The 71,778-nt window shown below is 42.7% G+C and overlaps 4 protein-coding genes across 4 annotated transcripts; 1 reads left to right on the plus strand and 3 right to left on the minus strand.

Annotated features, from left to right (window-relative positions):
- The first annotated feature begins 6,307 nt into the window (after positions 1–6,307).
- LOC149273413 (protein kinase C and casein kinase substrate in neurons protein 2-like) lies at positions 6,308–9,910 on the plus strand. Its single transcript, XM_089506343.1, has 9 exons — positions 6,308–6,376; positions 6,756–6,912; positions 7,260–7,495; positions 7,607–7,762; positions 7,883–8,058; positions 8,334–8,454; positions 8,788–8,885; positions 9,390–9,484; positions 9,795–9,910. Exons 1-9 carry the CDS (start codon positions 6,317–6,319, stop codon positions 9,908–9,910), a joined length of 1,215 nt encoding a protein of 404 aa, XP_089362469.1. The 5' UTR covers positions 6,308–6,316.
- A 1,610-nt stretch (positions 9,911–11,520) lies between these two features.
- Positions 11,521–20,208, minus strand: LOC149273414 (mediator of RNA polymerase II transcription subunit 25-like). Its single transcript, XM_089506349.1, has 19 exons — positions 20,084–20,208; positions 19,268–19,313; positions 19,051–19,175; positions 18,214–18,312; positions 17,629–17,749; positions 17,260–17,416; positions 16,972–17,108; positions 16,601–16,685; positions 16,167–16,399; positions 15,528–15,665; positions 15,320–15,405; positions 14,813–14,870; positions 14,609–14,716; positions 14,169–14,357; positions 13,488–13,595; positions 13,292–13,375; positions 12,582–12,767; positions 12,217–12,424; positions 11,521–11,630 (listed from the first exon to the last, which is right to left on the minus strand). The coding sequence occupies exons 1-19, from the start codon at positions 20,206–20,208 to the stop codon at positions 11,521–11,523; spliced, it is 2,403 nt and encodes an 800-aa protein (XP_089362475.1).
- A 4,286-nt stretch (positions 20,209–24,494) lies between these two features.
- LOC149273415 (MOB kinase activator 2-like) lies at positions 24,495–35,209 on the minus strand. The gene is made up of 6 exons (XM_089506335.1): positions 35,141–35,209; positions 34,724–34,806; positions 33,047–33,198; positions 28,417–28,510; positions 24,893–25,017; positions 24,495–24,772 (listed from the first exon to the last, which is right to left on the minus strand). Exons 1-6 carry the CDS (start codon positions 35,207–35,209, stop codon positions 24,495–24,497), a joined length of 801 nt encoding a protein of 266 aa, XP_089362461.1.
- Positions 35,210–59,640: 24,431 nt separating this feature from the next.
- Positions 59,641–64,502, minus strand: LOC149273416 (dual specificity protein phosphatase 8-like). Its single transcript, XM_089506336.1, has 6 exons — positions 64,290–64,502; positions 63,077–63,206; positions 61,641–61,810; positions 60,760–60,919; positions 60,531–60,654; positions 59,641–60,421 (listed from the first exon to the last, which is right to left on the minus strand). Exons 1-6 carry the CDS (start codon positions 64,500–64,502, stop codon positions 59,641–59,643), a joined length of 1,578 nt encoding a protein of 525 aa, XP_089362462.1.
- Between the last annotated feature and the right edge of the window lie 7,276 nt (positions 64,503–71,778).

The raw sequence follows: 71,778 nt of genomic DNA on the forward strand, positions 1-71,778 counted from the left end.
AATAAAAGCCGGTCCAATCTGAATTTTTTTTTACGTAACCCTTTTTTGAAAATTTTCCTTTTTTTGTGGATAATTCACTTAAACGTCTAAAATAGACGTCTTTATAAATGAGGTGTAGATTAAAAAAAAAAAAAAAGATATCTACTGCGTTTAAAATGTATTATTAAGCCCACATCGCTCTGGGTTTGCCGATATATTCCGGTCTGATAATAGAAAAGGACGTTTTGAGGCCGTCTCTTTGAAATCGGAATAGAAATACATCTGGTCTTCAAAGCCGCCCGGAAATGATAAATATTAATGCCTGCGGAAGGGACACGGTGGGCGAAACAAAGTCATTAGGTCTGATACGAGGTTCTAATTATTAACGTGGTTAAGTTGACATGGATCAGAGAGCTGGGAAATAATTCCATACAATGACAGACTTACGACAGAGGCGTGGTGGACTCTGGTCCTAAGAGCTGACCATCACATCTGCATAACTTAATGAGCATCGCGTTCAATCACGGAAAAAGGCTTTGATGCCAAAGCCAATCGGTTTCCGTTAATTATTGGGGCAATGAACAGATTGGAAGAGTTGCGTCATCTGATTTTTATTGTGTTTTTTTTTTGTTTTTTTGGGGGGTAAACTCAACTTTTTGTAAACTACTAGATGTATGGTATACATACTGGATTCAGACATCATCATCATCCATTCTATTATTTTGGTGAATTTAGACATTTTCTCCAACAAAAGACACTTTCAGCTGGTCCAAGGTTGGCTAAGAAAGACCATCGATGGACCTGGAGACCTCTAATGGTCCATGGACTGCAGCCTGAGAGATGATGAGTCTAACAAACCAGCTAACGAGTCAGAGATACAGTAATATGGCCTTTCTCTACTAGTTTTTAGTTCAGGTTGACCCTGCTGAAGCCTACAAAGCACCCCTGGGTACAATGGATAGACTCTGTTCTTTAGATGAGCAACCATCCTCTCAAAGAAAAAGGTGGCCACAGATGTGACTACGGTTTGACCACTTGCATATTTTAGTAGCCTTGGTATGCTCAAACGCCAACCCAACTCACGGCTTAATTTGTCCTCGTCCTATTAGATTTGAGACATAGGGGTCTTGTTTTATTAGGCTAATAAGAAGATACTTGGGGAAAGTCTTCTGGTGGCAGTCTGTTGGGTAACTGCAGGTCTAGAGATCTGGATCCCCTCATCTTTTATGGATTGTGATTTCCACCCCTTGATCGATTTCCAGCTGTGATGGACTATAACTCACATAATGCTCAAGCTGGCGAGATGGAGTCTTAGTCCGCCCCAGCTGCCTTGCCCCTGCTGACAGGTAGCATTGAAAATTGTAGGCCAACAAAAACACGAAGCATGGAGAGCTCCCAAACCCAAGCTTCATCTCAAGTCGCCGTATTCCAGCTAAAAGCTATAAAGCAACTTGAGCCGGTGATCCCCGCTGCTCGTAAAAAGTGAGATATTGGAACACAGCTGCGAGTTTTGGGCAGAGGAGCCGCTCCTGATGATGGAAGTTGGGGAGATAGATGGAAAATTTGACTTGGAAAAAAAAAGGGAAGGAGAACAAAAACGAGGAGAGGCTTTTAATAATATAATTTCAGGAGAAAGCTCATAATAAAAAAATATTCTTAGAAACGGGGCAATAATGCAGGACAATAGGAAAGAGAACGAGTTCTCAGCCATGTGTCCTCCCTCCGAGGGTCACATCACCCTGATAAGTATATATATGTATATATATATAGGGTATATATAGGGTATATGTTCTTCCGGGATATTCCCTGCTCGTCTGGTCCATAATGTTTTTCTGTTTTTTCTCCATTATAATCCAGATGACCTCATTTCCTCAAATGCATTCAATGTATCTGCTTTTAATTACTCTGATTAGCTTGATATCTTTATGCGTTTCTGTTTTCTTGCTCAGTATTTGCTTCGTTAGTAGAGAACCCGTACTTATTACATCATATATGAACATCATATATACACATGGCTCCCTGTTCCTGCTTTGTGGTCCATTTTGCATTGATTTATTTTGTGGAATTATTATTTTATTATTATTATTATGTTGTTATCATTATTTTTATTATTATTGTCTTTTATTTATATGGCGCCAACAATTTCCGCAGCGCTTCTTATAATCCATAAATTCAAAGGGTCTGACAGAACTAGAACCAACAGACTAAGATACATTAGGGAAAGAGGGCCCGGCTCGCAAGAGCTTACAATCTAGAGGAAGCAATTTTATAACTGGTGCGGGAATCAGAATTAGAAAGGTAGGACGCACAAACACTCACAAGTAGGATGGCCAAATCTCCATGTTTTTAAGGGACAGTCACCGGACCGCGGCGCCCGTCCTCCTTGAGATATTACATGTAATAATATTATATATTATTTCTATAACCATACCGGATATTCCGATAGGGCTGCGTACCGATACTGTTCCAGGGGCAGATGGGGTTCTGCAGCATGTGGCCACCGGCTGCGCCCGCTAGAGTATATAACCAAGCGTATCCAGCTGGCGGCTGCCCATTCATCGTTTGGGGCCGCCGGCCTTAAAGTGCCGGTGCCGCTTAGTGATCCCTGTCCGATTCTGCTCTAAATACACCTAGAAGAATAATCACAATGGTGGGTAGAAAAAAGTTATAACATTCCTGTAAAATCTCAAGTTTGTTGGCAGATCGGCCCCATCCGGCCCCCGTCTACTCCCCATTTTCTCCTGCTGTAAAGATTCAGACCTTAATCAGTCGTTGGTCTCGTCTTAGATTCAGGAGCCGTATGTCTATCCCATGCATGTTTAAATCCTCTCACTGTATTACCCTCTACCACGTCTGCTGGGAGGCTGTTCCACTTATCCACCACCCTCTCAGTAAAGTAAATAAGTTCAGCAGTAGGTATGCTCTAGAATTCAGACTTTGCAGACAAGCAGATGTTCCTCTGTGTAATGCTGGGTACTTACATGTTACATGCCAGGGTGGGTGTCCGTTTACATGAACATAACTCAATCCAAGTGCTAAATATACCAGCGGGTGTCAGTGCCGGGCTCCAGCGCCGTATATCCACATATATAAACATAGTCGGTCTAATACAATGGACAGATATGTATACAGAGTCCAAAATATCACGCCAGACGCGGCAGGGGCAGTGGTTTTTGTCGATGTTTTGTGGGGTCTTTGGATGTCTCTGAAGTTCAATCAGAAGTCCGTAGTCCCTGTCAGTGTTTTGTGGTCAGAAGAAGCCGGCCATGTTTATCAAGGCGATTCTACATCACTATATTAGGAGCAGTTGCCATAGAAACCTCAAAATGGTGCAAAATTCTAATGTCCAAACTAACTTACTTCCCAGGGGTTCTCCTTGGTTCCCCATTTGGAGCCTGTTTGTTACCGCTTTTTCCTCCCCTGATGCTTTGGAAACTTCTTTTGTTACCTAAAATGATGGCGGCCGCGGTAATGCCTCATCGAGGAAGATGAGTTATATTCTTAGTGTGAAGATCCTTCTTTGGTCATTTTAAATGATGGAGGCCATGATAATGCCCCACTATGGAAAGTAAACTATGTGCCAGGAGACTTCTTTGGTTACTTAAATGATGAAGAAGGCTCTTCTTTGGTCACTTACAGTGATGGGGACCTTGGTATTGCCCCATTGTGGTAGGCAATCTATCTTCCTAGTGTGAGGTACCCCTCATCGCTGTGCTATTGAAGTGACTGACGCATTCCACTAATTCGTTAACTCTCTGCCACCGGCAGCTACCAGGACTACTACTCCTTCTACTCTATCAGCAGAGACGCTGCCGAGAGTCAGATTCCTAAATATCTGCGTTATGATCACTCTGTGGCTATTATATAATTCATTTATAATCTATATATATGATAGATCCGGATTATTTTTCGGGATAGCAGAAAGCATAGTATCCTGCCCCGTGCGCCTGTGTAACCGGGGTGATAAATATTTACCTAGGTATTCACATGGGGTGCGTGAGTCCTCGGGCAGACTCTGTTCCTCTTTAAACACTTTGCTGCCTTTATTATTGAGGCTCCCATAGATGAGGACAGAGCTCTCCAGAACTTAAAAGAACTCAACAAACGCGAAATACACGCCACATACCGGCCAGATGTACCTGATTGGTTAAGCCAGTCCCTTTTTGGGACCAAAAAATATCTCTGTCCCTCTTTCCTCTGTTGATGTCCCTCTTTCCTCCTCTAAAGCCCCTCTTTCCTCCCTTGATGCCCCTCATTTCTAGGAGCTCAGAGTTTCTCAAAGGGTTCTGCAGCCCTCTAGAAACCGGTCACAAAGTCACCAAAATATCTCCGTAAAGCCCGATCCCTACGAGGTACGTCGTCAGCTCGTTCCACTTGAGCATACCTGAGGCTTCATGAACCGACCCTCCAGCTGGCTTCTGACCTGGTATGATTTGACACATATTTTGGAGGTATTCTGGGGTAAAAAAAAGATAGATTTGGATCAAAAGAACCAATGGAATGTTTCTGCTGAGTGTTCCAAAGACAGCATTTAGACGTAAGAAGGACGGCCGAAGATTCTTCAGGTTCTAGAATTTTGCTTTTACTTAATAATCCTTCCGTTAGAATAAAAAAAACAAAACTAAAAAGGTCAACCTGTTGTGGAGTTGCTTTTGGGGCTGATTAATGGCAGTTTTATGCAGTACTTAGTGGTGAGCGACCCTGCCAGATCCTCAACGAATAAATCAGAGCGGGCGGTAGGACGCGAAACATCTGCCGAGGCGATCTGCAGCAAAGTAGGATGGAGTTCCCGTATTTCACGGATATTTCTCGCACATGGAAAATGAGCGGCGGCCAAGTCCTACCTGCCAAGTTTTAGCACAGAAAAAAAAAAGGAGAGAAATCTGTAGATGGGACGCGGGGGGACGCGGTGCGCGGGGAGGCACGGAGAGCCTGGATGTCCAAGTGTAGACTCAGGAAAGTAAGAAGTGTCTATGATGAGTATGGGGGGAGATTGGTCGCAAAATCACAACTTTTCGGTGACTGTTTCGGTTGAGGTTTAAGAATTATTTTATGATATAGTCATTTTAAACGGGGACATGTTTTGACGCCGCGAATAGAGCACAGGAAGTAGGTTGCAACTTCCTGTTTGGGACGAAAGTTGGATTGCAAATGCACATACCTGGGAACTTTTGGGCTCCGGCTACCCTTGCGAGACCCAGCCTGGTCTACTCGCTGAGGGCAGTGGGTGCTCCTGCTGATGTCATGGGCAGTCCCGCTGACCTCACAGGACACTCCCCCATTTAAGGGGGAAATGGGCGGAGAGTGGGGCGTGTCAGAACCCCTCTACCGCGACCCAGAGGATTGTGGCGTTTCTCCCGGAATCCCAGGGGGGCAACCCGGAGAGTTCCCAGGTATGCAAATGCATCATGGGAAGTAAGAGACAATTTGCATGAAATACCCCGGCTATGCCCTTGTTAGAAGATGCGATGCTGTAAAACAAACATGAATAACATGAATGAAACATTTGATTAAAATGATAATAATAACATCGATGATAGGAGGATTGATCTAAGACACCACAGCTCTCTGTGAATTAATTTCCAGATAATGAGAACGTTCCGTGCTTTAAGTTGGTTGTACGGCGAAAGATTATCATGCCGTAAACAGATACATGTATGTAACCCCCAATTATCGATTGTTTATTCATGGCGAATTTCCCAGAACCCCCCTGCTACGTCAGACAATGAATGGAATGCCGTTCGATGGCGAGGTCATGAACTTGGCTTACGAAGCCGCTTAAAATAACCATCCTTCGAATGGCTTCTTGTTTTTCTCGATAGTATTCCCTGGTCGAAGCGTCCGGTGCGTGTCGTATTGTACGATCTCGGCCGAGTCCAACGTAAAAACTCTAGAATCAGAACGTCACGGAATGTGGGAAAAAATCTGACTTCGCTCTGAAAACATTGGGGTTAATAAGCCCTGATTTTATTAGATCAGCAACTCCCTTCAGGGGGGAAAAATTTTTTAACTGGGATGATCCTGTGTATACCCAACTGGGAACAAAGAGGGGTGTTATAACAAATCTAACGGGTAAACAAAGTGGGGATTGTGCTTGCGCGACAGTGTGAGTTCCCACAAAGGAAAATGCTTGGGCTGTCGGCGGCCGACATACAGTCTGATTACTGTGTGCTCTCTGAAATAAGACTTATTCCATCACTCGTGACTCCTATAGTATAAAAATGTGTTCATGCAGAACCAAAGAGGCCGTCTTGCCTAATATACTTTTAAAATTTAAACTAACTTGGGGTTTCCTTCTTGTTACAGTAGTCTATGAGGACAAGGTGAAGGTCCAGCCATGTCGGTGATATACAGTGAAGTTACGGTTGAGGATGTCCCTAATGACAGCTTTTGGATGGTAAGATTATATTATTGTTGGTTCACCAAATACTAAACATAAAGGCCCCATTAAATGGCCCACGACATGCCTTCCAACACTGAAAATAGCAGAAAAGGGACACTTTTGTGTGGATGGAGTTATCACGAAGGGTCGGGCATTACAGAGACTTTCTACAGAGAGCTACTAATGTAAAATACGATGAATTCATTACATGCACGTGGTTTCTATCTATACACATTATCTGGGTTTTCAGGGCTGTAGAACCCTGCGATCCCCTCATACCCAGCAAACATTCTGACCTCCTAGAAAAGAGGGGAGAAGAAAGAGGAGCTTCTTGTGGGTCAAACGAGCAAGCTTCAAACCCAAAACTCAATGTCTTGCCTGTGTTGTTCCCCAGCCCAACAACTATAGCACCACCGTGAAGCGGGTGGACGACGGCTACCGGCTCTGCGATGAAATTGTCGCCTGTTTCCAAGACAGAGCAAAGATTGAGAAGCAGTACGCAGTGCAGATGGAAGAATGGACCCGCAAGTGGAAACCTCTGGTAAACAGCAGTGAGTACACACAATTCCTGTAGGCGTTCTTCAATTTCATTGACGTTTTCTTTTTGTGACAAGTAGTGTTTGGATAAAACAAGCAGTTGGAAAATGAGTTCAACATAAATAAATGTAAGATTGTGCATTTGGACAAGTTTATGTGCACAGCACAGAGAATGCTTTGAAGGATTTGGAAACACATTCTGTTGACCGATGGCTCAGTGTCAGGCGGCAGCTGGAAAGGCTTATCATAGATCGATTTTTAAGCATTGTATTTAGTATGGATTCAATTTTTTTATGAGAATGTTCCTGAGCTCAACTCATTTCTAAACGTATAAGGTACGTTGTATGTTCCTTTCTTCCAGGTCCAATGTATGGATCCCTCCTGCATGCTTGGCAGGCATTTATGAGCGCCACAGAACGTCTCAGCGAGTTGCACACAGAGATCCAGAAGTCGTTGTTAACCGACGACTCTGAAAAAATCCGGAAGTGGCAGAGGGAGACGTATCACCGCAAGCTGTTCGGGGGATTTAAGGAATCGAGCGAGATAGAGAATGGGTTCTGCAAGGCGCAAAAACCATGGGCTAAGAAGTTAAAAAAGGTAAAGCTCCAAATGTGGTTGGGGGGGGAGAAAAGGTGGAACGCGAGAAAATGTATAGCAAGGTTCCAGAATGCACGTACCCGATTAAATAAGAAGTTATATCTTCCACAGGTGGAGAAGACAAAGGCGGCCTACCACAAAGCCTGTAGGAAGGAGCACCTGGCCACCATTCGAGAAAATAATGGCAAGATAAACCCGGAACTTTCCCAGGAGAAACAGAAGAAGCTCACGGAAGACCACGAGAAATATAAACAAGATAAAGAAAAGGTATTGCTGAATTCTAGACATCATGCCGATTCCTTACTGTTTTATTGGCTGTGTAAAATCAGGGCGGTTTGGGAAAAAAATGATTGTTAAATGGATTTTTTTTATATAAAACTAACGCAGGTGAAACAGAGGTATGAGAAGTCCCTTCATGAACTGAATAAGTATAATCCCAAATACATGGAAGACATGGAATGCGTTTTTGACCAAAGCCAACAAATGGAGCAGAAGAAGATTCTCTTCCTAAAACAGGCCCTGCTATCTGTGCATAAACATCTAGATATCACCAGAAACGAAGGGTAAGTAATAAATTCCAAAAAAAAAGGGGCAGTTTTTCGGGCAGGGGGCAAATGTGAATGGAGACACAGCCCAGATGGGGTCACTTTACCGAGCAAGGCTTTTGGTCACCCCAGCCTTGTTGAACCCAAGCCAAACTAATAAATACATTTTTTTGGTTTAAATCATCAAAACTCAGCACAGGATTGAACTAGCCGTTACTTACGGTGATATATCTCAGGGTATTGGTCCAATTTGGCTTTTATTAAAATGACTTCTCGTCGCATTTTACGCGCAGCGTGCAAATAGTGTATAACGACCTGAGTCAGGCGATAACGGCCGTCAACGACCAGGACGACTTGAAGTGGTGGAGAAACAAGCGTGGACCTGGAATGTTGATGAATTGGCCGCAGCTGGAGGTGAGATGTTTGTAGAACGTATAAAGGGGGCAGTTATTGTTCCATATGGCCCCATCAACTATGGACCATAATGTGCATGGGGCAAGAGGGGCAAATGGGATTCCTCCCGTTGTCTCACTTTGTCATTCGGGTGGAAAGTTAGACTTGTCCCCCGCTTAGCTCTATAACAAAGAACTATAATCCAGCTCTCCTGTCCTTGGACGTTCACAGTCCCGGTGACTTTATCTATGGAAACCCGCACTCATTGTTTAAATCGCAAGGTCTAATCCTAAAAAACGCGGATATCGGATGAAATCTATTCCTGCATACTTCACGTATTTCTGTCTATGCCAGGAGTGGAGTCCAGACATCGAGACACGGATCGTGAAAAAGAAGAAAGTGAAGGAAACGGAAAAAGTTACGTTGTACAGCGTCACACCCACAGAAAGCAGGTTAGCGCCAACCACGTTCATGTTTTGTCTCTGTGCGTTCGCAGCTTTATATGTTATCTATGTCACTACGTTTAGGACTCATTGTCACAAAGTCATCAAAGCCAAGACCCTTCAGGTTCACATGTTTTGGAATTCAAGTCACAACCGATTAAGTATTTTCGGAAGCGCTGCCATGAGCAACCATGACCATGAATGGATTTGGTCAATGGTCATTTTGTTAACTTAATCACTAGTTGGGTTTGTGGCAACACCTATCTGTGGTTTATGAACTGAAGACCATGGCTTCTATATGGCCGTCAAGGACAAGAGTCGAGGCGTCCAACAACCCACTGAAGGACCGAACATACATTAGATTTTGTAGAGGACGAAGACAAGTTTGTAGGCCTCCAGGACAGGGCTGGGCATGGTTGGTCAAAGACACAGAGTGGCTGGAATTTGCATATCTACCTGACCTATTTCTTACCTTTCGAGTGGGATTGTCCTCCAACTTTGCTTCTCTTCCAGCTTAAGCAAGCCACCAGTGAACGTGCCAGGAGTACGGGTACGAGCTGTATATGACTACGCGGGTCAGGAAGCAGATGAACTGAGCTTTAAAGCAGGTAAATATATCCCCATTTACAAACTCAGAACCCCACATTATTATAACATGGTGATTTATCCTTCAGGTTCCACATTGGAACGAGGTCTGCTACGTAGTCACGTCATCAACAATAACGGTGGGGACCGTATTTCCCATTAAAACCTAATTTACACCAGAAAAACTCCGGAAAAGGGGTCCGGTTTTACCTGCAACCTTACATCAGCATCTCTAACGCCCTTTTGTGGTGACTTGTTTGTGTCTTGACGGTATAAAATACGCAGCTTTGCCGGTTATTTTATTAACGACTACATTTCTTACACCCTGATCAGGTGATGAACTCACAAAGATCGAAGACGAAGACGATCAAGGCTGGTGTAAAGGGGTGACCGATCGTGGACACGTAGGACTGTACCCGGCCAACTACGTCGAAGTGATTTCTGGATAAAACGTGGCTGCTGCGACCACGGCCGGCAGATAACGAGACCCATCGCGTTCCGGTATAAACACACAATGGAATACGTCGCCCTCTTCACCGTGTGAAACTCACGGTCACTGCTAGAAGACACGACCCGCAGGAGACGCCACTAGCACGGACAATCGTTTTTACGTTTACAGGATTCCATCATTCTATACATTTTAACGCACGGATATCTCAGGCGATGACCCAGGACCTGGACAATGAAAACATTAGTAATTGTACGTTTGTTCTTTGGTGGGTCCTAGAGCAGTATATACATCCATAATACCCGATTTACGTGTGCCTTATCAGTTTTAAGCCCTTTGTTATAACTTTAATGCTTTTCTTAAAACCAAGTATTGCCAGCCATCACAAAAACATTTTTTTTTTACATTTTTTTGTTATTGCTGATGGAATAAAATCCTTATTTTCAGTCTGTTTTACCCACATTACTGCTTCCTGTGTCGTTTGTCACTTGAATCGCCCTCGGGCGTCGGTACAGAAAGGATTTACCCCGTTTGATTGTCAACCACATGAATATCATTCATACGGGAATCTCGTTAATGGTAATTTATTCTGGCAGTCCCTTTAAATCCTCTCCAAGACTTTGTATTTTCAGTACGTTTACCTCTGCTTCACAAGGCCAGGCAAAATATATTGCTGGGTCTACATTTTAAACCATGAGACTTTATCACTTTCAAAAACTAAAACAAGAGGAAGAATATAGAACTTTGATTATATACCAGTATGACATCAACAAAGTTCTAGATTCCAATGACAAATTATTAAGCGGAATACCATTCCATAGTGACATCATAAACCAGACCTTTTTCCCCAACTTGCCCCGTATTGGCTTCCAGTTCTCCAGGAAGATTTTAGATTTTGAATCTTTACATTCATGCTGTAAATATTTTTTTCGGGAACCCTTTAAAAAAAAAAAATATATATATATCTGTTTCCACTAAATAATTCATCGTGTAGATAACTTTTTTTGTTTGTTTTAATTCCATGTCGTAAAAAAAAAACACAACAAATTAGCCAAAGGGGTTTTTTTTCTCCAGAAAAGAAACCGCAAGCCCTGAAAGAGCGCCGTCATTTAATTGGTTCGTGATCCTGACGTACGGCGGCGATTGCAGGGCTCCAGCCGACGGGTGGTGAGTGAGGAGCGTGGTGGGCGAGAGCTCCGGATTTTCAGTTCTATCACACACCCTGACAGAAAGCAGACGAAGTCGCTTGTACAACATGGTCCAAAGGTTCTTTACTAAACCAAGCCTTCTTAGAAAGCAGTTTAACCAAAATCTAACATTATCGCAAGGCCTCTGGGAATCTGCTATCAAAAACGACCCTGCGGCCGACCGTTGGGTGAAGAAGCGGGTTGAGGAACTAGATTGAGGTTAGTGATGCGTCACTCCCGGTGGCCCTTGACGTGTTTGTTGGATTAAAACCCCTACAACAGCGTGAGATGACGTCCAAAAGTAGCTAAAAGGCCACTATATCTCATGGTACTATATACAGTCTTCAGATAAGGTCTATTAGGTTTGCTGGAGCATTGTGTTCCGACTTGTAGTTTTGCAACCCAGCTCAACTACGTATAAAGTTCAAATGAGATCCCGCAAGATGTCTTCTTCCATGACGCTTTGTGACTGCACTTGCTGTAGTCCAGGCTGTGGGACGGGTCCTCGGGGGCCGGCGTTCATCATCATTCCTCCTCCTGGAAACGCAATGGAAGATAAAGATTATCTGGAGTTCTCCTGCGCTTCTAATAGAAGGAAACGTAATGAACTCGCCGAGTTTTAGGTGGCCAGAAACAAATAGACTTCTTGTCATACGTGAACGTGACAGAAATAGCTTTAGAAGAGGGTGTAGATCCTTAAACCGCTGGAAAAATCCTCATTAAAAACCCAATAACCGGCAAGAGTACGGAAAACACATGCGACGAGAAACCAGTACTTTATTGTATAAATTGTGTAATTTAATGGCTGATTCATGCTGAATCCTGGTTTGGAGGGATGAGCAGCTGGTTTTCTTCTTGTGGGTCATAACCTTTTTGAACTTTAATAATCCATTGGATTTCAGGACGTAGAACTTATGTTAAATTTGCAATTTTTTCCATCAACGGTTGACAAACTTCCAATCAAACTTCCGATCACATCGTCCCATGCAGCTCAGGTTAACGGTGGCAGAAAAACCCATTCATTAACCTTACATTCTCTTCACCAACGCCAACTATCTTTAGCAATGGTTCTTGGGCACTTTAATCTTGTTACATTTAAGTCCCCAACGCTCTGACTTACCTGGCATAGGCGCCCTCTGGGTCATCTGATTGCCCCACTGCTGCCCAGGGGCCTGATGCATGAGGGACTGTCCGGGCATCTGGAGCTGCGGCTGGCCCGGGGCCTGGTGCTGCATCTGCTGTCCCATTGCCTGGAGGGGAAGCATGCCTTGCGTGGCCTGCTGCAGGTGGTGCAGAGGCTGCTGGGTCTGGGGCACATTGGCCTGCGGCTGTGATCAAACGGACAAAAATATTACGGGTAAAAAAAAATAGATAACTGGGTATTTTTAAATAATAAAAGGGTGTTATGGTATAGATAAGTCTACGTTTTGGCCATAAAACCCGCAGAGTGGGGGAAATGTAATGATTATGTATGCCGGTACTTACCGGCTGCTGGCTGAGGAGCAGATTGCGTAGCTGGGGATTAGCGCCGGGGTTCTGCGGCCTTAGCATTGGTCCTTGCTGTGAATTCTGTGGCTGACCCGGTGCCTGCACCGTACCCTGCGCGACCTGCGGCGGAGGCTGAGCGGCCGCTTGTTGGGGTTGTTGCTGTTGCTGCACTCGGACGTGGAGCTAGAAGAGGAGACACGACCAGAAAGGTCAGTGAAGGCGGCCTACAGTAAGCCATCATCATCATCACCACCACCCCGTGATACAGTTGGAAACGCCAAGGGGAACACCGGCGCTAATATTTGGCTTTAACGATGTATTCCAGGCAAGTCACGCACACGGGCGAGAAACTTGCTCCAAGTGAATTTCCCGAGATCAAAAAGTTACTTCATACAAAAGGAACTTCATAATGTTTGGAGTTTTAGTACATAAAACCCCTGCCCTCTGCTGGAAGCAATGCCTCGTCGTAGCGCTATACAGAGTTTCAAACACTAACCAGACCAGGATATACAAGACCTCAAAACATGAATATATATTTACCTGTCCAGAACGTATCATAGTCAGCATTTTGACTGATTCACTACATATTTTTAAATGCACTAGAGGGACATGATTACCACTGCATACATGTTCTATACTATATAATAAAGATACACAATTGTTTCAGGCGGTATACAAATATGTTAAAGCATTGGTTAGAAATGTACCAGATTCTGTGATCTCTGCTGCTCGTCCATCATGGTGACCGGGTTCACGGACTGCATGCCGGCCGCTAGCTGCTGACCTGCCATCTACCGGAAGAGAAGGTTGGTTAGCAGAAGCCTCGCTGAACACGTTGCCGTTACGCGGCACCCGCCTTCCAGCCGGATCGCGGACCAGCACTCTGCACAAGACCGGGTTTACCTGTTGCGGTACCGCCTGTGCCACTGGAAGTGAAGCAGGCTGTTTGGGTAGAAAAGCTTGAGGGTTGGATGGTACAGACCCAGTAGCCATAGACTGAGCTGCTCCCATCTATAAGCACAAAAGAAGCAACAGTGATGTGGCTGATATAGAAGAAAGCCACCTCCACACACAGACGGCCCAACCACCTAGATGCACTTAGTCTCATAGACCTAGCGCAGATGGACCCCCAAGCCAATACTATAAAATAAAAAATAAAAAGGCATTTATCACCACAATTTATGGAAAGACCAAGCTAGCCACCATCATACAAAGACACGCCAGCACTCACATGGCGGCGCCACCACGCAGAGGCATGAAAACAATGATACATGTGCAGGGTGATCACACCAAACATGCATGTGCAGGGCCACAGTAGATAGAATGACAAATGCAGATTCCACCGGAAAAACACTACATATATGGAAAAGAGATGAGCAAAATCTCCCTTCTTCTGTCCCTTTAAATCTGGTATCTTTTCTGAATACGGTGGATTTGTTCGCTGCACGTCATGTCGACGTGAAACCTTTTGTCATCTATGATTTATACTGCTGGACGTTCTGACTGCATTCCACGTTAACTTGGAAATATATCCAAAACTATACAGAATCGTTCGTCCAAACAACAATAAAAATGTGTCCTCACGTTTCGATGCTGGTCGATCTTCTGCATCTGCACTTGCTTGTGGTTTGTGATCACCTGCCGAATGCCGTTGACAAATCCGCTCTGATCGTAGGGGATCAGACCCATGAAGATCTTCTTTTTGGAGGAGTAAAGAAGCATGAGAACACGGACCTCACACGGGGTGGTGTGAGGAAAGTGTACACACCCTGCCTATGGGACAAAAAGTGGAGAAAAAATTATAAATAAATGACTCTTTCGAAGGGCACTGTGAGCAGAAGAGGTTTGCGGCTTAACCATAGCCCTTTCCCATATTTACAGATGCTCTTCCTAGCCGCTCCCTGCCTTTTACGATGACAGACTCCTTAGACCATAGGGGCACCAGTAAATCCGGCCCATGACACGTCGCAAGCTGTTTGGGACGCACTGGCTGCCGTTTCAACAAGAGCAAGAAGGATACTTACAAATCCATTGCCCATGATACGGTACAGACCCTTCAAAGACTCCAGGTCCTTGTTGGTGAAGTGGAACTGCACCATTCGAGAGTTCCTGAACAGGGGACCCAATGTAGTCTGAATGAAAAGGTAAAACGATTAAAATAAGATTCAAAGAAAAAAAAAAAAGACTCAATACCATCCCGAAGAAAACGCGTCCAAACACAATCTTACCAGCAGCTGCTGTGGGATGAGCTGCATGATCAGCTTCTGAGGCCACTGATCTGTTTTCCTGTAATGATAGTAAATAAGAGAATAAAACCCCTATTCAGAACCCTTCTGCCCAAAACACAGAAAGGCTGTCAACCGGTCAACACTGCCGGTTGACATCTACTTGTTCCAAAAGGCTGGGTACAAAAGTACCAATACAGCAAATTTTATTAAGTTAATTTTTTTCTGAGCTGGGTCTGGGCATCTAAGTGCTGTGCTGTATTACAACATATAAAAATATGGCACTTAACAAATCACTTTAATATTTTCAAAAAGCTACAAGGACTATAATATATATATATATATATATATATATATATATATATCTATATCTGAGAACTGGAGCTTTGATAGGACTTGTTATGACGTAGCTGGGTGGCCTCTCGTGGCCGTATGCAATCAGAGGACAGCATTGACCATGTGCTTGCTAAAAATATATATTCAACTTATTTTTTGGATACAGATACTTACAGATTTTCACCAGGGTTGACATAAACTTGACAGGGGAGAGACCGGGTAAGCTTGGCGTTTGTATCGACAGAAGCTAGTCTTGGTTTCTGGGGATACCAAACAATGCTTGTGTTAGAACATCAGAAAAGAAAAATCTTTTAGCGTATAAACGCATAATCATTTATTGTATGTAGGAAAAAGTCTTTATTTCTTCTAAGATCAAACTTACCTCCTGCCACTCCAGTACTCCGCTCCAAGCCAACATCTTGTTGGTGACCGACTGCTGCGTAGCGGGTAACTGGGGGGCTCCGATTTGAGATGTTGTAGGTTGTGGGGCCGCGCCACCCCCTGGTGCTCCGGGGCCCGGCTGCTGCAACAAAAGAGCTTTTTAACATCTTATAAATTCTACCAATTATCATGCAACAGCGATGCCCCTATTTCCTAAAAAATAAATTATATTTCTTATTAAAAAAAAAGAGTATTTTCCAAGGCTATACCTGTTTTCTTTTTACAAAGAGCCATAACTTATAGGGATAATAAAGCACTTTCTAGCTATTGGCAAATCCTTGAGCCCCCAAACCACCAGCCAAATTGCATTTGACTTATTATAGCAGGAGATAGGCTTTCAAAAATTCTGCAGTTGAAACAAATGATTCTTATTAGCCAAGGGCCACGCTTCTATGTTCTATGTAGGAACCTTTGTATCTTAAAGCCGCAAGCGTGTCCTTGCATATCCACAAAGCGTTAAAAATTGCACTCAACAATAGATCAGAGTTAGCCAACAGAACCGAGTAGCTGGCTGGCTATAGACCCATCACTACGATTAACCCCAGATCGGGACGGCCGCTATCTGGAATATTTTCAGTACCATGGGCTGTGGGACAGGCTGCTGTTGGGCCGGCTGCTGAGCTAGTAGCCCCGTGGCAGGTCCAGGTCCTGTGGTAACAGTGGAGACCAAACTGGGCTGGGAAGATGGAGTGATCAAGGAAGCAGTGGAAGGAGCCATCTTTGCCGGCTGCTCTTGAGGCAATGTGGGAGCCGGGGGCTGGCTGAACGGAGGACCCACAGCTGGAGCCGGCGGGATTGGGTTAAGCCCTGGAACTAAAAAACAAAAAAAAGAAGAGAAAAGCATGAAAACATAAAAATAATACGATGAGAAAAGCTTGATTTAGTCCACATTTGTAACTGGTGAATGAGGCAGGTTCTCTACAATAGGGTCTGCCCCATGAGCTATACCTCTGAATGGACATCTTCCCATTAGTACAGTTCAGACAGTTTAATAGGAGGTATTGCGATACTCACAACGGTTTTGGATGCCATTCTTCTGGATCTTTGCTGCTTCAACTGCATTCTGTGCAGCGGCATGGGCCGGCGTCATCGTGTTGGGCTAAAACGATATGCAGGAGCTGATCATTTCCGCCAATCATAAAAAAATATTGAACTTAGATTAACGTGAAAGAAATATATATCACTCCTTGATATCCGAATGACAAATGGCTGCCTTGCGTATTATACCGGGAGAAAAAAAAAAAAGTAAGCTTCAACTATGAGCTCCAACCGTGAGGACACCAAACGTCGTCATTATTATTATGCGAAAGCATAAAAAGGAGATATTCCTAAATTACATCAGGCAAAAAAAATACAGCATCGTAGACTCTCTTTCATGCGCAAACGCTTACCATGTATGGAGGCTGGACGGGAGGCAGCTGATGCGAGGAGGCAGCAAGGAGCGGAGGCTGTACAACTGGGATCTGTGGCTGTGGAATGGCTTGTTTGGGTGGAGGGACGCCTGGGGCGGTTGTAACTCCAACTGTAGAAAAACAGGCAAAAGGTCATTTTGCGAACAAAAATGGAACGTGATGAAGATATTTATGCAATACTGACGCTTCTATAACCATATAAACGGAAGTTATGTCGCCTAAATACCAAAGTGGTACCTGTAGCCAAATGAAAGCACTAACCGGGAAGAACCATGCCTCGGATAAGTATCATGTGTCGAGGGTCCTGGCTGTAGTCCTTTGGCTGTGGTTCGATCATACCCACCGGCGTGGCTTTCTCAAACAGCGTCCGCAAAGCAGGCAGCTTGCGGGGAGAAATGACAGAGAAGTGGATACCCCTCTGATAAAGAAGAAAGAGACAAGAAAGTTAGTATTTACATCAAACTGCTAGACACCTAAAAACATATTAAACTTATGACAGCATGTAGAAATAACACAGCGAGGGTATTAAACACGCATGGGATAGACATACGGCTCCTGAATCTAAGACGAGACCAACGACTGATTAAGGTTTGAGTCGTTACAGCAGGGAAGCATATAACAAACGCTCACCTCTCCGATCTTCTGAACCAGGTTCTCTGTTGTGTACCCGGAATAGGTTGTGCTTTCTACAGCCGGCAGAAGATACGGAGGCGAGTTGCAGATCAAGATGCACACCTTGTGCGTTTGACCTCTGAAAACCACAGACAAGATACAATTACGTTACGTGTTAAACAAATCACTAAACATCCTTTTATTGCAGTATTATGATTAACACGCCATTCGACCTGCACTGCTGTAAAGGCGGAAAAAAATATATCATTAATACGGTAAAACCTTTTTTTGGAGCAGTATATCAGTATTGCTGCTACACTGACAACTGAATAAGTTGCAACCTCACAAGCATTCTGAAATAAGAGACTAGATTTTTTTCATCTACAGGTTAGAAATTCGATAATATTCAAGAAATTCGAGCTAATATTTTGCACATAGTATGATCGATAAAAAAACTGGCAATATAATATATACTAAATATGTTAGAACAAATATATACACCTAGAATAGGAATGTCAACACGAGGTTCACGGCAAGAACATGATGCAATGGATTCTAGACTGCCAGGCAAGTTAGAAAATGTTTTAGGGCCAGGAAACTCACATCTGTTCCCTCATTTTTTTGAAGTCATCAAATAGCTGTAGGGCTGTGCTTAGTCCTTCTGCGATGAGACTGCAGCTTTCGCCTCCTCCACCCATAAACCTGCAAAACAAATAACACTCGGTGTGAAGGCAATGGGAATCTCCGTCCAAAGGACGAGCCCTTGTCTTTAAACCTCATGGAAAGGAAATTCACAGCTTTATTCTCTACAGGGAATTCAGTAAACGATGTTGGTTTATTAGCGTTCGTATTTGTTTCGTATGACATCGCCCTCGATAATCAACATTATAAAGATTCCACTCCCGGAACCTGCTTTGTAATAGGACTATGAAGGACTTTGTTTACCTAAGGAGTGGCTCTGCTTTTGGTTTTCTGTAAATATCAATTTTATTTTTCACGTTTTCAACGTGTAGCAGCTCCAAAAATGTAGCACACGAGACATTTCCCTATATCTACCCCCTTGCATCACGGAGAGCTAGTGGTCTCGAGCTCTGCCCTCGGTGGGCAGGGGTGACAGATAGCAGAGTAGTCATAATGACAACTCCATGACATTTTTTCTGCCTCCACCATGAGACCAGCAAAGTACTCAAGCTCTCCATGTAACTGGAAATAGTAGAGAAGCTACGGCATCAAATCCCTGTTCCAAAGCATCGGAAGCCTTACTGCAACCAGAAATAAATTCTGGCTTTGACAAAAAGGGACTCTGAGATATAAAATACGGAGGCTAATTTAAAATAATAAATAAATAATATTATTCATCTGGGGATCAGATTTCAGTTAAAACCCTGATACGTCTACTCAGGACAATGTTGTCATTGCACGTTGTGAAAAGGTTCTTACACAATGCTGTCCAACCACTGGACGAACTCGTAGGCGCTGCTTGTAGGGGCATGACACTGAACGTAAGACTCCGGAGCGCAGTCCACGGTGTTAAAGACCACGAGACTGTACTGAGTGCCGCCGTACTGCCAAAGAAAAGATTTGGACAACGTTATATCCAGAAACTAGCAAAGGGAATGTGACAGCCGTTAAGTATATGGGGGAGGGGGTCACTCACGTCCCCTCCAAAGTCTGTCTCTGCTGGGGGGCCTCCATTAAAATATCTGCGGAAGACATTAATCAGAGTTAGTACACATAGCAGGGTTCAAAATGAAAAATGTTTATTTTATGTGTATTGAAAATAACAGTTTTTTCGTGGGAATATCAATTAAACAAATTCAGGGGTCCTGCTTCATGGTGCTCAGACCAATATCGTCCATCACATGAAGAACGCCCGTGGGGATCGAATGACCGACATGAATGACAGGAGCCAGGACCGTCTCGCTCTCAGTAACACGTTCAGCATTAATCCTTAATAAGGAAGGTTCTATCTGGTACACACGGGTTTCCGCTGATTTATCACGCTTTAAAGGCTAAAACTACAAGCAATTTAGTGGCCTACAGTCATTAAATGAACTCAAGAAGATCGTTTATTATATCGACTCTCAAAAGCTTTGAACAGAAGACAAAATTGATTCTTTGTAAGCTTCCTCTGCTGCCATGACAACAAATCCACATCAGCAACCTCCATATGTATCACAGGACTATGGGCTAAGATCAAGCATACCCTCTGAGATAAGGGGCAAAAAGGGACGCAAGTAAATTAATATTATTAGCCAGGGCTAAGTCCCTTTTAACAAAAATGTCCCTTAAATCTGCTGCCCTTTTTACTCACCTCCCTGGTTTGGAAAATCTTAAATATTGATTAAAATAATCTGTATAATTGTGGATTTTAAAAACAGACGTTTACGTCCATACTAACGTGTCTCTGTCTGTAATACGTGTATTTGGTAAATGACGCAAATAAAGGCGTCGGACGCGTCCAGACACTCACTCTATCGCCGGTAGGAGATAGTGTTTCCTCAGCGACTCGAAATAAGGTCCCAGGTTAGCCGTCCCCTCTATCACGAACACAACATCCGACACGACTCCGCCGGGCCCGGGGGTAGAGGCATCCATCTTTCACCTTTCACCAGACGCAGCCTGTAAAACAAAAGCAGCGACTAATCAGACCCGTTTGGCTAATAAATGTTAATAGGCACCAGCCCCCCCTATTAATAAAAGGGCCACATGCAGCCGGCGTGGTTGTTACATTCACGTGGCCCTAAGTAACACTCGGCTGACGCTCACGGCGCGTTCCTTCACTTTATTCCAAGCGTCTCTCGCTTGACAGTCACATCACCTTAGTTACTAAAATTAAGGATGCTTTGGACGTCGTTGGGCATTAATGTCCAGGTTTTTCTTTTAAACTTTATTTCTTTCTGATGATTAGAATTAAATGACTCTCGTTAAAACGTTCTTGAGTAAACTTGGCCTGTCTTTGGACCGAAGCGTGTCCTGTCCGGGCTAAATGATTTATTACGGAAAGCGAGACTCGGACGGCTTAAACGTACTTATTTATTTTATAAATTGTAACCGGTGATCCGCAGGAGCAAAGCCAGGTCTCCGTGCCTTAAAGTTTAAGGAGAATGTTGTATTTTATTAACTAAAAATTCCCACTAAAGGGGGCCATATGGTTGTCAAGGTAACTATTACAGTAAAGACACACGAAATCCCGAGAGTCCTTGAAGGATTAACCCCCTAACTGCCAGAAGGTTGGAAGCTCATCCCCTACTACTCAGTGGGGTCCTAACACAGCTATGGCTCAGCAGGTACCCTGTTTATAGGAGTCTGAAAGCTCAGCCCGTTTGGGAAGCACCCCTTATTTACCCCAACCCCTCAGCCTCACCTTAATATATACCTAAGGGTCACTTGGAGACTTCCCCCCAGGGGAGGAGGGTCCTGTGGCCCCCAATACCCGGCAATGAGGTCCAGGAGATGCAGTACCCACACTTCCACCCGGAAGCGCCCGCCCGCTACACCACTTCGCAGACGCAGGGCACGCAGTCGCACGCCGAGAGCTCAATGCAACAAACTATCTGGGTTTGATTGGCGCTGCCTGACTTCCATTTCGCTGTCAATCAGGGAGCGCGCACATGATGTGGTTGGCGGAAGTAAGTGTCTACTGCTGTTCCGGTTTGCTATTTTTCAATTACCTTCTCTTGGTTGGCAGGCTCTTCCTTCCCCCATTATTATTATTATTATTATTTTTTTTCTACCGTCCTAAAACCACAATAAAGTGAGTAGAAACAACAGGAAATTTTATAAAAAGCCATATTTTATTACATAAATAGGTCACAAAGTCAGAAATGTTTTGAAAAGAGTCCCTCTTTGTCCATTGGAAATAGTGGGCGCTATGGCACTGCCCGGAGTGAAATGGGTTAGGCGTGGTGTCCCATCATCCCACCGTGCAGCGTGGCTTTCCCGCCATGGCGCTTTTTCGGCGCAGTGGGGATCATGGGCCGGTTGGGCAGATCCTCTGACCTCCCCTGACCAGCCTAGGGAGCTGTGTTGCTGTCCACGCCACCAAAACAGCCACCACGTGGCCACCCCATAAAGCTGAGCACCACAAGGTGGCTCTTCGGCTCAAGGGTTGGTTGACTCGCTTCACTGGCCGAAATACTTGTTACGGTCATCCCCTCTTTGAGACCCTTCCTGACGTTATGGGTCAGCGAGGAGACCACGAGACATTCAAATCTTGTGAACGGGCAGACTGACTGCACCCACTCTTTAGAATCTGTGAAGGTTTTGGGTGTGGGAAACAATAGATTTTATGTTAGCCACATGCTGAAATTTTGTATCCTAACATTTTAACCTTGTAATGCCAGCTCCGGCCACCAGTGGGCAATAGAGCATTGCCCTTTGAGATGAACGATTTACCCCGTGGCCAACAGACTTATGTATTTAGCTTTCAATTCTAAGCTTCTGCGTCTGAAAGTGATGTGATGGAAAGGTCTGCGCCCCTGGTGGGTTTTAGTTATCGGTTTGCCAAAGCATTTTACCTGGTAAACACCATCAAAGGATTATACTCATCTGACAGTTAACCCCTTTTAATTTTCCATAACAGAGATTATTGAGACAGCCGCACTGATCTCATATAAATAATGATATCCTTGCTGGGCAAAGTACGTGAGACACCGCACATTCCACTTTTTTTACTGTATTTAACTCCCATCACTCCTGTGTTCCAATGGCCCTTTATCACTCCCATCACTCCTGGGTTCCAATGGCCCTTTATCACTCCCATCACTCCTGTGTTCCAATGGCCCTGGATCACTCCCATCACTCCTGAGTTCCAGTGGCCTTTGATCACTCCCATCACTCCTGTGTTCCAATGGCCCTTTATCACTCCCATCACTCCTGTGTTCCAGTGGCCCTTTATCACTCCCATCACTTCTGTGTTCCAATGGCCCTTTATCACTCCCATCACTCCTGTGTTCCAATGACCCTTTATCACTCCCATCACTCCTGTGTTCCAATGGCCCTTTATCACTCCCATCACTCCTGTGTTCCAATGGCACGTTGTGTTCGCTGATCCAAGTTAAAGTTTAAAAGGCTAATTGATCACTGGAAAACCTTTTTATGTTACAGCCAGAAGTGTCCTTGTTTTCAGCTAAGTGACCCCAAACCTTTAAACAGTAGAGTACAAAACATAAAATGTTATAGGCGAGTAGCGTTAGGTCTCTTTGAGAGTAAAGGCAATCGGATTATAAGGAAACTGAGCGAAGTATTCCGTACGTCAATGTTTTTGTTTAAAACATTCACAGGGGCGCATACATTAATCCCCGTGTTTAGCAGAAGACAAACTCAGGGATTAGCGCTCTACAAACTTCCACGAGTCTCGCTGAGCATCCCGGCTTCTGTGAGTTCAGTTCTGTTTATTACAAACGGGGGGCCCGGCGTTAACTTATAGAAATGGTTAAGAAGGTTTAACAGGGTCTTGGCACCCTGAGACCCAAACTGAGTCTGCCCTTCCATATCGGGGCCGTGTCTGAAAATCGGGACTGTGCCAGGAAAACCGGGACTGTTGGTATGAAATAAATAAAGCCCATATTAAAAAAGACACAGAATACAAAAGTTGTATTAAAAAGCAGTTCTAGGTAAAAGTTCTAAACTGCTTATACATTTGACCCGCTTTACATGCAAGCTGACTGTATTTGCTTAAAATCACTTTTCCTACATATAATTCTATTTTAAAAAAAAAGTAAATAAAATCAGGGTGATGCCCCCTTACAAAAAGTTTGGGGCGATCCTTGATTATTCTTCACACGTCTCGGGTAACAGCGGGTAGAACACACAGTTTTCTTTTTAGAACACAGAGAAGATTGTAGTCAAATGTTTTGGTTTACATGTAAAATATATGACCCCGTTACTAATAACAACCGCCAGTAAATATATAGCTAAATATATAGATCGGCTTCTTTTCCCGTACACTACGTATGGTTTTATTTTTAGCTTCCGGACCTTTGAGTGCCTGGGGTTGGAACGTAACCTGATATTTAAATAATTATTTCGTGAAAAACAATAAATCAATAAAAATCAAATACAAGAAATTCTTAAAATTTTTTTTTCTTTACTTAAAATTAATAAATTACAAAAGTTAAGTGCTTAGTTTTTTCTTTAAAAAAGTAACAAGTCCCCAATAAAAAAAAAAAAACCTGGAAATGTATGTATATATATATATATATATATATCTATATATATACACACACACACATATATATATATATATTCATATATATTGGAATATAACCGATGTGATAAATATCCATCAAATAAAAAATAGCGTTTATAGGAACGTCCGATCTTGTCGAATTTAAGTCCGTTCATTTTTCAAAGCCGGTTCTTCCACATAGAAGAATATTCACCAAGAAAAAAATAAAAAGAATTTTCAGAGGAATAAAATAAAAAAAAATTAAAAAGAATAAAAAAAAAATGTCACTTTAAATGTTGGAGTCCTTTGATAGGCAGAGGCGGTCAGGTCCAGCGTTGATGCCAGCATGTTACATGGCCATAGTGATTTGGCCTGCGTCGACCCCCTATCTTCCATGACTGGGGCTCACGGTTCCTCGGATTTAAGGTAAAAAGCCCTCCCAGCCAGGATGCCCCCAGTTATTTGTATTTATTTTATAGGCGTTTTTTGACTCTCCAGAGCCGACAAGCTCTCCGCGGAATAGAGAAGTCCACCCTCCTCCATGCATTTAAACATCTAGCAACCATCGCTCGAGCAAGAAGCCCCCGCGCATAATACTCCATGAAAAAAGATTTAACGTAAATATGCACTTATATTATTGCTGTGCTGTATAAGGTAAGGCATTTTCTCGCGGCAGTAGAGACGTTTTCGAAAGTCCGTTCTTTGCGATTGATCAGGTGTTTCTGGATTGGGTTCCTGAGCTCCTAGGCGATGGACCAGATCTGATGAGAGCTGAGGTCAGATCCTCGCTCAAAGCCATTTCCTTTGAATCGAGGAGGTGGAATTCTGCGCAGAAAAGCAGGAGGTGGAGGTACAGGGTGTTTAGGTGGGGGTGCAGTTCCAGGTGGACCACTGTTTTGAAGTGGCAAGAGTAGATGTGACCAAGAAGATGGAAGAGTAGGCGGAAGGTCTTCTGTATGGCCGGTCTGAAGGACTTCGGAAACTCTTTGCCTGTCAAAGAGACAAAAATGAAATATCTCGTTGGAAAAACTGCTCTTTTTTAATGGGTTAAAGTACGATGAGGTCACTTTAAAAACAATTCAGGGATCAGAGGGACGTTTGGACACTTACTGTGCTTTGTGGGAACGAGATCTTCGTCCGTAAGGAGTTTCTGAATAATGCTGATGGCGTAGTCTGCGTACTGGGGGGCTGAACACTTCCTTTTCCTCCCTTTTTCGTCCGTCCAATGATATTGCCTAAAACCCGACCGTACAAACTGGCTTAAAAAAAAAAAATGATCGAAAGTCTCCTGTTTTAGAAACTGTGTTTAATATTAAAACGGTTTGTCCCCTGGAGTAAACACCACCTCTTTGTAGACAAAATATCAGTAAAGTCACCCAAAATTGCCTCCCCAATCACGAAAAAACCTATCTTAATATTATGCTTGTGGAACATTGGGTGATCATGTAGCCTTCCACCGATGTTTTCCCCCCAAACTTTACGTCAGGAGATACACAGAAGCACCAGCCTAACGGAGTGGCCCTCTGGTAGTGTGGTTTAGAAGTGCAGGGTCTATAGAGTCACACACTTTCCCAGGGTCTCCTTCATAAATGGACCATACCATGTGTGCGTATTAATACTAGAACTTTCGAGGATGCAAGAACATTGTTACTTCTCAGAAGACGAAAAAAAATTACTCAACTCTGATAATCATCAGTTCATTGTTCTTCCTCAACAAACCCTACACCGCTGATCATCATCATCATCAATACTCATTTTTTACTACAAATTGGATACTCGATGACCCTTTATAAACCCATTTCATGTCAGCTCTTATAGTCCGCACTGCTTTCCAGAGAGGCATGATCCATATTTCAGGTTTGGCTCTGATTCATGTGACAAATAAAGCCAAAGATGTCCCACCGAACCTTCTGAACATGCGTCTGAAGCTGAAGACCACACCTTGGGTCAAAGTACACCTACAGTGAGGGTATCGCATATCAAAAGACCTTTTATTGGGTAAATTTGGCCGTCAAACTGAGAATGGTTTCCTTTCTGCTACTACAGGCAGGAATTATTTTATTATTATGTGAAGGCGCTTCAGACTTTCTGCATTCTTGATGTGGGCGTCAGTGTTTACTCAACAAAAAAGTCACTAATGTCAGCTCTTACGGATAGCGTTCACATAAACATCACGCTCATGCCTGCCCAAACATGCGTTTTTTTTAAAGAAAAACAAAACAGGAAATGTGGGTTTATTCCCAAGTTCTAGCAGGCCATCCGGAATGAGTGGCATCTACCAGGTGCCAATATGGTGCAGCTGAAGATGGATCACAAAATGCTCCATGTTCTCAGTGACTCCTTCAAAAAGACCTCACCATTCCAAGTGGGAATTTGATGGAGCGCACGCTCACTGAGCACCACAGGGGCTGGGGTTTAGGCAAACTGGTTAAATACGAATAACTATTCCAACATCCAACCCCATAATGCCTCCAGCCAAAGTACCATTGGTGGTGGGGTCATCATTACTGCCATCAGGTGAAACCCAATGTTTATGGTATTTCAGTCCAACTTGTCCAGACCAAAGCTTTGTCGAACCCACTGAGGTTGACTACTTCCTATATGTGCTCCCATACTGGCAGGCTGCCACCCAATGGGAATTGGTTACGCCGAGTGGATTACGCAATGGACAGGTTGGTCATCCTGATGGCCGCACGTCCATGTTGGATTCAGCGCATTGAGATAGAGCCACCAGGTCGGCCGTATATTAAACGCTAAATCCAGAAGAGGATGCGTGTTCTCCAGAACCCTCTCATTCCAAGCAAAGCAGGCAGCAGGTGCAAGGACGGCTAATTATAATTCATTAGGGCACTCAGCTGTTACTGTGTATGGAGGTTTCTTGGCAACTCCTTATCAACAAAGCCTCCTTTACATAGCCCGTGGACACGCGTGGCGCTGGAGTCAAGTCTCTCGGGGGGGGCATGATGGGTATTGTCGAAAATCCCATAAGAAGATAGCTATTCCAAGCATTTCTTTTTACATATATAAAGCTTCGTGATCTCAGCTTATAACAGCTCTTCCTCCCAGCAGAGGTGGTAGATTCTAAACGTGCATCGGATCGGCATACGGCTCGTGAATCTAAGACGAGACCAACGACTGATTAAGGTTCAAGTCTTTACAGCAGGAGAAACGGGCGACTAGACGGGGGCCGGATTGGGCCGATCTGCTGGGAGATTTGTTGTAGAATATGTATTATATACAGGTACATATTACACCCAATATTTTAAAGCCGTTTTACCCCACAACTCGGGGCATTTATGCAAATATATATTTTTTGCCCCCCCGGGTGTGTATCCAGGAAGTTTCTGCCGGGTTTTTACCGCCGTTCTCGTATCGCCGAAAGACAAATAAAATTCCACGGATGGGTTTGTCTTCTTTACATAACTTCCCGTTGTTACCTTCGACATCAACAACCGGCCGTAGGGTTAGACACAGTAACACGGGAAGGAGGAAAACATTTCCTCTGCCAATACTGAAGAAGCTCCGGACGCGCATGTCCAGAAAAAAACGTATTTAAAAAACGTAGCCGAAACTATAGTTTTTTTGAACGTATTCAAAAATCAACATTTTTTTTACCAATAAAAAAGGCAAAAAAACAAACCAAAATACGCACGTTTAAGCGCTCGGGATTTAGTGGAAAACAACCAATCAAAACAGAGAGTCAGGCGAGATCTGGCAAGGATCTACGAGGTCCGTTAACCCTTTGAGTTAAAATGTAGCTCAATACAAATAAGCTGAATGGCCATCTAGTGCTAAAAGGTTTTTTTTAAAATGTATTTATTTTTTTATATAATGGAAAATTAAAGGATTTTTTTTCATTAATTCTGCAAGTGGCCCCCAGGGCCTGACAGACATGTATCCATTGCAGTTACACAGGAGATAAAAAGGGTTATGTATGGTAATTATGTGGCCCTACCGGCCACCGGTGCACCAGATGGACCGTCCAGGCCCGCCGGCCAGTATGGCTAAGGCTCTATATTGCCCGTGACTACTAATCGGACTGAGAGTTAAGCGTCTGTGTCGGCCACCTCCACTTTGTGGTTTTGTTGCCAGACGAGGCTTCATTCTTTTCCAAACGTTCATTTCCTTGTTTGAAACAGTTTATGAACCAAAGCCAATTTTTTTATTCTTTTTTTGCCGTCGTTCGGATTGACGCCGTGGTACACGAAGGGTTAAACATGGAGGGTGGGAAGGCTAATTAACGTCAAAATCTCTGCGTAATGTTTATGTTGGACCAATAAAGAGGTGCTACAATCCGCAGGGAACGCAGTTAAATTTAGCGCAGACATTTTATGATCTCAATTTTCTCTCTTTTTATTTTTAGCCCAGGCTAGATGCCAAGCGGAGGTAGGATCCATTTTTAAAGGGACAGAACAGTAGCTACGCCCCCCCCCCAGGCTAATCTACTAAACAAACACCCCGACTGCCTGTGGTAAAGAAAAGAATGACTCAGTCTTAATCGCCCAGTCGGACTCCCTGACTAATGAAAGTCTATGGAGGGACGGACTTCATTAGCATTGCCATAAAGCATCAGCTCAGTGTGGTGATTGAGCAGGAACTCTCGGTTTGGTGAGGGGTAAGGGTTCCATACTTACGTTGACCAGGCTTTCATCGTGGGGCAAGATGTTGCTGTGCAGAATTCTGAGATGGATCCATAAAACAGGCTGACGTGATTGTAGAAGGCAGAGGCTGAAAAATAAACAAGAATACGATGAGACCAAAAAAATAAATAAATAAATACTAATAATAATAAAAAATAATAATAATAATAATAAAATAAATAAAATAAATACAATAACACAAAAGCAGGTAGAAAATAAACAGATATATCGACGATTAATCTGATCTGCACATTAAGATTACCCATTTTTTTTAACCCTTGCCTACTAATAGGAAGCTGGGACTTTAAGTAATTTTTATATTCTTTTAAAAAATGCCCATGTTGTAATGTTCTTCCACCCCCTCTGACGAAACCCAGAAGCTGCTGGATGTTATTGCAGACGCTGCCGGCTCTAAGCTATGATTTACGGAATATTTAAGTGCTTTTCCATATCAGCGGGAATCTCCTATTAATAGGACCGGTGCGGCTGCGCTTGTTTAAACAGCGAAACGCCATACAGCGATTACTCAAACTAACATTACTGCAGACAAAGGGCGTTAAAGGGACAGTACGGCCTCGCTAAGAAATTCTCCTTATAGCTCACTCGGGGAACATTTCTACCCCGGGTAAAAGCCAGACTGATAGGTAGCCGAGAGTGCTGGGATTTGTAGTCCGCCGCGGCTCAGGATCCGAGTTTGAAGGGTTCCTGCCGTTTATGACCCGGCCTTATTCTGAAATATGAAATCATCCGCAACCCGACTCCCTCACCGCGGGGTTAAACGGGATGCTCAATACAGGCGCCGTTTATTTATAACCCGAAGCGCTGTCTCTGCGGTCTCATCGCGGCCAGAATTCTATATTATACCCGGCTGCTGCCACACAGAAGCAAACACAGACGTCTCTTCCCCGACCGGAGGACAAGGAGAGAGGAGAAAACATGTTATGAAGGACGGGGAGGAGAAGCTGACGTTCAAGAGCTGGGCTTCTTAGCGCCTCTGATCTGCGTTAAATCGACAACGAGACTTTTGAGTCCTTCTTTTATCAGCTTGCATGCAATCAGAGTCTGATATTATATAGCCAACGCTGAAACCATGACAATACAGAGTTATGTAAGCCCATTAAAAGCCCCTCTAGGGGCAGGTAGTCATTCAATACCCCTTTCACCGTCCATCTCTCCCATGAACCACTTATGGCAACATAGTATGTGCTCTCCCTGGCACTGAAAGGGTTAGCAGTCTGCCCTACAGGGTGTAAAAAATCATTTAATTTTGTTATTTTTCTGCGTCTCGGCCACCGGCAGAGAATGAGAAAACGCTGCCCGTTACGAGAACATTCTGTGTGCTTTCACCCCAAAAATCCAGCAAATGGGGAAGTTAATTAAATGATTTTTTTTTTAAATTTATTTATTTTTTGTTATAGATCAAAATAAAACATTAGGTTAAAAAAAAAAAATTAGGAATAGAAAGACCTCCCAATGTCAAAACCCAGCCAATCGGGGTGCTGGGGGCGGAGCTTGGGAGGTAGAGTGTCACTCAAACTGGCAGCGCTACTGAGCATGTGCAGAAATCTGCACATGTGCAGTACGCATTCTCTGCCCCAGACACCAGAGAATGAAATCGGGATCACGGCCCCGAACCCACGTCTCCTGCCGAGCTCTGCCTCTGTCCCGAAAAGCTGGACTGTCCCCTGCAAAGCGGGACAGCTGGGAGGCATAGACTTTGTATTAATGAATATAGTTAGGACCCCTGTGCGCATCCCTGCCACCGATTGGCTGCTTGAATTGTGTGCCTCTGGCCTAATCATTCAACAGGATGAAGCTTGGGACGGATTATTTAAGATATTTTGAAGCCCCCATAAAAATGATGATAGAACAGACATTTTTTTGTTTATTTTTTGTTAGTTTAAAAATAAATAAATAAAAATAATAAAAAATGTAAAAAATAAAATAAATACGCGTCTAATATAAAAATTAGTCATTTATGGATTGAGAGGAAACAGGAAACGTAACTATAACATACCATGACGTAACCGATAAGCGACTAGTAATAATAAGATAATAAAAGCCTCGGAATGCACCCTGGAGTTAGTTTACCCTAATACCGGGGTAATGTTACACCACGAATAATCACCGCGATGAGCAAGTCTAATTAAAACTTCTAACGAGCCGGCAAAATTCACAGGGCCGAGGACGGACACCTCGGTCTTTAAGAAGTAATTAGAATGGAACGCAAAGCCGGGGAGGAAAAAGCAGGAAACACAGAGGATTAACAGGCTTTAGGCAACCCACGCTATAAAAAGGCCATACACAAAATTCAATCTTGTATATCTTGTGTTATCTTTTTTTTTTTCCCTCCACGCTATTTATTTTTTTTTTGTTATAAAAAATTCCAGCTTACATGCTGTGAAATCTGAGAAGGTGGTAGATAAGTGGAATGACTGCTCAGCAGAAGCGGTAGAGGCTAATACAGTGAGAGAATTTAAACATTCATGGGGTAGGCATATAGTGCCTTAAAAAGCTAAAACGAAAGACTAGTTGTCTGCTATGACATGTCGCCCATTTCTACGTCAACAGCCTATCGGTGTCTGCTTTTTGTGCCACGTGACAATTAAGTGTCCCTGGCATTAATTACCGAGGAGATAAGATCTTATGTGATGTAACAATTACTTCTGGGAAGGGACTGAGCGTCCGGCAGGGCTGGGAGTGAGGTTTCCAAAGCCGTGTTTGGTTATAAGAGTAAAATTCCGCAGAGTAGGTGGAACGGCAGCTTTAAAGATGCTTACACTAAGCTACCCAGAGGACCTTCGTCAAGGAGAAAGCTTCATTGATCCGGTTTCATCGGCAGCTGGGATTGGTGCTCGGTGGTCAGTAGGTCTGGAAACTTATTGCTTATACAATCAGAACGGCGGCTCCGACCTGCCGCTGACGTAACGCGGCTTCCACGAGCTCCCCGCGTGGGTCGTTAGAGCTCATCGACCAAGCCCAAGGAGAAAGACCCCCCGAGATGCTTCCAGGGTCACAGCGTATCCGTTACCAATCAACAGCGGGAGCCTAACGGGATCTCCACACCAGCAGCAGGAAATACAAAAATGATATAAAAACAACCCCTAAAGGGTTAATCCGACTCTATAAACAGAATCACAGAACAAAATCCTGGCTAAATATGGATGATATGAACAACACGTAAGAGATGGGAAAAAACCGGACGGGGGAATTCTTTACGGACTGCCGGTGCTTAGAGCTCTTTACGGCTAGGACTCTTCGGCGCTCGCTCGATGGCACCGCTGTAAATCATGAGGCCTAATTCATAAAAAATGGAAATTAAAATTGAAAATAAAGTGGGTTTTTTTTCCTCCTGCCTCTTTTGGGACATCAGAATCCGTTTAAAAAAAAAAAAAAAAAAGACAGAAAATGTGCTTTGCTATTATTTAGTTTCACGTACAATGGTTTTTTAACCCCTTCACGACCAAAGCCGTACATGTACGGGCTCACAATACTTTGTGCTTAAGGGGTTAAGGGTTAATTTCGCCAGGGCTTATCATGCAGGGTCTTAACAAAACAGGAAACACCCCCCCCCCCTTGTTTGCAAAGACACTTAAAGAAAATTGTTGACTAACAACGGGTGGCGGCGGTGAGACCTGATCTTCAGGGGTTACGTACTAGAGAACAGGATGTAAGTATTTACCCGCCGGGGCTTTTACAACCTCTAGTGAGATCCGCACTGCTTGTTTCACGAGGTTACCAGCACTCCCCTATTCATTGTCTCTTTTGCTGTTCCGGATAATAAAGTCTGACGTTCTATGCTAGAACCGTCCGAATTTCTGGAGAGCAGGATTTTTAACCCCCTTATCGACAAGTCTGATGTTTGCTTAGCGCTCCTGTACGTACGACAGCGCGCGGCGCAGGATATTTACTCCTAATGTGACAATAGACGTAAGCGGAAACCCGAACTTAATCACACATTCCATCTCGAGGAGTAATCCGGAGCCAGATTACGACATACCTCCCAACTGTCTATGTTTAGGAGGACCAGTCCCTCTTTGGTCCCCAAATCCCTGACACCCCTCTTCTCTAGGAGGTCAGAATGTTTGCAGGGTTCTACAGCCCTAAAAGCCCCGATAATGTGTATAGAAACAGCAGGGAACGGCTTTATAAAATAAACTGTGAGAATAAAATACATTATTATTCTAATGATAACATTACAATCTCTGGTGGTCTCACAACTCCAGGACCACTAGGGTCCTTGTAGATTGCAGCACTGAGACAGAACAATACTTATAGTCAATCTACAGACAAAATCCCATCGCTGCCACCAATTTGAAGAAGCAGCTTTGTTACTTAGCGCTCTTTTTCCTGCCCATTTCCATGGTGCGAAGATGTCTAGTTGAGTCCTATCTCAGGTGATGTTTATAGCTCATCAGATGCAACCAATTGAACCTACTTTTTTTTTTCTAAGCTCAACTGAAACAGAGCTCTGTTTCAATGGTGATGAAGCAACCCCCCCCCCCCCACTGTTTTTAAGGGTGACTATGAAACCGCCCGGCTATAGATCCATTATGGGCTTGGAAAACAGCCAATCAGCCAGCTTCCAGTCTAGAACGATAACCCTTAGAGAATACTCACGTACCATTGCTCGCCAGCCACTCGTCCACATTAAGCCCCTTGGGCAAAGCCACCAGCATCAGGATATCGGCATCGACAACCCGGGCGGCCGTGTGCCGAGGCTCCAGGTAAAGCTTCTCGTTTTCCGGCTGTGTCTTCTTGCTGGGAGAGTCCGTCCTTAAAGAGAAAATAAATATTATCCTCCGGCCATTAAATTTACTTTTCTACACAAAAGTCAAGTCTACTACAAAAGAAAAGTGGCTCTTATCTCGTTATGTTCCAAGAAACTCCCCTTATCCGCTCCTCCGAATGCCTCCATTGTCATGAGATATTGGGATGACACCACACTGGGCTGACACTTTATGGCAGGACTAATGAAGTCCTCCCCCCATAGACTGTCATTAGTAAGATGGTCCCTATTCGGTACAACTATATCGTTTTTAATAGAATAAATAATAACATTTTAACACATTAACTTATTAATTTATTCCGTAATTAAGGATTTTGTAAGTGTTATTTTTGGAACTTTTTCTGAGAATATGGTCGTGGTAAATAAAGGTCGACTTCCTGGTAATATTTACATAGCGACAGTGAATTCGAGCAAATAATAACATTTCTCTGTAAAATACGCGTTCTAGAGTCTCTGGAGATCTAGGTGGATTAGAACGTCTCAATGTCAATTTCATTCATTATTGCTTTTTTTCGCAGCTTCCCCCCAAAATTCGACCTAAAATGAACGCATGTATTAAAGGCGAGGGCGTGCGAATTCAAACAAAGAACCTGCCGGCAGCTCGGCCCCATTCGGCCCCCGTCTAGTCGCCCGTTTCCCCTGCTGTAAAGACTCAAACCTTAATCAGTCGTTGGTCTCGTCTTAGATCCAGGAGCCGTATGTCTATCCCATGCATGTTTAATACCCTCGCTGTATTACCCTCTACCACTTCTGCTGGGAGGCTGTTCCACTTACCCACCACCCTCTCGTTAAAGTAAAACGACTTTACGTTAAGTCGGCGTCCCTTTAATCCCTAACTGCTTATGATTGGAAGTCACAATTTTTATGCTGCAAAGATCGTTAAAATTCAGACAATCTTCCAGACTGTAATCAAATCATTTTTCTGGAGCGCGCTCTCCCGGTGACACTGCATGCAGGATCTCCCGGAATTAATCTCTGCCCCGCCGCTCGTCATGTGACCTTAACAAAGAATGTATGGGCACGCTGCCCGGCGTCCCATCTCTTCTGACCCCGTCTGATCTTGGCTTTCATAGCCGCGCGTCCGCACGTGGAATCTTTAATGCGCTTTGATGTATATCTCGGCTCAGGAGTTACACCTTTCTTGTTACGTTTCCTAAAGTTGCTGACCTCTGTAGCTTCTTGAATTTTTTTTCCTGATCGCGCTTTAAACTGTAGGCTTTTATAAAGGTGATTGATACGTTGCTGGGTATAGCACTGTGCGTGAAATGCATCAAAACTAACACGTTTTACTATAAATTATACAAAAATTGTTGAAACGCCCATTTTCTCCATTCAAGGGGGTCTACAAGGTACGTCTATGACTTCGATAAGTGTCTAGTCGGGTTTCTTGGAGACCTCAAGGTCTCTGGTTTCCTGATACTTGCTTTCTCTGGTCCGGTATCATTGGACTATTTCTAGATCATGCTATACAACTGGCGCAGGACTCAGAATTCATTTAGAATTAACACTTACCTTTTCCTATAGCGCAGCAGTTTTCCCATAGCCTGGAAAACCATTCTCTCCGGGGCAGGTATCCAGACGAGGAGGCGAAAGACCTGCAGGAAGAGAAATGTCAACTACATCTCTACTTATAGCCCAGAGGAGAGAGAACCCCCGCTGTGTTATGCTAAGCGTTAGACTGAAACTGAGTACACAAAGAGCTCCTACCCCCCCCCCCCATTATAAATATGCCAGTTTACTGGAAACCCATTGCATGCCTCACAGGAGGCTTAGATGGAATGTAAGGAAGAGGGTGGTAGATAAGTGGAACAGCCTCCAGGCAGAAGTGGTAGAGGGTAATACAGCGGGGGTATTAAACATGCATGGGATAGACATACGGCTCCTGAATCTAAGACGAGACCAACGACTGATTAAGGTTCGAGTCTTTACAGCAGGAACAAACGGAACGGGCAGGTAGACGGGGGCCGAATGGGGCCGATCAGCCAGTAGGCAGGGCATGGGCATCAATGCACTTTTTAACCATTTGAGATCCAACAAATGGCATCTACACACTTATAGAGTCGCCTTCACCACAACACCCTTTACTTACATCTCACAAACAGTCCAAATATATAGAAGAAAGAGGACTAAACCCCCCTGCAAATCTAACATGGGGTAACACCGAGCTCATTTGCATTTGGGGCTGCGCAGTGGTTTCTGGATACAGTAATTTGTCTTTTTTTTTTTTTTACAAAATCTATTGATATGCAGATTGTAGCTTTTTTAAGGTGTTTGTTAAAGGGGAGGGGTAAATTCCGCCCGTGCTATAGGCAAATCCGGGTTTCCATAGGTGTTCCTCGTGAGAGTTTCTTTGTTGATTTAAGCTTTTGTGGTCTGGAACAATACTATGTGACATCAGAACATCCAGCAAAGGCCATCTTCAGCTCCTCCGCTTTACATGGCCACCCCCTGCAGACAACATTCCCTCTTAAGAAAACCAAAGAGCCCCCCCCACTGCATCTATGCCTAGTATACTGTCCGTATACCCCGTGTTTAGGGTACAGTCCCTTGATGAGCCATCTGTCCCCAGAACCATCCCCTGAAACCCTCTTCGACCTTCATATAAATGACACCTCACTCCATTGTATCTGTACGTCTGCCCACTCCCAACCACTGCTTAGACTGTAAGCTCTATGGGCAAGGACCTTCTTTCTTAATGTATTCATACCCGGTGTGCCACTTTTATAATGTCTGCACTACATGACTGCTCTTAAAGGGCCACTCCAGCCCTCATGTGCACCTTAATGAATATGAGAGCTAAGGTCTCTAAATTTTCATGGTGCCCCCCTTTAAAATGCATGGGGGGATTCTACAGACTTTAACATCAATTTGCCTCTTTCCCGGCCCCCCCCCCCCCCCCAGTAAGGAACACGTCACCTTGCATGAAAGTGTTAGAATCAGCAGAGCAGGTGGAACAGCAGCTTTAAAAATAGAGAGAAACACGCAAAATCTACCCCTAAATGGTACGGCGCATGTTTGTTTTTCAGAGGCTAGCTGTTCCTGGAAAAACATAATAAAGATGAAAAACAAATAAACAAACAAAAGGTGTTGCCTATTAGTAAAGTCCTACAACATGCGCGGTCCCTCCTGATCAGGAAAGGGAAGCGGCTGAAGCGGCCGGCTGTGTTCGAGCCAATTTGAAAAGTGAGACTCCGTGTTACTAATTAACAGCCAGATCGCAGGTAAGACGCACGGACTATTTAACCGGAATCTTCTGCTTATAAAAAGAGGAGGGGGTAATAATTTCCTTATAACTTCTTTACATCATCAAATAATAATAATAACGCATTCCACCAGTCGTATGTACATAAATACGCGGGATCACCCAGCGCTCCCTGTACATCTACGTCGCGTCCCCTTAGAGAATTGAGGGATCCTGCAGAATATTTGCATTTTTTTATCTTAGCTATTCATAATGACTGCGTTAAACAATAGAATGGCTCGTCTTAATTACACACTTGCTGACAGTATACAGCACTGGGGGGTTATATTAATGTATACAGCGCTGGGGGTTATATTACTGTATACAGCGCTGGGGGTTATATTGCTGTATACAGCGCTGGGGGGTTATTACTGTATACAGCACTGGGGGGTTATTACTGTATACAGCGCTGGGGGTTATATTACTGTATACAGCGCTGGGGGTTATTACTGTATACAGCGCTGGAGGGTTATATTACTGTATACAGTGCTGGGGGTTATATTACTGTATACAGCGCTGGGGGTTATATTACTGTATACAGCGCTGGGGTTATATTACTGTATACAGCGCTGGGGGTTATATTACTGTATACAGCGCTGGGGGGTTATATTACTGTATACAGCGCTGGGGTTATATTACTGTATACAGCGATCGGAGTTATACTGTATACAGCGCTGGGGGTTATATTACTGTATACAGCGATCGGAGTTATACTGTATACAGCGCTGGGGGTTATATTACTGTATACAGCGCTGGGGGTTATATTACTGTATACAGCGCTGGGGGTTATATTACTGTATACAGCGGTGGGTGGGGTTATATTACTGTATACAGTGCTGAGGGTTATATTACTGTATACAGCGGAGGGGGTTATATTACTGTATACAGCGGTGGGGGTTATTACTGTATACAGCGCTGGGGGGTTATATTACTGTATACAGTGCTGGGGGTTATTACTGTATACAGTGCTGGGGGGTTATATTACTGTATACAGCGCTGGGGGGTTATATTACTGTATACAGTGCTGGGGGTTATATTACTGTATACAGCGCTGGGGGGTTATATTACTGTATACAGCGCTGGGGGTTATATTACTGTATACAGTGCTGGGGGTTATATTACTGTATACAGCGGTGGGGGGTTATATTACTGTATACAGCGGTGGGGGGTTATTACTGTATACAGCGCTGGGGGTTATATTACTGTATACAGCGCTGGGGGGTATATTACTGTATACAGTGCTGGGGGTTATATTACTGTATACAGCGGTGGGGGGTTATATTACTGTATACAGCGGTGGGGGGTTATTACTGTATACAGCGCTGGGGGTTATATTACTGTATACAGCGCTGGGGGGTTATATTACTGTATACAGCGCTGGGGTTTATGCTGGAGGAAATATTTGTTTCCGTGGGTCTGCCCCTTTAGCACGGCACTTCCCACCCCTGAATATAGCATTTGTCGGTGGCGAGGCATGTACCAGCGTCCACATAATACCCAGCGCTGCTAGCGGTGGCACTATTTGCATACTAATTAGTTCTCCCCAACAGACGGAAGGAGAGAGAATTTCCGTATAAATAATTAACGAGCGGAATGATTGTGAACGCTGCTGCGTAATTACTGCGGGTTAATCGCTGACTATTACAGAACGAGAAAACCTCCATCCGACGAGAAACAACCACAGGGGGACAGAAAACGTGAGAGTGGGTATCGGGGGTATTTGGGGACCCCACGTCCAGCCGGGCCACGAGAATGATCTATATTCTTTATAACCTACAACATTAACATAATAAAAATGAACATCTGGCACAGAACGAAGGTTAATGACCCGGAATATCTAGAATTTATAGAAATCCAAAACACTTGAGTTCTATTTTTAGTTACATTACCAGGTGAAAGCCCCGGCCCGAGAAGGCTCCACGTTTTCCCACGTATTTCCGTAGGTAAAATAAGTGGCGTTTACGTCTTTGGCTAATTACGCTTTAGTGACCAATGAAGAGGATGTACCATGGAAGAATATATCATTTTGGGTGACTTTCCTGCTTAAACACCACTCTGAGCTGATGCTTTACGGGGATGTTAATGAAGTCCGTTCCTCCATAGACTTTCATTAGTTCGAGAGTCAGACTGGGCGATTAAGACTGAGCCATTCTATTGTTTCCCCAAAGGCCGTATGATAAGGAGCGGGGGTGTGTGTCTAGTAGATTGGGGGTCAGATAACAAATGGATAACCTATTTTGGAGCAGAAACTACGAGTTGTTTTAAACTTGTATACTAAAAATAAAAAGAGGTTCCTTTTAACCTGAATTTGCATTGTTTCCCAGAATTCTGTACACCCCGGCCGTAGACAATGTACTTAGGATAATCAGCAACGTTCCTGTTCTCATAGTAACTTGCACTAACATCCGTGTTTACACTCCACGCACACGCATCTCTCAGCCGGTCTACGTGCCACGCATTCAAAACACGTTAGTGAATACAACTTCACGTACAGCGTATGTGTTACACATGGGTATGTACGCCTATCGCACACACGCTAAGAATGTACTGAACATATTTCATCACGTAAGAGGTGTAATGATTCATACGATGCTGCAGATCTTTATCCGCAGTTGTAGAACAACTCTGATAATCCTCAGCCTACCAGACAAGTGCTTGACAGGGATTATGGGGACTGTAGTTGAATTTAAGATTGACTGATACCTCTTGGGTAGCCCCTTTTCCTTTTCTGGTTTCGATTCGTCCCCTGCTCTGGATTTTTGGACCAAGTATAGCGCAGGTTTCCAGAAGGGAGAAGCCTTGTAGGTTAACGCTACTTGGTTAACCTTGGCCCAAATGATTGAATACTTTCTTTCCATGATAACCTTCCATGAGGACGTCAACCTACCCCTCTTGCTTCCTCTCCACATGTTCATTAAGACATGATTAACTCAAACATGGAACCGCCAGACTAATGTTTAATACAGGGTCTGTTCTTTTGGTAAGCAGGAACGTCATCGGATCTGGAGTAATTATGTGCAATCACTTCATTCCTGTGAATTTAGGGCAGCATTAATGATCCATCAAGAATCTGTTGGTCCTCCACCTCTGGAGGTAGGACAGATTGTAAACTTGGCCTCCAAAGAGTTTCTCCACGTCACCCACCTCTAAAAAAGTATTATATAATCTTTGTTGGTCCTCCAACTCTGAGGCAGCGGAGATATATAAGGTCTACCAACAAGTGTTCTCCCCTTGAGATGTTACACAGGGGTCTACGGCATGGTGGTTAGGTTTGGGCAAATAACCAACCTAGAGCTGAGCGTTCCAATAGAAGGTCTAGAATCTTATTCATAAAGTGTTTCCAAAGAAGGTTCCACCAAACTCCTCTATGAGAGAACCCGATCCATGTTACATCCACCAAACAAACGACCAGAGCGCTACGGAACATCATAAAGTTTGGATCCAACCAGTAAATAACCTTTATTCGTACGACACAGAAGGAATTTCAATTGCACCATCATTCAACAACAATAAAGAATAGTTTTACATTTAACTAGACTTCTCTTCCTCCTACCAGGTCTTTAAAGCGTCCTCCTTCCAACTTGGGCAAGGTCACCACCTGTAAAGCCACCGATAGCCGGAATTCTAAGATTCCATAAAGAATATTTTTCTGATTCTACTTTTGAGGTCCGTTCAAAATACAACCATTTAAGTAAAAGCGTACAAAACAAATACCACAATTCTCCATGACATCATAATGGAAAAAATCGATTATGATTTAGAAGATGCTGCATTAAAACTTGGCGTGAGGAGCATCAATACTTTCTGTACAATGTCTAAATTACTCGGTAGGCCAAGGCGCACTCCAGCCACGCAAATTGGGTCCTCACAAGTACCTTTAACACAACAAAACTATAAAAGAAAGAGTCCTGGACTGTGATTTAGGCATTTAACAAAGTAAAATGCGACGTTCCAGCTTGTCTTAAAGAAAAATGATGTAAGCGTTCCGACGACAGACAAGAGACGTCTTTTTATGATAGCTTCTCTCTTGTACCTAAAAAGAGATATTATGGGGTAACCTGACTTCCTCATTACTAGGGGGACGCCTATAGAAATTTTTTTTTTACAGGAGGGATGCACTAACTAAGAGAAAACGGCGCATCGTTATATTTGCCCAAAGCAAGGGGATGTTTGGTGGCCAAACTCTCTAGGCATGAGTTATGAAGCTTCGCGACTTCCGTCACTGATTATTATTATTATTATTATTATTATCTTTTATTTATATAGCGCCAACAGTTTACGCAGCGCTTAATACAATACATAAATTCAAGGGATATGACAAGACGAGAATTGACAGACTAAGACAAACCGATACATTTGGTGGAGAGAGCCCTGCTCGCAAGCTTACTGATGCAACATTTAAATTGATTTCGATACGTTGTATTTCAGGAACCAGATCTTCTGAGATAGGTAAACCTCGATGTCCTAGCTGGTCCGTAACAAAGAATTAAAGAAGAGTCAAAGAAAATATGGGACACCGATAATTGGCCAACGGACACCTAAACAGAAGGCTATCAAATAAGTCCCAATCACCTTGGTTTTGAGTTCCAGAAGCCCAAACACAGGACTGTTCATGTCAAATGCCTTCTTCAACAACTTCTTGACCAAAAAGTCTACTATTCACACCGGACCACGAGGAAGTGGACCTTTCTAACATCCCTTTAACAGATGACTGAGCAACCCCGTCTGCACTCAAAGAGTTAAGCCTCTGATGTCACAGCCCCCATTAATTATATATGTATTCCTCTGAAAGCACCCAAGCCGAAGAAGAACCAGCAGCTTCCAGACCTTTCATGCTGACGTCCAACGTTTTTTTTTAACCCTACGAAGCAATCGGTTAATGTGACTTTTTTCTCGATTCAGACGGCTTATTGTGAAATTCTCCGTAACGCTGTTAACCTCTGCCTGGCCGGTACGGATGTTACACATAGAGCTTACACCTGAGTGAAGGCAAAGGTGTGCAGCATTCCCAAAACAACAGGGGCAATTCTGGTACAAAGTATCAATAGTGGAGCAATTGGCACGAGGATTCCATCTGTTGCCATGACGATCGCACCATTATCTTACATATAACACCCTATGGAAAAGCTATGTGTGTCGTATTTGTATGATTGTTATTGGCCCAAAGTTAAAATTTAACCTGCTCCGTGACGGAAAGAACGAGTCACACGTTAACAGCCATCTATTGTTTCCCTCGCTACTCCAGCTATTAAAAGGTTAACACGCAAAAAGTATCCTATTTCTGAAATAATCGAGATCCCCGTAAATTATATGTATATAAAAATAGTTTGTCTCTATGCCACACAATTACCCTTTTCCAGATAAACCACAAACAAATCTTCAGTGATATATATATATATATATATGTTCTAGATTGATCTAGAGTTGACTCCAGTCGTCTTTCTGGATCTCAATGCATTATTTTATATGAAAATGTTCCACAACGTTGGTTTTTAACCCAGAATGACAGCAGGGAGTCTCTGCAGAACAATAAGATGCTTCATTCTCTTTAGATCCACCCAGGGACATGAAGATTAAAAACACGTGGCTGGCGCTTAAAATCAGCCCTAAAATTTAATCCAGAAAATGGACAATATGACCGAATTCTGGTTAATAATCTAGATTCACGGGGGAGAAAAAAAATACATGTTCTCTAAAAACCTTAACTGTGGATAAAAGATTAAAAAAAAAAAGTCATGGCAGGAGACTGCCAGCATGCAGGAGAGGATGACTGGGTGGCAGATGGTCTGCAGCAGCGCATGCACAGACCTGTCATACGGAGCGTGGAATCTCAATCAGGTAATGCATGCCTCCTGCATCTCTACCTTTCCTGTTCCAACTTGTCCTGAAGCGGAGGGTCACGTACCAAGATAAGGAGAAGCGACACTGCAAATCACAAACACCGTGACGATACCCTCGGACTACCACTCCCATCTTGCCATAAGCTACGACAACTGCTTCTGTGCACTACAACTCCCAAGAGGCTCAACCAGTGAAAATCCAATGCCAAGATCAGATAGAGAATGATGGAACGACGAATCGCACACATGGCTGGCTGAGCATAATGAGAGTGCCAGTCCACTATGGGCTTTATTCTAAAGATTGCCTGAGCATCCTACTACCCCTGGTGTGCCAGTGACTGCTGATTCCTGTTACGGATGAGGATGATGGGACTTAGTTCAAAATGTGTCCTACGCTTTATATATAATAAAATGCAGCCTGTTGTTTTGTCATACATAACATATTGTCCTTTTGCTTCTTTGTCTGATCAGGATTAACAATGTATACAGAATGAGCCACAAAATGCCACCAAAGTCACATAAACTCACCTTTGGGTTCCTTCCAGGTGTATGAGGGCTTCCTGCACCCAGATCCCGCACCGTAGGCTGCCTGCCCTGAGCCAGCAGCAGCCAGGACTCCAGAAGCGTCAGACAAAAGAGGCAAAACCAGACTAACCAGAGGCAGGGGCAGCCCAGCGTACACATGCTCGCCTCTCCTCCCCATCCAGCACATACTGGGCTCATTCACACGCCTCAGCCAATCACAGGCCGGCAGGAGGCCGGAGGGGCGGGGCTCAGCTATAGCAACCTAGGAAGCGTGATGTCAGTCTGCGATGAGCCCGCCCCCTTCGGCTGCTGACCCCAGCGAAGTGTACTGAGGAGGGCAATTAATGGCAGGGGATGGAGAGCTGCCTTCTTCATACTGCCCTCCACATACTGCCCTCCACATACTGCCCTCTTCATACTGCCCTCCTCATTCTGCCCTCCACATACTGCTCTCCTCATACTTCCCGCCTCATACTTCCCCGTCGTACTGGCCTCCTCGTACTGCTCTCCTCACACTGCCCTCCTCATACTTCCCGCCTCATACTGCCCTCCACATACTGCTCTCCTCATTCTGCCCTCCACATACTGCCCCTCTAATGCTGCCCTCTTCAAACTGCCCTCCTCATACTGCCCCCTTCATACTGCCCTGTGACTAATTATCATCAATATTCTGAAAATAAATCACTTTATCAAGGTATTATTATACCCACTATTATTACCTATATATATATATATATATACATATACTGTATGTAGGGACTGTAACAACAAGCGCTGTGGAAATTCTTGCCGCTATAATTAAAATATTATTTATTGATTTATATGGCACCCTCACGTTCCGCAGCGCTGTACAACGGGTGAATAGGCCTTAGCGAGTAGAACGTCACGTAACGGTTTGGGCATATAGAAAAAAACATAATGAGGGCCGTGATCAAAGAAGCTTACAATCTATGCGTGGGTATCTAAGATAACTGCAAAATACTTGTGCTATTATCTTAAATATTAAAATAAGTGCAAATTATGGCAAACTCATAAATAGATAAATATATAATAAAAGAGGATGCTTATTTTCCAAAAATGCATACATTTTGGTGTGTTTGTATAGCGTATATATATATATATATATATATAAATACATATATATTTATTAATATTTGTACATATATATATGTATTAATATTAGACATATACATATATTTATTAATATTTGTACATATATTTATACATATATATTTTTATTAATATATACATATAAATATCATATTTACCAAGATCAAGTTATTCATTTAGTTATTAGGCCTTCGATTTTGGTTTCATATATGCTCTTTTTTTTTTTTTTTTTTTAGGCGATGTGGAATTTGTCCAAAATCGACGAAAAACAAAAAAAAAAATCAAAGCAAACCCCTAGTTCCTCCAGACACCAGTGTTTGTTGCTCCAATAACACGCCGAGGCTGCCTGACACACACGGTAAGCATTGATCTATTTGTACACAAACAACAGATTCCGTCACATTCCTCGGGGATCCGTCACCCAGGAACTCGCCAAACAGCCCAGTCGTTGAGAAATCCACTGCTTTGTGGCCATAAACATGTTTTCTGGAGCTTGCGCGATGTTATTGTCTGTTATTTTTATTGTCCTGCCTTCAGAATCACTAAGTTTGACCTTTAAAGTCTTGAATACAGTCTGCGGGCATCACGTGAGGCTTCTAGATGATTGATCTAGAGTTGGCACATTGCCCACGTGTCCCTGTTTAAGAAGGACATTTCCTCCTTGAAACCAAATCCCAATACCCCTCTTTCCAACCCGGATGCCCCTCTTTTCTAGGAGGTCAGAATGTTTGCTGGGTATGAGGGTATCACAGGATTCTACAGCCTTAAAAGCCCCAATAATGAGTATATAAACAGCAGGAAATGGGTTTATAAATTAATTCCAGAAAAATAAAAATGTTTTCTTCTAAATGCCTTATTTTTTTACATGTAGCTATGAATAGATCCAAGTCTTCTTATGAGGAACACTAGAAGTGATACTGTCCAACTCTCAATACCCCAAGAGTCTATTAGGTGAGGGTATAGGGGCAATTTATCATGTGCTTCCTAGATTAAGTATCACCACTGCTCTAGATATCACCGGTATGTTCTAGAACCAGCGTTTGAAGAATCCATACCAAGCCATTGTCGTATCCAAGCGGTATCCGTGACTTGGTCACCTGGGTTCAAACTGAAATTTAGATAATCTCTGAGAATTCTGTGAATTCAGCTTGTTTTGCGGTGGTTGCCCATTCACGGTTATTCACGTTATGACCATCCTTCTCGTAATCCCTTTTCCAGTGACGTGGTAACTTTGTATCATTGCTTCTTCCTACTTGCCTTCAGAACGTGACAGCTATGTGAAAAAAGTAATTCCCTTTCGCTTCAAAGGCCCCCATCTGTGTGGTGGTCCGTAAAGCCGCCTGTAGCCCACACTTTCACAATATGTAAAGTAATAGGGGCAGAAAAACCTGCTAGCCAACTCACTAATGATTACTTGTCAGACTAAGTAAGCCTCACCTCTTGCAGATCCTCTTGAGATGCCAAGATCTCAGGCGTCACTCCCTAAGGTGTAACTAGAAACAACCAAAAAAAATTTAAGATGATGACCTCACGCCCTTTTTAATCTGACAGCTCAGGGCTTTTGTCTCCAAATCGAGGAGAAGCGAGAGATTGTCCAGGGATGACTCTCTAGAGCCGGCAGGGTCAGGTCCCCATGTTCTGAGCATCTCCTGGTGCTGGGCTCGTGTTCTCTGCTCTCTTAGTTTTGCGTCATACACAGGAAGGTCTCATACGTTCCGAGGAGCTTGCGTGACTCTCTAGTCCAGGCCTGGACTTGCCATCTTACAATCTTACACACAGGGCAAATGCCCAGAGGGCCACTGGCCGACAGCTCCAGATCGGGTGCTTCAGCGCTGGATTTGCCCATCCGCAGACTACGTGAGCATAAAAACGTAACGTGCCCGCGGGCATAGCCAACCCTCGGCTGCACTTACATCATTAAGTGGCCTCTGGCCTTTAAGAGCCAGGGCCGCCTTGTTATGGCCGGCCCAGTCCTGTTCAAGTCCATTCTACCTAAAGATGATGATGTCCTCCAACGGTCATCCTCACCATCCTTTAGTCTTAAAGCCTTCAACCCAGGTGTACCTCTTTAGGAGAGGTAACCCCTCTTTCCTCTCCTGAAGCCCCTCTTCTCTAGGAGGTCAGAATGTTTGCTGGGTATGAGGGTATCTCAGTGTTCTACAGCCTTAAAAGCCCTGATAACGTGTATAGAAACACCAGGACATGTTCATAAATGACATTTTGTAAATATTTGTATATTGTATATATTTTCGCACTAGGTCCTTGCCCCAGACTGATTATAATGACGCGTTCCTATAAATTTGGCCATTCTTTTATGCTGGGCTTCTCCGTTGTGAACACTGTGTCCCCCAAACACCTTGCATGGAATCACACCACGATGCTTCTGCTCTGAGACCAGGTGGAGCGTGTAGTGATCAAAGACGAGCAGCCTCGGGCGGGTGTCTGGGGAAATCAGATGGAGTTGTTGACCTTTTTGCAGGGTAGACAGAGAAATGTCCGCATTCATCTGCTAGGGCTGGAATGACTGTTTGTGTCCCAAATTCTACACAATAATGTATCAGAAATGTGATGGTTTTTCAAGATTCAAGTAAAAAATACATGCATGTATTCAAATCTACCTAATATGCTTATACCATACCTGGGAAGTCTCCCGAGTCTCAGGGTTTTTGCCCCAATCTCAGGGTGAAGGGGCAGATTCTCCGGGTCACACAAATGAAGGTTCCCAAGAACCATTTGGGTTCCACATTTGGCGAGTCAACAAGATCTGTGGGCGACAGGTTCCTTCAAATCTAAAAGTAACCTGTGCGCCGGTAGGTGAGGCTCTCCGAACCTGCCCTATGGATTAGCGTGTCGAGTCTTGTAACTCCTTTATAAACATTGCATTGCTTCACTGTGTAAACACCCCGATTTAGGTCACTCTTTATATAAGTCGTATCGTCCACACAAACCTTTTCATCTTTTTCTGTGATGCAGCAAGATCAGACCTTATTAGGTTTATTTACCTAACCAAGATAAATGTATTGGTTTAAACTCCTATCAATCATCAAATATGGGAGAGTCTTCTGCTAAAATAGTCCCCCCCACCAACCCTTTCAAAGTATTAGATTCCTAAGGAATTCAGCCATTACATTTGCCCAAGATTCCTGGGTAATATTTTTAATATGAATAATATAATATTAATATTTTAATTACATTTTACTTATTTAAAAAAAAAAAAAAAAAAAAAAAACTGTTTATACTTTGTAACTCTAAAAAAATATGGCCCCTTTAATGGGACACTCCAGCGCCCCACGGACCCCCCCCCGAACAAGGAATGCATATAAAAGTAAGTCGATCAATGGGAGCCCTTTCTGCGCACGCGGGTCTCCGCCAAACACGGCAAATACCTAGCAATGGGGGGGGGATAAAATGCATATGGGGGGGATTCGTGCATTTGCAATGGGGATCACACGTAGATTTAAAGGGACCTCTCCGCTAGCGTATTTGTTGTTGGCTTCCCTTTAATTCATTTGTTTTTGGTGCATAAAACACATATAACATCAATAACCCCCACTATGCACTTACATAAACTATCCTGTGCAGACAGACCCGTTTGGGGTGACTACATATTAATGTCAGGCAGGTGCTGTAAGCCAGCTGTTGCTTTTAAACATTTCACGTTCGCCGGCAGCTGCCTCTCTAAACCCCCCCTCCCTCCTCCGCTCTACGCCACCCGCCTCTAGTTTACACAGCTTTCCAGTAATACCTAGTTGTGAAGAAAGTCGCCGGCCCCGGCATTGTGAAGCACAATGGGAAACCTGAACAGACCGCCAACAGCTGGCCGAGACAGGACCATTCTCAGAGCGTATTGTTAGTCAATGGAGCTGGAGGCTAAGGTTCCAACAACACGACAACAACAACGCAAACAAGGGCACCGACTTTCCTAAACAAATGCAGCACTAGAAACCTCTTTTCTAGAACTGTTCAATGCCCAAACCCTGCCTGGAAATCACTCTGCAATCACCTGAAATCTTGCCTTATTCATAATTGTTCAGGGAATGTTTAATTGTCATGTGACACAGAAGCCAGCACGGATAGGTTGTAGGTAGAACCCGACGTTTCAATGATGTTTTGATGTGATTAGACCTTCCAAAGAACAAAAAAACGATTGGCCTGCTAAGGTTTACTTGATTAAAATGGAATTAATTGCAATTAATGTTTTGTGGAAGTGGAATAACACCCTTTAAATGCCACGTATAAGGATCAGCTTCCTGTTTTGCAGTTAATTTCCTATCATCGTTTCTGGAACCTCTCATGGTCTTTCCCAGAGGTTCTAGATTATTTGTTGCCCACCTTGGACTTCGCATAAAACCTTGGATTTCGAGACCTGAGTAATTTCTAAAGAATGTGTGGTCTGCATGCTTTGTGTCCATCGACCACATTTCCATGGGATGATAGATGTGGTTTTCTAGATAAAAGCCCCTAATATTGTCTTAAATAGAACGTATATTTACAAATCTGGAATGGTGGACCTCAGAGATTGAAAATGTCTACTAAGTTTTAGCTTAACAATATTCAATAAAGCTCAGATCCTTGGATTTTGAGCAGGGCCGTAGGTAGAAACCACCGGGCCCTAATGCGAAAGTTCACCCTGGGCCCCCCATCTTCAACAGCTAGTCTGTGCCTTCTTTGTCCCTTCCAACATAAAACCAATGTAAACACACAAATGACACACACTCACTCATACTCACTAACACATACTACATCTCACCCCACTTACACATCCATGCTCACACACACGTACGCATCCATGCTCACACACACACATCCATACGCACACACACAAAAGTACACATTCATGCTCTCACACAAGTACACATCCATGCTTATATATATATTTTTATATATATATATATATATATACAAAAATACATACATTTTTTGCATCACAAGTTTTTTTAAATCAAAGAGTTCACCAGTTTTCAGCAAATTAGAACTTCTTTAATATTGACTTTATTCAAATGATATTTTCTGCGGAGAGAGAAAGAACCTGGACGTTATCAGAATTGTCTACAGAGACGTGGCTTTGGTGTACGAGTCCCCTAGTTGATCTCTGTGTAAAAGATCTGAAGGAGAAGAACCATAAGATCAGCTATAGATTTTTAGAAATTCTAAATCAAAGTATCATGAAAAAGAAAAAAAAAAAAATGCAGGAATGTTTTTTCCACGCTTCTGTCCCTTTAAGGGAATAGAATTTCACAACTTACTTTTGGATATTTGATTTGGTATCTAATGCTGGCGATTGTTCCTCCTGGCAAACCTCTATTAATACACTGTTTGCGATTAAAGATCCAAGGCCGCGCACGGTTCACTTCAAAGCTGATGCACGGAATAAGCTGGATGACTTCCAGACAAACATGAACCGAAGAAGGGTAACCCATGGCCAGCTTTAACCCCAAAAATATAGATGCCCCCCAATCAAAGAGGGACTGTCCCTTCTAAATAGAGACACTTGGGAAGTATGCCATATATCCTGACTGGCCATCTGTTACACTCTGCCCGGCCTCGTGAGCATAAAACCATAGCGTGAGGCCGCTGGTCTTAAAGTGGCAGAGCCGCCTCGTCATCGCCAGTCCGGCCCTGATGCCATGATGATAAGAGGTCTCCCGTTTGGTAGCCGGCGTAGGGGGTGACGCGCTCGCGTTTTTTTTCCTCTAGTGAGAGGAATCGTGTGAGGGAAAGAGTTAATTATTACACTGACATTTCAGACAGAGCACCTCGCCAAGGATTTCTTTGGTTGGTTCTTCATAATGAAAAATACACATATGTAGAAAATATGCGAACACAAAAAGGCAATATGTGCTGGGAAAATAAATCTGCTGAGAACATATGAAATGATTTATTCTGAAAAGGCTTCTACGCGGCCAACTTCTTACCCCGTGATATCATGTTTTTAATTTGGCGTTCAGCACATAATGCAGTCTTCCTAAGGCCCAGGGATTTGGATCAGGCAATGGGCCGTACCTGGGAACCTTCTGGCTCCCGTTACCTGGAGCCCCCCCCTTTGCAGGATGCAGGTAGGAGGTCCTGCTGACACCAGTGGGTGGTCCTGCTGATGTCGGGGGCAGTCCCGCTGATTTCAGTGGGCAGTCCTGCCGATGTTGCGGGGCGATCCCGCTGACATATTGGGACATACACTATTGTTGGAGGAGATGTGGGCAGGGAGCGCCACAACACCGTTCCCATGAGCCCGGATTTTCCCCGTAGTGACCCGGAGACCCTGAGAAGTGTCGCTTCACCCGGAGTCTCCGGGGCAAAACCTAGAGAGTTCACATGTATGGGGATAGTGTAGGGGGCAGAACTGGAACCAGTGGGGTGGGGGTTTGAGCCAGGCTTATCTAGTGGGAAAGCGCACAGGCCAGAGCCAAGCCAGTTCTCCTTCTCTTGTGAATGAGCAAGAGTTCACCAAGACCCGAAAACAGAGCCAGTTGGGTGAGCCAGCCCTTGGTTTGGTCCTGGCAAGTTTTTCCCCTCTTAGCTATCTGGCTTAGATATACAGTATTTGCCGTCAGACCGGCCCGTTTCTCTTGCTATAAAGACTCAAACCTTCATCGGTCTCATCTTAGATTCAGGAGCCGTATTCCTATCCCATGCATATCTGACGTTTGTGGTGTTTCATATAAGATATACTGGGGTCGAAGCACTACCTTCTGGCCAAGAGCTAATACTGAACTCTAATATATCCACCATGTCTCCAGTTACAATAACTATTACATTCTGTTTCTGGCAGCATAACACATTACCTCACTGTACATTAGATCATGATTCAGGCGCAGGATCCAAAATCTCTTTACAAATTAACTAACCCCGTATCCCGAAATAAGACGCCATCGATATACCTGCGACCTGGTGGACGTCGCTTGCGGAGCTCCTTTTGGTTTCCATTTAGAGCTGGATTTATGGCTTTCCGGCCACCCATTGTGGCATCACATTCCCTAGGGGCAGACAATGCCTCCAGAGCAAATAAAAGACGGGACAATCGAGGCCAGGAATGTATTAGCAATTTACCTGGAATGTGAAGAGACTTATTAACAGGCATCTGGCAGTGAAGACGTTACACAATGAAGTCATTGGAATTGTGAAACGTTCGGCGGAGTCTGTGGCCAGTTGGGTACACGCAGAAAATAGTAACAAACTGTGAAAAAATCTACTAATAGAATAAAGTGTATGTTACACAAGTCCGATTGCAGTGGACTAACATCTCGGTCGTTATGATGGTATGTAGAGCTCCGGACTCGGGATGATTAAAGGGCACTGGCACTTTAAGGCCAATGGACACCAAATAACACATGGCATGTCGCCAGAACCTACACCTAGCTGCGTCCTCGGAGCACCGAAAAGGTCATCTCCCCAACCAGCCCACAGGGCAGATAGTCTTGCAAAGGGGCCGATTGCCCAACAAGACTATCTGCCCCTCCATAATGTGACATGGTGGCTATAGCCATCCTCCCTGACCTGCTGCCCTAGGATTGGTCAGTCTAGCCCAGACTACTCCGAAAATTCCTGATACATTTATGCAAAACCAGAATTCCATTAAAGTTATCTCTATTTTTACACATGACAGCTTCGGTGTAATTGGTAAAGATCTGAAAAAATTTGAAAATCCTAAAAGTCCAAATCCCAACGTTCCGTGGCTATGGTTAGAACGTTACGTTGGATTTACATATTTCACATACGACTAACTGCATTTATTGCCACGCGGTGATGGCAAAGAACATACAATACATTTGCTGTCACGTGTTTGTACAGGTCGTTGTCTTCCTTGCTTTGGGAAGCGATTCGCAGACTTTGAGTCAACTGTCGACGAGAAGCACAGACTGTTCTAAAAGAGATTACAACGTGTAATGCACAACTGGTCTCTGCACTGAAAGAACGTAAAATGAAAAATAATATAAAATAATATAAAATAATAAAAATAATTTAAAATAAAAAAATAATATAAAATAATAAAATTATATTAAATAATTCAAAATAATAAAATGAATATTGCATAATAAAAATAATATTAAATAATACAAAACATATAAAACATTAAATAATATTAAATAATACAAATAACATAAAATAAAATTAATATTGAATAATAAAAATAATATTAAATAATACAAATATAAAATGATAAACAATAATATTAAATCATACAAATAATATTAAATAATAATATTAAAATTGCATTTAAATGTAATTACAATTAAAACGAAAATAATTGTTAAAGGGATGGCAATCACTGTATAGGCGCAGCTGATTGGATTTCTTTACGTTGAGCTACGCAAATTCCTTTGGGAGTATGTAAAGATCGATGCATATCTATATCAGGCATTTGCATTGTCCTCTTTATATATTATAAGATCCCAATTGGAATCATTTCCGAGCGTTACTAAATTACAAAAATTTTTATTTGATCCCAATAGTTATTAGTATTATTGATTGTTTTATATATAGCACCATTATATTCCGTAGCGCTGTACAATGGGTAGAGAGGACAAGTAGTATATAACATAACAATTTGTAACCAGGATGCCTTACAGCCACCCCAGCTCCCCTCACTGTATTAACCACTACCACTTCAGCTGGGAGGCTGTTCCTCTCATCCATCACCCCCTAAATGGAAATTAAGAGAGATTTTTAAATCCTTTGGCACGTAACATACGGTACATAAAAATAGGATTCTGCGTGGTAACTAAAAACTTTTATAACGCAATATTTCATATAGTAGCTCCCAGCGCAGCTGGATGACCAAACCCTTTCCAGACATAATTCTTGATTCACCCCGCTGCCATCAGGGGTAGATTGGAGAGCCCAGGAGGGATCTGGCAGGAGACATCAGCTCCTTCTCCTGGACACCACAAACAGTGGTAGAGAGCGCTTTGCTCAACGCCGAGAACCCAGTAATCGCTGGCAGTCGTAGAATATTGTTTTTCTTCCAGATAAAGTAGTTCTAGAACATTCTGTTCACATCTAATGGAGATAGTTGTTCCAGTAGATTAATTCATGGCAGGAATTTGGGCTTCCTGGAGAACAGGATGCTGACAACTTGGCCCGATTTTTATTAGTTGGCCCGGTAAACACTTTTATTTTTTGTCTTGTGGCGTCATTTTTTAAGGATTCATCACACTTTATGGAAACCTCAAGGAACCCGACCAACTTCCTTCAATGGGTTTAACATTCTAAACAAAAACATTAAGCGCATCCCTCTGTTTTCGGGGCTATTTTTTTCCTTGGAAATCTTTCAGTACTTTTTTAAAATTATTATAAATCAGTTTCATTTTTTTTCTTGGAAATCTTTCAATATATTTTTTTAAATTATTATAAATCAGTTTCATTTTGTTTGGGGGGCTATTGGAAATCTTTCAGTATTTTTTTTTTTTATTATTGAAAATCAGTTTCATTTTTTTGGGGGGGGGGTGCGAGTCTTGGAAACAATTCAGTTTTTTTTTCTTGCCTGGCAATTTTTGTATGCGTCCTAACCATTTATATTGAGAAGACTAAATGAGAAAGGCTCCACTCCCTCTTGCCAGCTTGTATACATACCTATAAAGATAATGCTGGCCCTGCCACAGGCTGCCTTCCATCTCCAAACTTTTTAATTATCACTGATTGAGAAAAGAGAAAGCACGGTCTGTAGGCAGTAACCCAAAGATACATTACGGGGGATTTGGGTTCCAAAAAGGGACTGTCTCTCTTTAAAAGGGACACTTTGGAGGTATGCATGCCCCTTTAAATAATAAAATGCCTCTTTTTGAAGTCTTTGCTCATATGTGTTCTTTCGACCTTGTGAACGAGCTCCACTTTCCATCTATAATTGTGAGAGGTCGCCACTAATTGGGGAGCGTGTACCCTTTGGCTTCGAGGCAGATGATTAAACATATCACATGCGCGGCGGTGTTACCTTGGTAAGCACGTACCTGTCACTGCTTGTCTCTAATTCCCTCGAACCTCCACCCCGAATGCGAACAGACTCATTAACCAACCCGCCGGCGCTACTACTAACATTCCTCTCGCGCGGTTTGGCAGGACAGTGAATGTTATGCTGGCTCCGTACAGCGAGTCGGTAGTTCTAGTTCACAGCATGAAAGATTGCACTTCAGATCTTGCTTGATATGGAACTGGGTCAAGAGGACAATTTTAATTAACGGGGGGGGCGGGTACTTAAATATTATAGCGGTTGGTGAGATAAGGGTAGATATAGGAATGCGGAGGGGTAAAGAGGGTCAGGAAGAAGGTGCTAGTGTTGTACTGTCAGCTCACGTGGTTTGGGTTGTGGGTCAACAAAGCAGTTATGGCCGACCTGGGTGTTCTGAGGGGTGGCAGGACCACCTGAGCAGGGACTTGGATGTCAGAGATTGGTGCGAGGTGCGCCGGGCGGTCCAAAGGTCAGGGGCGGTCGGTTTTAGGTTCTACCGACAAAGGTCAGGGCAGGAGGTGAGTTAGGAAACGTACTGTTGCCATGCGTGCATATCGCTCACGTCTGCCCGACGGGGGGATGCAGGCAGTGTGTGGACTGCACCGGTTCCTCCCGATACCCGGAGGGAAGACGCAACGGCGGCCACAACGGTTACATTGGATTGTTTACTTGTCATACTTAGCCTTGGGTTCATCCATGACTGGGTTGATCTCAATGGGGACAGGAAGACCCGTTCACCTCTCCCCCACAAGACCACCAAACTCACCTTTCCATTGCTTACCCAGGGTGTGAGTAAATATGTGCAAATATAACTCAAAATCCAGGAAAATCCAAAAAATCCAGGATTCTTAGACGGAAAAATAAATGAATATATATATATATATATATATATATATATAATTTTCATTTAATTGTTTTTTTGTTTTTTTTTGCCAAATCAAAGAATAAATGAGAATGGTAATAATGATTTGAATAATAAAGCCCTGTAGTGCATTAGAGATAAAATTGGGACGAATAAAATGGAATAAATTCGTACAGAGAACTTTATTCTTACAACAGGGTGATAAGGGAGCCATAAACCTAGGTTATAAGAAACAAAATGTAACAATGCATTGTGCCAGCCCGTAGTTACACGTACATTCAATTTAATACGTTGTTGTTGATAGCATACCTTTAATCTACTTATAAACATTTTATTGTTGCATTTAGCTGGTACAAGGTCACAAATGATTTTTCCCAACCATAAACAAATTGTGTAATACAGAGGAACAACACCAGGGGGCACATGAGCAATAATAGATAAATCATTTGATACAAAGTAGTTACATTTTATTCAATAATCGTTTATGGTTAATATGATATTCAGATTAATATAAAATATACACAATACTATTAAATAAAGGATATATATATATATATTATTAAGTGACAAATAAATACAGGGATATCCATTAAAATAAAGGATTTTTTTTTGCTTCAGAGACGCGCCTCGCTGCCCAGTCCATTAGAAAGCTATAGCGATAATGATAAAAATGTCAGCGGGTTAATAACCTGGCAGGCATGAAAAGAAGAAACGTAATAAGTGTTTTTTCTCCTTCTTCTAGTGCTCTTTCACCTACTTTAGTGAATTTAACACTTAACAGCTAAATGCTGCGTTACAAATGTCTAGGAGGTGCGGATAATATACAGTATAACATTCTACTTGTCTCTAGGGTGACTCTATCGCTTGTCTCACCCAAAGGGAATGCATCTCCCATGGGTGTCATTGACATTCAAAGCACTGTGTCTCCATGGAAACCATGGAACAGCCAGACTATATAAAAAAGTAATTACTGTCCTGTTTTAAAGAAAATGATGTCCCGTAAACGTAAAGGCATAAAAACCTTTAACATTTAAACATTTACTGTATGTGTTAATAGTGCCCACCATTCCCCCCCCCAAACCTTGCACATATTTCTTTCAAGACTTAAAAATGTTAAATAACTGACATGAATGACTTAAAATGTGCTTTTCTCACGAGAATCTTAAAAGAATGTCATATAAGCATTCTGATGAGATCGTTTGCCTTTGATGATGTCATATTCCCACGGCCTGAGTCACTAATGCCTTGGAGACATGTGAGGGATGTTTTAGGTAACATCGGCTTTCTCTTGTGTTAAGGACATAATAATTCCCAGAATGCACAATTGGCATCATTTTGTAAAATAATGGTAACATTTTATAAATGGTGCAGGAATCAGTATAAGGGACTCCGCAGCAGCCACGCTGTATCCTCGGTATTATACTTGGAGCCCGGTTTTCAAACTGGAGGCTGAAGAGACCAGTTGTGACAGAAACCAGTGATTGAATACTGGAAATTGCATTAAGGTTTTTTTTTTAGGGACTCCCTAAAAAAGATTTCTTATGTTTTTGGGGTAAATATTTTTACCGACTTTCTAGTTATGATAATATTTGTAATACAGCATGCTTTTAGTAGGATGCTCTCTAAAACACTCTGATTGCCTCGGGTTATGACATCATAACCTCAAGTCTGAAGCAGGACAGGACTGGCAAGGGTGGCAGGGGGACAATTGCATCCTGGGCCACTTTGATTTAATGATTTTGTGCCACTGACGTGGGTTTTACTTGCAATTCCACATAGAGCCACCAGGGGGGTGTGGAGTAAAAGGGTTCCAAATACTCACGGAATGAATCCCTTCTGTGTGTTCTTTATGAGTTTTTTTATGTATTCTCTCTTTGCTGATCTGTTGTAGATGAGACTGGATAGCATACTTCAGGCGTGTTGATTCCAAATGTGCTTTAGGTTGCTTTTTAACTGAGCCACCAGGCTAGAATTACCCCCCCCCCCCAGGCTGAATGTTACCAGCCCTTCCTCCAATTCCAGAACATGGAGGGTGGTGGGAGAGACAGACGTTGGGCTCCCCAAATATTTCATGTTACTGCAGAATCCAGGAAACCCATTTTTACAAGAAATACCTTTATCGTCTACACTCTGGATTCACGTAGCGATATTAAACAACAAAGGATCGATACAAACCATCAAGTTTATCCTCCATCTGCCGATCCTTGTTGGCCGGGCAGGGACCTGACTGTGGCAACAGCTGTGACCCAGATATACGCTTCGGTGCCAAACATAGTCCGATGTTTATTAGCAACGCAATAAACAAGCAAAGAAGAGAAAAAAGAGAGAGAGATTCACATATTTATTATTGTCAACCGGAGAGGGGCAAGGGACCTGTTCATGCACCTGCTAAAAAACAGAACTATTGGGTACCTGCGCATGGAGAAAAACAACATGATCGTACAAATAAATATCTCCATTAATTTATTCAAAATGGCCTCGGTGTCAGACAGATATAGCTGAACAGTTCAATCAGGGGCCCCTATGACCTTCTCTAGGACCACTTTAAGTCAGTGGGCACCACCCCGTGGATTACTTATACCCGGGGGGTGCCCGTTACAGATTTTGTTTAGAGGATATGATCTAGTAAGCTGTATAGATTCAGAGGTCTTAACTGCAGAAAACTATTTCTTGGGAACTGTTTTAGAACTTTTCTTTCTCTCTGTTTTGGACACTAAGAGTTTAATGATAACAGCCCGGCTCTTTTCTGTTCAACTTGTAAAAGGAAACTATGTCTTGTAATTCAGTGGTTCTTTGTAAACATGGAAGTAGTTTTGATGTATCCCCATCACGGAGTGATCATCTTCCAAACAGTACCATAAAGAGTTTGGTCCTTTTCTGTGGGTATGATTGATGTCATATCATTGATGTCATATCATGGTGCTCCACTTTAGGTCATACACTGGAAGGGATACTATGGGTGTCTGAGCTGGCTCAGCATCGACCTCTACAGTATCAAATGTCTATTGAGCTGGGACCCATTGGGTGATCTATTGGGTGATCTGCCCCTGTAATGCCGCTGAGGGGTTGCTGCCCCTGGACCCGCCAACCCATGGCAGAATATGTTGCTTGGTGAGTGTGTTGATGTATGTTTGTAAGAGCATGAATGGAATGGCTGGGCATGGTGAATATGTCAATGCATTGAACACTAAGGAAAGAAGGTAACATCAGCTTTTGTACAGGAAGGAGGCAACTCATCATCGTCACACGAAAAGCTGAAACTTACACATAATATATATAAAACTCTGAGCTGAAGCAGTCTCACCGTGATGCCAGTTTATATTATTTTTATAAGTTTTTTTTTTATTTTTTTTTAAATTATTTATTATTTTTAAACATTTAGAATTACTGTTCCTAAATTTCTTCCCTCAAAAAAAAAAAAATAATAAAAAAATTTATATTTAAAAACCGGAACACCCAGCCAGAGCACATAATGTATTGTTCAGTCTATACCGGCAGGCAGCCATCTTTGACTGCAGGATTTATGCACCTCTATAAAAATGTAATGCTTATCACAAAAACAAAAAGCATATGATAAGTGTGGGTTGTGTGTATATATACATGGTAGAAAAATAACAACTTGAAACAAAGATATCAAAGTTTCAGTTTTTTTTATTATTATTATTTACAGATACCAGATCGGGGTACAGGATGTTTAAATGTATATAGCATCTCTTTCATATTTCTGTATGTTTTTTTTCCTCCCCTTTTAGGAAGTACTCATTTTTTTTTAACGACTGAAATAAATAAATAAATTAACAAACAAACCGAGGCTTTGCAAAGGAGTCCTTTTAGCAGGTATCGGAGTCTGGGTGCAGTAACTCGAACTTGTCATCACAACAGAAATACTAGCAGCTTCGATGGGCATTGACAGAAGCGAGAGGAAATTAAAATACATTTATAAATAAATAATGAACCAAAAACAAGTCAAAGTACAATATTTTACCACCTGTTTGTGACGAGGACGGTAATGGCGTCCTTTTGTTTTTAAAAGTTTTTTGTTTATTTTTATCCTGAGAGGTGGGTCATGTACGGTGCTGCCTAATGGAGCAACCCCCAACATGCGCGGTTATTATTAAATAATATCACAGCAATAACAGAAGAAAAGATATAAAGGTGGTAACATATAGTCACAGACATAGCTTAGCTTCTAAGGCATCCCTTTTCGCAGGGCCACCAGGTTCACCCCTAATCTCGTTGTACAATAACAGGGATCAAGATGGGATGACAGTTTGTTGCAATAATCCAGGTATCCCGGTGGGTAAGGAGTGGGCCAGATTTCCTAAAAGGATCGTCGTATCACTCAATAAAAAGAAGAAGAAACAAAAGTGAAGTAGAAGGTATTGGGGTACACAAAGCTTTTGCTGTCTCTGGTTATTTGACCATCTTATCCAAATCTTAATAAGTCAAAGAAAATGCAGGCGTATCCGTATCCAGCCTACGAGGGTCACTGGAACAGGAGAGAGTCAGTGCGGTGGCCTAAACACCTTTTAAAAGGTCTGTATCTGTAACCGAAAAGGAGGGCAACAAACCTCAGGCTTTTTGAAAGCCCCAAGAGACGGCGGACCTCTGATCCTGCCTCGCCGATGATTCGCAGGTCACCATAAACCGAATTCTGGTCGCCACCATCAACCGTCAAATCGTTCAGTTTTGTTCATTCAATATGAAGAAACAATTAACTTAGTTATTCCTCAGCCTGCTACTGGAGCATCTCTCTGGGATCTTTAGCATGCGGAAAAGGAAAGGTTTTGGGCAAGAAAACCAGCAAGTTCTTCAAATATTTCTTCATAGATCCCTAATATGCTTTCCTGTCTACACAAGCAGCCTTTGAGATGTGGAGCTTTTAAAGAAGAAGACCTTGTGTGTCCCTCAGAGAGGTACAGGGGAAATAGTTCTCGTTCTTGGACTGATGTCCAAGTTCTTCTCCTTTAAAAAGGTTTGGCTTTTACAGTTGGGAATGTTTAGCGTAAACGGGCGCTGAGGTCCATCGTCAAACTTCTTTGTGTTTGCCCGCCGTTTTTTAAAATTTTCTGGGCTATGTTGTTGTTCCCAGTTTTCCTTTGGCCTTTCTTTCTGTCCCATCTTTGGTTGAGCCTCTTCCTCTTCCGAATAGTAATACAAGAAGTTAAGTCCAAAGCCCAAAAAGCGGTCCCACAAACCCATTGGCTTGGAGGAGAGCGACTGGGACGGCACCAGTTGTGACATGGACGGCGTGCGAAAGTTGTTGTGCGTTTCGACAGAGGCGCATAGAGGTGTGTATACGGATTTAATGTCCAGAGAGAAGGAGCGTTTCAAACTACTAATCTCGCGTCGATGGTCTGAGGAGATCCCCATGGAGGTAAACCGGCTCTCCAGAGTCGTTCCAGACTCCATTTTTGTGCAGGAACCATCTAGTTTGGTAGCCTCGATCGCTACCTCTACTTCCTGAGAGTTAGCACTGAGATTGCTGTTGCTTTGGCAAGGCTGTTCCCCAACCGTCTGCTCTTGGACACACGGGCGATCGAAGCTCTCCCTGTCTGTAGGACTGACTTCAGGAGATGGATCCTCAGACTCGGTGGGTGGAGAAGCGGCTATACTCATTTCGTATTCAAGGAGTTGTCCGAGGAAGTTAAAGTTGGGGGAAATGGTAGGTCGCTTCTCTTTAACAAACCTACGAAATAAATTGTAAATGGGCATCTGTGCTTCATTGCCACGGTTTCAAGTGTTATTCAATAAAGAACTAGCTCAAGAAGTAAATTCTGCACCTAATATGTTTTTACCTGTAGGCATCATCCAGAGAGAGTCCCATGGACCTCATAATATAGGCAATAGCGACAGCTGCTGAGCGGGAGATTCCAGCTAGACAATGGACCAACACTTTACCATTTACCAATTCCACTTTTTCTGGAGAAAAAAAAGACAAAGAAGAGTGAGCTCTTGTTAATAATGTAACACATGCATACGAGCCTGGTTCTTATCTGCTAGGGTAAGACAATGAGAGTTACGTACCTATAAACTCAACGGCTGCGCTAAGCCAGGGCAGGATCTTCTCACAGTAGCTGTCGTTGATGGGGATTCGTAGGAAGTGGTTGTCGGGAATGAAGAGGGGCTTTGGACAGCTGTAACTGACGTTTAGCACATGAGTGATGCCGTTCTGACTAATCACCTCCTGAGAAGACATTAAAGAAGAGATAGAAATTAATGAGAGTTATGAACGATGAATCACGAAGAACATATCTCCATGACTCAGTCAACAAATAAATGGACTCATGCCAAGTGGATGACCCATGGCGCAGAGCTGGGCAAAACCCTCCAAAAAAATCATGAAGTGTAGTATTTTAACTAATTTTAGGATAAAAGTCCCATTTGTCTGTTCAGTAATGCTCCTTAACCATTGGGTTCAGCTTCTTTTTGATTTTCGACAATGGTAACAGTGTAACACCTGCAATCACAGACAGCTAAGACCTGATTGCACTCGTCTTTCACACATGGTGTTTCTTCTGGGAACGGAAGAGGCATTTGTTTAAATTATTACAACACCGGATTAGGTGTTTGTATCCTTATCATCCGTCATCTGATTAACAAGCACATGTTCCATAAACGTCGATCAAATCGACCAATCCCCTCTCATTTCATGCACCATGTGACACAACAAAAGAAGTCTGAACCGACCGGTTTAACAGAGCTATGAGAAAATAAACCATAGCCTATATTCAGTTGGAAAAACAGAGTATTTGGCTCCAAAGTAACAATACAAATTCTTCCAGAGGCTGAACCGAGAAGCTCCGGGAACTCCTAACAGAGACCACACAATTTAATGATTTGCTTCATCAGAGATGGGATCTGTTTGGCGAATTCCCCGCCACCCACTTATATTGATGACTTCATACCTGGTTCATGACATCATTTTGCGAGCCAAGGTAGAGGTGCGGTAAGATCCGCGTTACGGAGACGGTGGCGGTGGAGAGACAGGGCTGGGATATGCTTGTGTGCAATATGTTGGTGGTCGTCCTTCCTTCGCACAGATTTGGGAACTGAGATGAGAATTCTGCAAATCCACCTGGAAAACATAAAACCCAGATAGTTAGAAAAACTAACGAGGGTTATTTTTGATAACATTTATAATGTCTTTGGACGTAACAACCTGGCGTGTACCTGAATTCTGCTCATTTTATATACTTTTAACTCTTTGTAAGATTTCTTTATAACTAGAAGAAGTGGGGTTATATACAACCCCCAAATGTCCCTTGTATAAGGGGTTCCATGTCAGCCAACTAAGTGAGTTGATGACATTTGCAAACTGAGAATAGAGGTCAAGCACAGGGTGGTTCATATTATATTCTAAGTAAAACAGTAGGGTTCAAAAATTATCTAGTGATCAAGATTCATGTGAAGGAGTCGACAACAAAACCAGCCGCCGACATCCAGCTGCAAATCCCATTACACCCGGTTTAATTTGGAGGCTCTGGTTCAACGCCGGTTAAACGGACAAAGCTGATACACTTTCAACACGCATAACGCATGCCTTCTGCTCCCTATTTTTGGCAAGCTACCCAATTTGGATGGGGCATAGCGATGCGATCACAGCATATACCATTTAAAGCGGGATGACTGCATTGATAACCCAGCGTTTCTCAGGGACAAGTTGATTTGTGTGCGTGAGAAAATTGGACTCTGTCCTGGGAGATGGAGCAAAGCCAACTCATAATATACAGTACATATCCCGCTAAGGAGGAAAGCTCCATACCCCCCACACACACATATATATATATATATATATATATATATATATATATATATATACTGTATATATATGTGTAGTATATGTCAAATCATACATAAAGCACAACGGAACACTAGTTTTACTGAATGATAAATATTTAATTCCTTCTCTCTGGGGCTTCATTGAAGGCTTTCTCTGCAGTGATGACCTCAGTCAGAAATGGATTACGGATTACGTATCACAGAATGAAATCCTATAAGAGGTTCATCCGCTGACTACCGACTCTTAAAACCTGATATCACTCGGAAAAAAATATAAATTTAGTCAATCGGATGTTTCTGGACTGAATGGGGGGTAAAGAATCAATGAAAGCGTCAGCAACATTTTTTTGTCAATGACCTGCATGCGGCTTTATCTTATTTTATGATAAACCAGGGGCCTTCAACAAGAAACCTCCAGCTGTTAAGCCAATGGACAACACTCAGAGCCAGCCAATACTCCCAGCTTACCGCTACAGTCACCGAGAACATATGAGGTGGGATGTATATAGGAATACCTTTATTATTTAATAATTAAAGGACATTTATTCTGAATTTCACTTACCTTCTAGTAAAGAAACAGACGTGTACTTCTTCTCCAGCTTTCCCACAACCACGGACACAAAATGTCCCGCTAATATTTCATGGTTACCCTGATCATAAACCACCACCTGCTTCTCGAAGGAAGGGTCGATCTGCAAGTGAAACCATAAGGGAGAACCATAAGCTTTATTATACAGTAGAAAGGGTATGGCTCTTATAGAAGTATTGGGGTAAATTAGTAGAATCCACATTTTGAAGGGATCTGGGGCTCTACTCTATTGAACTGTGGTGGTCCCTAAATGGCTGAGGACCTTCAGTGTTCTAATTCTGTTAACGGCCTAGAACCTGCTATAAAAAGGTTTAATGTAGCAATTCTTGAATTCTACATTCTGTCCATATGGTCCAACTAACTCTACAATTCCTAGATGTCCAGGTTTTTTTAATTGGCCAAACTAATCTAAGGTTCTAGACAGGCTGGAAAACACACGTTCAGCGCGGTGGAGAGTTACGCACACCATTGACAGCAAAGGGGGCTTTTGGGGCAGCTGAGACATTCAGAAGCCATATTGATTAATCTGACTCACCAGAGTTCAAGCAGCTCTTTCCCAACTAACTTCACGGTGAAGCTAATTGGGAACGGCCGACCAAGTGAGATCAGTGCGTGACTCAGACTGGGGAAAAACCCAATTCGGCATTACGTAGGCATATCAGTGCTTAAACAGAGCGCAGGTTGGGGATGTTTTACACTTTCACGATGAAGGAAGTAAAGTGATCTTGTCTACTAGAAAGAGCTTTTCATTACTATATAGACTAGTTAAGCCATATTAATGATCATAATACCTGAAGCTCACAAGCAGCTGCCATATTACTAATCCTAGAACCCTGGACAAGGATAATTACCCCTAAAATGCCTGTAATGCCTCAGACTGGTATATGATCACCCAAAAACAGGATAGGTAGCAACAGGCCGGGGAGGACATTTCTTGCCAAGCACCATAGGCGCCAATGACTTCCACCATCTTTGACACTTGCTTATCCCTAACCAGAGCTCCTAGGAGCCCCCAAGTGTTGGAGACAGCATCTCGAAGGGGCATCAACCAGTGGAGCTCTTCCTAACACTCATCGATCTCCTTTAGTCCTTTTCTAAGAATGATGAAACATTGAAATAGGACTAATCTAGACATTTCTATGAATTTAAGTTTAAGACTGGATATACCGGCGTGTTTGCAGCTCACCTTTGGATGGCGTGGCAAAACAAGTAACTCTTTCAGGAGGCGTTTCCGAGCCAGCTTGGAGCCACAGAGGTTCACCGAACCCACCACATGGAGGTTATTGTACTCGCTTAAGGAGCGGCAGTCAATCACCAGGACCCCTTCGCTGTCCTCTCGCAAAATCCCGGCCAGTTTTTGTGCCTGCATAGCTTGAGGTGGCTTCCTCTCTCCACCCATTATGGACGGTCTATGGGAACACAACAACATTAAATATAGATTTGTGGCTACCGCCTTCATACGTCAGATGCACAGTATATATTTCTTACAACAACAAGAGCTCTTGGTGAGAAACACCAACAGAGGTTGATTCTTATGGGATTCTTATGTCCCCTGACAATTCTTTTTAAAGAACCAGCAGGTTCTACTGGGTATCCGCCATACAAACAAAGATACGGATAAGAATGTGATAACTTAAAAATACAATGTTTCTATATGGAGAAAACAGTTAAATATGTAAATATATACAAATTTTCCAATATCCTTTTTTTTTTTTATTTGAAATGTAACGCTATTTTTAGATCGTTACCTCTAATAGCCAGAGCTATACGCTAGCTTTGGGCAAAATATTGAAAATCGCTTCCACGGTACTATAATGGGCTCTAATGTGATCGGGAACCAAATGTTACACTTCCTGAAACGTGTCATGAGCCAAGAGTGGTCAAGTGACATAGGTCACAACGTATGTGATGTATAAATTGCCGGGAACAAGGTATTTCCTGGTGTAGAAAGTGCTACTTTCTGCCTATTTTCCACCGAGCCATACCCTACACGTGTCTCTGATCCAACATGTCCCAAACATTATTTTCTCCGTTGTAAAGCTCTATTAAAGCCTCATTAATAAATGATAATTATATCAGTGCTTCATCTTTAAGTAGGCAGGAGGAATGTTCCCTGTTGCACTTCTTATCTTGAGTAAGACTAAGCAGGACACAACAGGAAGTACACAGTGCAACGGAAATATGCTTCCCCCAGCTCATTAAAAAAAAAAAAACACCACAAGCAATCTAAAATATCTTTAGGGATTTCAAGGCTTTAAAACCATTCACACATCTCTATGCAACCAGGCCTGGACCGGCCACAGAGCAAATTCTCATATATCTACACAGATTCTTGCAAGAGTGAGCCCGCCATCTCGGAAAACAATTTAAATGCCTGAGATAATTAGTGCCCGTTTGGTCTGTGATCATTATAATAATAATTCTATTAAATAATGTTCATTAAGGGCATATATTCTCATAATCATTTATGGCAGGATCCTTCAGGGAGAAGATCTTCTAAACATAACGACTGATGCTTTTATCGTGAACGTTTCTTTTTAATACGTCTACCTACAGAGGAACAAAGACTTCAAAGACCCCAAAGAGACAAAGCATTTAATATGAACCTTCCACAACAAAAGCGTGTACATTAATCAGAATACTGGTATATACTGGGGTTGGCCTGATGAAGCTCATTACGGCGGCATCATTAAGAGCCTCCTCCACTTTCCTGGTTCATTCACTAATAATGAAACAAATATGAAGGGGCTTTAAAAAAAAAAAGACATTAAGTTGCCAATCAGGAGGGCAGATGTCGGTATATATTTTGTTCTGTTTAGCACATTTCAGTTTTTTGAGCCATTAAGATTAAAAAAACAAAAATAAGCGTACAAATTCTGCTTTTTCCTCATTGATTACTGTATATTTTTATGCGTAATGTTGCACGGTAGAAACAAAGACAGAAAAAGGCGGGTTAAAAAAAAGGAGACGGGTTTTAACAGAGGAAGAAAGACAATGGAGGAACGACAAAGAGACAAAAACTGACATCTGATGGCAACATTCTGTTATTGTTCTATTTTTGCATATATTTATCTTGATATAATAATGAAACGCATTCTTCTATGTAAAGGCCATCTTCAGTGCGATGCAGGACATCAGCTTGGCCTTGTAGTCAGGAAAGCACGACTAACCCAACAAATGACATCATTAATCAAACGATCTGTGACCTCGTACAAAATAGGCATTTGATTATTTCTGCCTTCTTCTACCGAGGGATGGTAAACATTGTAACAGCGACGTCCCCTCTGCTCTGCTCTGCACTAAAAAGGGTTAAGGCAGAACCCTCCCCTTCATAAAGCCCATTCGTAAGATAAACGGGTTTAATTCGGGCAGCGTGAGGCATTGGGTGCCGAGTAATGCCCCTTTAATTCACAGGAAAGCTATTTCCAGCAGCGGGAGTTAATGGAAGTACTTAATCATGGTGTATTTCTGCAAGGGTGGACGTAGGCCTGGTATAGCTCACCGCGCATACACAATAGATCGCGTGTTAGGTCTCTAATTCAGAGCACACTCTTCTAATTGTAACACGTAGCGGCATTTATTATAAGCCAATAAAAATGAATGCTGGTCTCTTTAAGGAAAATCTTTCAGGATGAAATCCAAGACAGGGTTGTGAGTCGGGGAGCTTTGACGAAAAGAACCCTGAAAGATATCACAAGGAATCTAGAGTGTAAGCTTATGAGTCGAGCCCTGTTTCCCTAATGTATCGGCTGGTCTTAGTCTGACGGTTCTAGTTCTGTTGAACCCCTTTAATGTAGGGACCGTAAGAAGCGCTGCGGGAATTATTGGCCATATGAATAAAAGATAATATTATATATTTTTTCCTTTTTAAGAATCCTAAATCTAAAATAAACACGGATAGAAAGATTCACCAGAACACAACTTTATCCATAAAACATTCAAAGTATAGACACGAGCATAAAACATCACATATGGACGAATCGTACACATTACATAAACAACAAATCCATGGGCCAACTTATAAAAACGCAAGTTTAATTAACTTTGACCTATTTCCGAAAAATCGAAGAGGTCTAGCAAAAAAAGGGATTAAAAATCCAAATTTTAGGTCTGTCATTCATTCCTTCTAGAATTCACCCTACATAAAAAAGGACCATTGATTTTTGTTTTCATGGAAAATGTGAATGCTATTGAATTAGTCTCTGTTCGGTCTGGGTGATGAAAGATGGAAGCAATGAAAGTGGAATTGTTAATATTTTATAAGTCAAATACTCTCTCCTCGCTCAGCGTGTTCTGCAGGAAGTGCAGGGAGGACGAACTTGGGGATTTTCCCCACGCAGGAACTTTAAATAATTAAAGTCACCAATGACAGGCGGTTACCTGGTTTTAATTCTTTCATTTAAAAGGAGCCTTAAAAACGACCAGTTACAAAACATAACATATATTATTCACTTAAATTGACTAAACTCAAAGGGGATTCACAACATATGTATCTATAAGTCTCTATAGAGATCCAGTAGAGATTTAAAAGAAAAGGATGCAAAAATAGGGGTAATGTGATAAAAACTAATATTTGCCCCAAAATGATGTATAACAAAAAAGGTACATAGATATCTCAATAATTAGATGCATATTTTGCATTGAGTATGTAAACTTGAAATATATATATATATATATGTAAAAAAATATATAAAATGTCTAAATATGTATTTTTTTTTTTATCTGATTTCACTTTAGAAAATCTCAGAAGATCTCAGTGGAAAAAAAAAAAATTCTAAAAAGAAAAAAAAAATCCCATTTTCAAAATAGTGCATTATTATGTATTTGTATTTGAGATCCCATCAAAGTGTTAAATTTATTTCCTAGAATTATGAGCTATTTTATAACATATGATGTCTGAGACTATAGATAACTCGCTAACCAGCAACAGCCTTGTTTGGTATAAGCATTAGGTCATAAGTGAAAAAAAAAAAAAATTAGGCGATGAGGTCATCCAAAAAACATGGACGCTTATTTTGTGATGTAATGGGATACCAGAGAGATGAGTTATTGGCTCTGAAATAATGTTTCACTGGGGCAGTTATATCTGGATTGAAGCTTCACCCTGTTACACGGGTCTGCAGGCATTACATTGTACAGCGCTGCAGAATATGATGGCGCTATATAAACCAATAAATAATAATAATATGTTCCCATAAATCAAATTCTGCACTGCTTCGCTATGGATTAAAAATATTTAAATAAATATTTAAAATATGATTTTTTCTTGCTCCTGCATTTTAAAGGGCTTTTCGCAAATCATAGTCTTTTTTTTTCTTCCATTGAACCAAATGAAAACAGGCCCGGTTTCAAAATGATTAAACTCGGCAATATATCCCTGATTTCCAAAAAATTAGATGAGACATTAACCCTAGGTTGACCACAGACCTCATTTGAAGGAAAACCACATAAAGCAGAAACACAATAGTACAACAAAAATCCCCTGTTTTAAGTCCGCAATGTGTTAACACACTTCATTCGACAACCCAACAGAACAAAAAAAAATATAATAGTAATAATAAATAAAATATAATAATGAAATATAGTATTTTCTCCATTTTCTCATAGATTTTAAGGATTTTTTTTTTTTTTTTTTACGCCTCCTTTCCTTCCTTGTCCCGCTTCCAGTAATGCGCAAGATATGTGGAATTCCCGGGATTAAGGAGCCATGTACAGGAAGCAGAGAAGGTTAAAAAAAAATGCATGGAGCGGCTTGAAAATATGCGGAAAATGTAAGGAGCCAAGACAGGGGAAAAGAGCAGGATAGCAAAGGGAGGGACCGAGGCTCGATGCGGATACATAGAGGGAAATAATAATAATAAAAAATCCCCAAAGAGACGAATATTCTGAATTAGAATGATCATGGCGCAGAAGAACGGAAAATCATTACCAACCCGATCCTTCTCAATGCAATGAATTCCAATCAGCCGCGGATCCCCTAGGTCAGGAGCGGAGAGCTGGATACCAACAGCTGCTTAGGGGGGATTACCTCTGCTTTACCCGGCGAAATAAGACCAGCTGGGTTATTTAAAGCAGGAATGGTGCAGGGTGGCTGCAAGCTCATAGAGGAGCTCTATACACCTATAGCCCCCGTTGAGTCCCCTATATATATTTATCTATATATATATATATATATATACATAGACAGGCATCCTGCATGGTGAGATGGTGGTACCTGAATGGTATTGATCCCAACACAATGCATGCAAACCCAAACTGGGATATACTGGTAGCATGGAGCTGCACCAGCCCTTACCTTTCCAATGGCTTTGGTGTAAGATCTCCTGGTTTGCAGCAACGGACTCCAGCAGCAGCACCAGCAGCAGTAGTAGTACCTGCAGGAGCCTCAGCCAGGCAGAGTCAGGAGGCAGCAGATCTGAGTTTCAGGTGTCCAGTACTATATTGTTATGATGACTGGAGCCAGCAGAGAGGGATGAGGTAATGTGATGGGAGGGAGGAGAGCCTGTGGTGGTGGTGGTTGGAGAGAGAGGGGGGGGGGTTGTTAAAAATAACTCAGGTTGATGTCATCTCCAGCCAATCAGAAGCCACTCCAGGCAGAGCTGTGATGTCACCTCTCAGCCTGATTAAAACAATCCTTTGGTGGATTTTCCACTGACACACACCATTAACCCTTTCTCTGAATGACTGAATCAGCATACAAAAGGGAAACTAAATGGAGCATTATGTACGCGGGAGAAAGAATGCACACAATGTACACCGTTTGCCGATACATTAAGAGATACGGAACACATGAACACATTTCATTGTTTTTATTTTCTTTGCAGAGCAACATTGTATTGACATGACCGATTTATACAAGTGTTGCAATGCAAAGAAAAAAAAAAAACGTCATTTATAACATTTCTGTTCACAACATTATTAACCCCTCTCTACCTTTACAGAATTGAATGGGGTGCTTAATTTGGATCTGATAAAAAAAATCATTGGTTTATTGCGACGTTGTTGCAAACGCGGTTGTTTGTACATTAATACAGCAAATCCGCTATATTTGTCGCCGTGATGTAATCGCGCAACTGGCTGAGTGCTAACGCCGCAGTCCGAGGAAGCCCTTTTACAATATTATTTATATATTTATTTTTGCAAATTTCAATCCCAAATTTATCTCCGAACCCTCTGGGATGTTATTAGTTAAGATGAAGCTCTGTTCGGTAGAAGCCTCTGAATTTTGGGGCAATAATTAGCTTTGTTCCTTTGTGTCGGTGCGATATGCCCTCTGCTTCTCGACTAGCGCATTATTCCAGGTGGCGGTGCATTATAAATGTATCCTGCAGACCGCAGCAAATCCACCGCATGCAGCTGGCTAACTGCGTCCACGCATGGTGCCCAAGGAGCATGAAACACGGTTATTTTCTGCATGCGTCACATTTTTCCCGCTTTGCGATATATTTTGGTCCCTGCGAGCTGAATGATTTCAACTATTGATGAATTAAAAAATGGTATCACTTCTAGATTGTAAGCTCCCTCGAGCAGGGCCCTCGTTACCTTTTATTTCTAAAAGTCGAGATTGTTATGTCCTTCCTCTTTCCCCATTGTACAGCGCTGCAGAATACGATGGTGCCATACAAACCAATAAATAATAGTAGCAGCTACAGAAAAAGACAGACAAGAAACAATTGCAAATATATATGTATTTTTTTATTCTAAGTTCCATACCTGCGATACCCTCCTACCCAGCAAACATTCTAATGTTTGGGGTTTTTTTTTTAACAATTTTTATCATTTTCCCTCCTCATTCAAAATCAGCCTGACTCGTTAATTACTAGGTGTTCCTTATTGAATTCTGAAATTCAGGCAGGGGGGTAACAATCGTGGTTACAGCTGCAACCGGGCCCGCTACTCTAGGGGTCCAGGCGACTCCTGCTACCTTTTGTGCGCCCCTTTAAAGCCGTTGGCTGCCGGTAATAACCACAGGTAGCGGCGTGGATCAAGTGCTTCACCATGCACGCTGTGTCTGATTGATCCACTGTGCAGGAAGTGACATCATATCCACTTCCTGCATCCTAGATGAGTCTGCATACAGCACGGAGGAAGAGAGACACACCACTCCTGCAGGTAATTGGTGTGGGCAGAGGCATAGGCAGGCTGGTTGTGGGCAAAGATAGCACAGGCAGGCTGTTTGTGGGCAAAGATAGCACAGGCAGGCTGTTTGTGGGCACTGACAAGCTGTTTACCCAGCATACATGGTGGAAGGGATCTCGTTAAGGTCACCTCTACTTGGTAAAAATCAAGTCGCTTATTACAGGAATGCCAGTGACTGTCGGCGACCAGATCGCTGTCGGTAAGCAGGAAGCGCAGTCTCCCAGAAAAAAAGCAGCTTGTAACTTCTAAAGTACAAGCTGTTTTCTCATTAATCTGGGAACATCAGAAGAATAACCTAAACTCCTTCAAAAGAAGGTCAAGTTGACCTAAGTGAATATCCCCCCAAGTAATGTAGGTTTAAGGCATCCACCAAATGGTTTGTTTGCATCTCTGTCCGCAAAATGAGAAAACACGGTAATCCTGAAATGCAGGTTTTGTTTTTATAACACGCACTACTTAAAGAACTTAAACAAGGATAAGTCAGGGTCATGAATTAAAAAACACATCATACGGGGCAACAACTGGTGTAATGCATC

The sequence above is a fragment of the Sceloporus occidentalis genome, unplaced genomic scaffold (assembly GCF_023333645.1).
Source record: "Sceloporus occidentalis isolate IW3139 unplaced genomic scaffold, rSceOcc1.0.p SCAF_377, whole genome shotgun sequence".
NCBI lineage: Eukaryota > Metazoa > Chordata > Lepidosauria > Squamata > Phrynosomatidae > Sceloporus > Sceloporus occidentalis.

Excerpts from the sequence above, each read along its gene's own strand:
- LOC149273413 (XM_089506343.1), top strand. The coding sequence starts at position 6,317 with ATGTCGGTGATATACAGTGAAGTTACGGTTGAGGATGTCCCTAATGAC. Across the intron at positions 7,496-7,606 it reads GGGCTAAGAAGTTAAAAAAG|GTGGAGAAGACAAAGGCGGC; the intron begins GTAAAGCTCCAA and ends TATCTTCCACAG. Across the intron at positions 8,886-9,389 it reads GTCACACCCACAGAAAGCAG|CTTAAGCAAGCCACCAGTGA; the intron begins GTTAGCGCCAAC and ends CTTCTCTTCCAG.
- LOC149273414 (XM_089506349.1), bottom strand. The coding sequence starts at position 20,208 with ATGGATGCCTCTACCCCCGGGCCCGGCGGAGTCGTGTCGGATGTTGTG. Across the intron at positions 18,313-19,050 it reads CAGTGGTTGGACAGCATTGT|GTTTATGGGTGGAGGAGGCG; the intron begins GTAAGAACCTTT and ends TTTGTTTTGCAG. Across the intron at positions 16,686-16,971 it reads AGCCTCCATACATGGTAAGC|CCCAACACGATGACGCCGGC; the intron begins GTTTGCGCATGA and ends ATATCGTTTTAG.
- LOC149273415 (XM_089506335.1), bottom strand. The coding sequence starts at position 35,209 with ATGCCCTGCCTACTGGCTGATCGGCCCCATTCGGCCCCCGTCTACCTG. Across the intron at positions 34,807-35,140 it reads CCGTTCCGTTTGTTCCTGCT|GTCTTTCGCCTCCTCGTCTG; the intron begins GTAAAGACTCGA and ends CTCTTCCTGCAG. Across the intron at positions 28,511-33,046 it reads CGAGTGGCTGGCGAGCAATG|CCTCTGCCTTCTACAATCAC; the intron begins GTACGTGAGTAT and ends TTTATTTTTCAG.
- LOC149273416 (XM_089506336.1), bottom strand. The coding sequence starts at position 64,502 with ATGGGTGGAGAGAGGAAGCCACCTCAAGCTATGCAGGCACAAAAACTG. Across the intron at positions 63,207-64,289 it reads TTTTGCCACGCCATCCAAAG|ATCGACCCTTCCTTCGAGAA; the intron begins GTGAGCTGCAAA and ends TTTCACTTGCAG. Across the intron at positions 61,811-63,076 it reads GTCTGTTTCTTTACTAGAAG|GTGGATTTGCAGAATTCTCA; the intron begins GTAAGTGAAATT and ends TATGTTTTCCAG.